Genomic DNA, 66,931 nt, shown 5'->3' with positions numbered 1-66,931 from the left:
CAATTAGCGCCCATTATGACGCACACAATCCCAGAGCCGCACACAGCTGACTGGTGTCGGCCGTGCAGTCTATTAAACATGGAGCCTGTTCTACTTTTATTCACAGATAACACTGATTTATATGTTTCTGATCAATTTACATGACAATGGATTTGGCACAAGTGGCGACCTGAAATCGTGACCCAAATAAAGACAAGGATGATCACACAGATAAATAAATAGAAACAATTTCACATCTAAAAAATGATGGAACACAATTTCACAACGATTTCATATTTATAAAAACATATAATCTGAGCAACATATGATATAATCTGGTGAGAAATCCAGTGTTCCTGAAAGAAACAGAGTCTGATCCATGCGTAAAATAGGATCTTTTACATTTTATTCCACAGCCAAATAATATCATGATGCTCCAGCTCTCCCCCACATCAGAAAGTCAATAAGTAAATATTCTCTTTTTCTTAACAACATAATCACACCTTCCACAGTGATAAGTGTGCGATAAGAGGAGGCCTGGGTCGCTCGTCCTGCAGGAGGACCCCGGAGCCCCCGAGTATCCATTTGGTTTTAATTAAGCACAAGCGACACTAGAGACGACATATGGATCCGGCAGACGCGCTTCATTAATCCTATCATCGCATTTTGAGGATGTAAAACAATAAAGAAAAAGAGGAAGACCCTCCATTCTGAGGACCGGCGCCTGGAGGCCCGGTGCTCGGTGATCCTCCTCCCCGAGCGGCGGCACTTCACCTCGCACAGGGATTTCCAGGTTGCCCCTCCGGTGGAGATAGAACCGAAAGACCAAGATATGTGTTAAGAGCACCAAGTCTCTCAATGATAATATAGTTTAATAATAATACAATAAACCAACCACATAAAGACCTCGGACATAATATCAGTGTCTGAACTCGAACGTCAAAAAGTCATTTAAACTCTGCAGGTCAAACAACAGCAATTCCATAATTTTTCCAATTACTGGTAGCCGGTAACGATTTTCTTTGCCCCTGGTCAATAGGCCAGTGAGCCTATCACTGTGTGTATTCAATACATATTACCAAGGTCACAGTTTTAGTTCAATCACTGTTATCAGCTTTATGTATTATATGTATAGATTATTGCTAATTATTAGATGATTAGAAAACTATTTTACTTTTTTTTCCTCTTCCTCACTTAATATCTATCTATCTATCTATCTATCTATCTATCTATCTATCTATCTATCTATCTATCTATCTATCTATCTATCTATCTATCTATCTATCTATCTATCGATCTATCTATCTATCTATCTATCTATCTATCTATCTATCTATCTATCTATCTATCTATCTATCTATCTATCTATCTATCTATCTATCTATCTATCTATCTATCTATCTATCTATCTATCTATCTATCTATCTATCTATCTATCTATCTATCTATCTATCTATCTATCTATCTATCTATCTATCTATCTATCTATCTATCTATCTATCTATCTATCTATCTATCTATCTATCTATCTATCTATCTATCTATCTATCTATCTATCTATCTATCTATCTATCTATCTATCTATCTATCTATCTATCTATCTAAGTTCATGAGACTCATTTGTGACAGTTGGATATTTTCCTTCTTTGCCCATATGTTATTTTATTTCATTGCAAATGTGGGATTTTTAAGATTTAAGGTCTTTACAATAAACTTATTGTAGTGTTTCTTAAACAAATTAAAATAGCGATTCAATAAAAGCATAAAATCATTTTAAAACCTGTTATATGCACCTGTATCGTCAAAAAAATGATGAACATCCTTTTTTATTTGAGTCAGACCAATTCAAAATGCCTAATGGGAACAGACCAATGTGTCAATCTATGTCTGGTAAGATGAAGAGCACGACAAAGACATCAACAGATGTCAACGATGAAGAATTCATAATTTAAACAGACAAAGCTATCATCAGCTTCATGTCACCAACAGACATATGGCTGCATCTTTAAAGAATAAAGAATGAGTGAAAGTACATGGAGATTTGAATAGAGTGTAACCGTCATTTGATAAAGTGGGATATGGACCTGATTCGTCTGCAGCAGCTGCATGAGCGATAATCACAAGATAAACCAGGGAGACTTTCTTTCATGAAGACGGGAACACTGGACATATTCGGCCAATTTGTCGCTGAGAATGCAACTGAAGACCATTGTTATGCATAAGCATGTGTCCTACATTCCCAGAGAGACCTCGTCTATCACATATCAACACAGCAACACATACATAATTCATCTGCAACAACAAGTCATGGAATCTCATTTAAAAGACTGAAACAATAGTGTTTCTGTGCTCCTGTCAGACTGGCGGTTGAGGGACGGCGTTTCACGACCCTCTCTGTCCGTGATGAGCCACGTAAGGTGGAGGGTGGATTTGATGAGATTAAACTCAATTCTGTCAGATGCACTAAGTGTTAGTATGTGTTGTTTCAATAAGACTTAAAATAAAACTTGATTCCTCTAAAACACTCATATAGTTTTGGTATACATTTTTACGGCTTCGAGAAAACTCATTCATCTCTTATGTAAAAAACTTTCAGAAATTGAGATTATTTCCTGAAGAAGTCCTGTGTCGACAAAGAGAAGCAGAGATCTGAGGAAAAGGGTTTTATAGCCGTTCATAAATGCTGCTGTTGTTTTACATGAAAACGCTACAACCCTTTATTTACAGAAGACCAGCATCTATAATTTTAAGCATAATCAACAAAAGAGTAAATGTTCCTCAGAGAACAACGGACCCCGACTGATATTTTTACCTGTATTACTATTTTATTAGAATAATGTATGGCCATCAATGCATAAACAGAAATTTAACGTCATAACTGTTTCACATGAAGCTATTAAACAGCCCTCATGATACATTCTGCTAAACACATTTGAAGGCTTTTGAAATAAATCTTTATTTTCTCGTGAAACGTTGGACTATTTCTACCATCTACAATAATTCAAGTAAAGAAGTAACTCATAGAAAGACCCCCCCCCCCTCATCGTCAGGGGTCTCATGCCAGAATAGGTTTTACATTTATTATGTAAGTGTTCAAATGTTCAAAAGGAAAATTTAGCATGTAAACGAGTAATGCAAATTAGTCACTGAATGCAATGGAATTAAAAGCAAAATATTTGCAAGTGATATAGAAACTTAAAATGGTATAAAATGGCAACAGGTCCAAAGTGTTTATTATTATATATTAGTGTATATAATAAATGTTTGTGTTTTCACCCCTGTTCATTTGTATGTTGCTTGATTTCTATGTTTGTATGTGAGCAGGATTACACAAAAACTACTGGACGGATTTCCACGAAACTTGGTGGAAAGAAGTGGAACTGGAACAATCCTCTGTCAAAATCATAGAAACATCTGATTTATATCATAATCTGTAAATTAATCTCACATCGTGATGAGGATTAACTGATTGTCATAACTTGAGCCTGTTACGAATGTAAGCAAACCTCTTACACCAGTCAAATATTTAACTAAATGGAATTTAAGTGGTTGTAGGGATTGAGTTGTGCCCCATCCATATGGCTGGAGGTTCAGATTGGAGCCAAAATATTAATAGAGATGCGATCTTGTAATTTCATGAAATACAGAGCGGTAAAAACACACATATGATGCACACTTAAGCAGAAAGCTGATTACAGATTTAAAGAAAATCCAGCATATGTAAAAACATGAATTGCCATTAGGGAATTAATGCTTTAGATAAAGTTAATGCCTAGTTAACATTTCTTTTATCTTTTCCACCCCCCAAAACATCAATTTAGCATCGTGACCTTACAACCCAGGATTAAGTCAACAGTGGACACTCAGCCAACAAAGCACTCCTGCCCTCATGAGAACAGACCATTAGCAGGAAAAAATATAAATCTCTTCATAAGAGGAAGATGTTGTAATAACAGATTACATGCATTTAATGGCCAAATTTATATCGATAAGCTGGAACTAAAAGCATTTGACGCAAACAGCTAATGGAGTGCAGCTTTGTTCAGGAAGCTCACATATGGAACACAGGAATGTCCGTGAGGAGGAAACTGTAAAATCATAATAAAATCTAAATCTCACCTGAACAGGGGAGCTTTGCTAGTTTAGTCAGAAAATATTGACCCGAAATGATGATCTGGTCTCAGACACAAGCACGACTTTTTCATGCCAAATCTTATCCTTGGCGACAGTACGACCGGAGTGTGTTGAAGAAATTACTTCAATCCCTTCAATAAAACCCACAAATGAGAACATGGAGCACTACAGATTGTATCTATTGCATATAATTACAAATTTACGAAACTGTCCTTTTTCTTTACAGAGCTCTAAATGCACAAACCTCTCATTGATCTCATTATTCTAATAGTCCCCTGCCTTGCTTTAAAAAAGGGGTCTGGACTTTTTCTTGCCCCTGTTTGTTGGTTTGCTTGTTTATTTGTTTGTCTGTTTACACAAAAACTACTTGATGGAATATCATGCAACTTATTGGTGGAAGGATGCAGTGTGGATTTAATGTTGGTTTGGATTTAGATTAAAGGGCAGATCCAGGAGTCATTTTAGAACATAGGACAAGATGGGAACATCTATGAAGACTCTTAGGCCTTTCAGGAGGAATGCCCTCTGCTGTGCCATTCTATTCTAAATACAGTTTAAAGCCGTAACATTTAATATTGCTTTTAATTTAGCCCGATTCTGTCTCATGATTCTGCAAATGTCTCTAATTATTTGATTTAATTCAAATCTAATCTTTTGTATTTTTTTCCCCCTGCATTGATTTTGTATCTCTCATTGCACTATGTTCTTTTTATACCCAAAATTGTACTTTCTTGATCGAAAAACACTTTAAATAAACCTGATTTGACTCATAACAGATGCAACAAAGCAAATGCGAGTCTGTCATCCGTCAAGACATGTTTATTACATATATGTGACATGTACACTGCACTTGCACCTTGTTCAGTTTCATTTACCATGTAAACAGCTGAACTTGCACAAACAGATTAAGTGAATTCATTAATTTTTTGACTAAATATCATCATATGGATCAATATTATAGAAATGCATTAAGCAGCATTATTTTCTGAGATGTTTATATGGATCTGTGGATATAAACACTGTCATAACACGTCAGCGTTGGAAACACAAACGCTGAATGAGAAGGATGTTCTCTATGAATGATGGAGGAGGATCAAGGAAAGTTTTTGACACTAGAATGATACAATATGTTGGATGAAAAGAAGCACAACTTTCACAGTCTTAATATATAACACATCATTTGAACCCCCCAAAAAATCAAATCAAACGGCAATTATAAAATTTTCTGATCAAATATACAAATTCACAGCAATTTTATAAAAAATCATGTTAAATATAATGTTTTTTCACACAAGTAATTATGAGAGTGCTTCTAAATAAGGTCAGCAGCTCACTAAGTGGACAACTTGTTAGACCTCAACTGCCAAACCTCTCCTGTACTGCTCTTACAATGTGGAGGTCAAAGGTCAAGGGGCCTCCCGCTGCTTGTCAGTCAACGGTACAGTGCAGGAAACCTCATGAAACCACACACAGGGCTGGTCTCCGGTACAATTAGCGAGAAGTGGGACACGAGCCGCAGACAGGGACATAATCGGTGGGTGTGAGGAGAGGCCTCGTGACACCGCCCTCCTGATTCCCACTGCTTTACTGACCTTCACTCTGTCGCTCGGGGCAGATGGAAAGGTAACGCAGGAGAGAAGGACGGATGCGGCGTGTGTTGACAGATGTCTCTCTCTCTCCCCGCCTCGGCCCACCTGTTAAGGGCAGCACTGAGCTCTCTGCTGGGGACGCACGCCGGGAGGTGGTGGCCAGGGAGGGGTGGACTGGCACGTGCGCCTCCTGCAGAGATCTACCTCCAGTGATTCATCTTGTACTAGGCCGCATGTGTACATGTGGGCCTAAGTGTGTGATTGAGGTGAAGGTGTGTGTGTTTGGGTGTGTGTGTGTGTGTGTGAGTGTGTGTGCATGTGTGCAACACATAGAGCGTGGAGTAAGCGTGGATGCGTTCACGGGTCCGTGGATCAATCATATATGTGATGCGAGTGAGCGTGTTTGGGGGAGCAGGAGGCGTGTGCCCTCGCTGCACCCCCACAGTCGCCACACGTCTGACCACCTGCTCTGGGATTAGAGAGCATGCGGATTACACGCGTCACAATGGAGATACACAAACACAAATATGCCCTTAGCCAACAAAGGACACACACAGACACACGACAGCCTCATCACTAATGGATTTTAACATGTTCAATATTTTCATAGTTTGGGAAATAATGGATTCAGACGCAGTGCGTGACACGACAGACGACGTTTTTATTAATGTGTGTTGGAGAAGTTGTAATAATGATGACTGTTTTATTAATCTTTATATGTTTATCGTAGAAGGCTTATCACACTGTGGTGTGTACTTGTTGTTGTAGAGGGTTTAATATATGTGTGTGTGTGTGTGTGTGTGAGCGGTTTTGCCACGCATGCTCCACTGTGACCCACAACAGATCTGCTGTCCTACTTTTCACCATAAAAACACAGTGACGTCAGCACGGAGGAACCAGAAGGTCCAATAACAGGAACAACTCAAAAGGCCTTTCTTGAGGCAGGAAACATACAACCTGAAAAACACTGCTTTAATACCTAGTGTGACAATAAAGGAATAAGAGACAGGAAATGTCATCTTATGTTGTATAATCACTTTTTCAATCTGTATCTTCTTGCAAGTTGGCCAACTTCATTTCCAAATGAATGAACGAACGAATGCAGTACCATTTTAAAAGTCTAGTCAAAAAATGACAAACGAAATAAACTGAGAACAATAAATACGATTTGTACAGAAGGAAAATCACGTATAGTTTGAGCACCGAAAATAGAGAACGAGGTTTTTTTTCACGAGAACGTTAATCAAAGTTGATTTGAAGGCACAAAATTGAAGCAGATACACTTTATCTATTACCTGTTGAATTTTCTTCAAGTAAACGTAGTTTTATGTATTTTTTTGGGGGGGGTTAGGGTTAGGGATTATTTATGTAATTACAGCTTTTTCAAATTCGGAATTGTTTTTGCATTAAAGAAGGATATATGATCAAAAAGTATCGCTAGTACTGACATTTCTATATATGAGAATCTATATGTCAATCCAATTTTATCTGTATTGCACATATTCACAATTTGCCTTATAGGGAAACATTTGGTGTGACATTCTCTGCAACAACCAAAATGAAAATAAAAAACATTCTAGCTCTCAGAGAGAGTCCCACCCTCTTGTATGCATCATGTAAATCATTGCATTCCTGCCATGTAAATATAAAACAGTAAGAATGCCAGGACCCTGATGTGAAAAGTTCTGAGTGTTCTGAGGGAGCATTTTACAAGTCAGCAGATGAAGGGATGAAGATCTGATGAAGAGTATGAGGAAGGCCCACAAAGTGCCCGTGGACGTGTCCCTGCGATGGTGAGATGTTACAGGAGATCTCTCTCGCCTCCTCTTGCCCCCACGGGGTCGGTGGGTTTGTTTTGCTAATGACCCCATCCCGTTATGACCTCATTCAGTTTGCGCTCAGTAATTGGTGGCACACAGACACACTGTGGTGTCGGGGGAGGGGCTCACACGCCAAGGGGGGGCCATCCCATTGTAAACATTGCTCCCTGACAAATAAGGTATTGTTATTGATGATTAACGGCAATGAGTGGTGCTGCATGCGTGTGTGTGTGTGTGTGTGTGTGCGTGTGTGTGCGTGTGTGTTTGTGTGTGTGTGTGTGTGTGTGTGTGTGTGTGTGTGTGTGTGTGTGTGTGTGTGTGTGTGTGTGTGTGTGTGTGTGTGTTTGGGCTGAGGAAAGAATCATGAGGATGATGTGGGTGAACGATTAAGCGGTTTCTCTGAAGATGACAAGAGGTGTAACTGCAGATTAACCTCAGCATCATTGAGGGAAGTGACAGAGATGAATCTGATAATGTTTGTTGTCACACTCCATCAGTGATGATGAGGAGGATGATGAAGATGATACTCTTCCCACCCTTCAGATGAAGAAATGCCATCGAGCAAGGCACTGCGTCCTGAGCATTTAGGTCTGGGGGTTTTCTTGGTGAACTACTTGTTTTTTCAGTGTGAGGATGTAACAAAGTATATTTACTAATTCCTTAGTATATTTTCGTGTACCTGTACTTAGATAGTAGATTTATATCCAGGTACTTTCGACTTATACTCCAGTACATATATCAATAAATATGTTTCTACTCCACTACAGGAGAGGGGAACTGGGCCACTGAAAGCAAATGGTTTTAGTCACATTATCTGCAGGTTCTTTATTGATATGACAGAGGTAAATATACAGTAGGTCTTGTAGTAGATCCTTGCATTAGAGAATAGGCTAAACTCTGTAAGTACTTTTACTGTTAATACTTTAAGACTTAAGTGTATTGCAAAACAAGGAGTTATTTACTTTTACTTGAGGAGAAAAGTTATTGTTGTTCTTTTACCTTTACTACATTTGCGTCTATTTATTTGTCCGGTTATTTCAGTAAATAATTTGAGCACTTCTTACACCAGTGGTTGTGATATTTTGATCTGTCTATATTTTGAATAAAAAGATAAACAGATCTGTACAAACACAAAGATAAAAAAATCGAATTATCAGGATTCATGTTTAAAAGAGCTGATGATGATTATTATTGTTAGTAACTCTTGAAGTGGTATTACAGAATACAATATTCTAACTTCATTGCCAGTCCACCTGAGGCGCTCCTGTTTGACGGTGGTGGGAGTAATAACCATGATTTTGCACAGTGGTTGCCATGTTTAGGGGTCGGGCAGGGGGATGATGGAACACTTGTGTCTTCCTCAGGTTCAGGGCCAGTCCAAGAAAACTGCTCGTGTGAGCAAATTCATCAAAGATACACCACAAATATTCTGAATGGGCATAGACAACATTATCATAAGCATTTGAAGATTCAAAACATATCTGGATGTAACAGACACTCTGACGCAAGGTGATTTTACGTAACATGGAGGTATTGCTGATTTATCTAAAGTAAAGGATCCACCATATCCTCCACCACAGCACAAAGGTTATGTCTATAATGTGGAGGATATAGTTATTATCTGTGACAGAAGGAAATAAGTTCCCGTCTCCTCCTCCACCTTCATCCAAAACTTTCATTTGACTCGCAAATGTAGGCTCCTCCTGCACGGATGGAAGGTGCACTACTCGACTCCTAATATGGCACAAAATTATACCCTCAAGGTGTGTGTGTGTGTGTGTGTTTTGTGTGTGTGTGTGTGTGTGTGTGTTTTCTTAAGCATTGAAAGTGGTTGCGTGTCTCCTGTGAAAAATGCCTTGGGTCATTTGCGGGTTTTTCTAATGTGTGTGTCTACATCCCATTATTCAAATGAATTGGGGAGGCAAAGGGGGGGCCATGGGCTATATCAATGCATTTGTGTGTGTGTGTACATGTGTGTGTGTGTGCGTGTGTGTCGATTATACTTCAAAAAAAGCACATGATAGCTCTCAGCGTTAATTATCTTTCATCATCATCTGTAATAATTACACACTTTACATCATTCCTATTAATTATAGAGCATTTATAAATGAATTAGCATGTTTCAAGTCTTCTTTGGTGTGTGAATGGATTTGTCAGGTTAGCAAACTGACTGGTGTTACAGTGTGTGTATAGGCAAGAGCATGCTGTGCAATGTGGGGCACACACACGCTCTACCCACATATGCATGCCTGTGTGTGTGTGTGTGTGCATGTGTGTGTATGTGTGTGTGTCTGTCGGTATGTGTGTGCGTGTGTGTGTGTGTATGTGTGTGTGTGTGTGTGTGTCATGCAGGTGAGACAATATTCCCCAAACAACCATAACACCATCAGTTACAAATATTATAATACACATCTACTGCTTAGAGCTGGTATCAAAAAACAAACACTAAATATGTCCACATACACTCATATCTAACCCCCCCCCCCTCCACACACACACATACGCACACACACATTCTCCTACTCTTTCTAGTTTTTCCGTGGGTGGCACCCCCTCCTCCTCCTCACCTCTCCTCATCCCACTATCACATCGGACAGGATCTACTTAGAGTACCACGCCAGAGAGGAGAGAATGGGGAGAGAAAGGGTATTATGACAGCGAGGAGAGGGGGGAAAAAAAAGGAAGAGAGAGAGGGAGCGAGAGAAAAGAAGGGCAGACAGGGTATTATGAGAGCGAGGGATGAGAGCAGTGAAGGCATTTGGAGTCTTTATTCGCCTTCCTAAGCCACGGGCCCTACTCCCAATCCGATTGGTCGATATGGCCAGCCATGTAAATGAAATGCAAAGCAGAGAGAGACCCTGATTTCCCTTTGCCAATTTGTGGGGCCCTTTTCTCTCCTCCTCTGCCGATGGCTTCGTTTCCTTTTATCAGTCTGTCTTCCTCGCAACGTGACGCCTTTCTTCCTCACTATCACAGTCTGCCGCCTTCCACCTCTGATTCTTCCCCTCTCTCTCTCCCTCTGGAAGATAATGATTTGCCCTTTTTTTTTCCTGTAAGAGCTGAACTCTGCACTTCTCTAATGTTCAGCTCGAAGGATTTAATCCACAGCAGCTTTTTTTTCATTTCCTGGGAAACTCCAGTGGTGATTAAGCATATGCTCTTTTGCATGTGTGCGACACAGTTTGTGTGAAAGTGTGTGTGTGTGTGTGTGTGGGTGTGGAGAGGCCTATATGTCCCCTCACGCAGGCCGAATAATGCAGGATTTGAGTCTATTAAAAGGTTGTTTTGCTCACTTGCAGGTCACATCCTTGATGAACTTCTGTACGCATTATTTCCAATCAAAATACTCTGGACCCCTCCCTGATAGAAAGTTCTATAGACAGTCATGCTAGTGATGGACACCCTCCTCCAACCCCTGCGGAAGGAGAGGGTCTGTTGACGCTAAACTCTTCCCAGGGGGTAGAGTACCATTAATGGGGGCTCAGGCTGCGCAAAGCCCTGGCTGTGAGATTTAGGTTGCCCGTTTATTTATTTTATTTATTTATTTTGAAAGGGTCTAATCAGCTCCAGCAGTGCTTCATGGGACGGGGACAGGGTGACAGGACGAGAGAAGGGGCAGGGCAGTCTGTCTCAGATTAAAGATGACCACCACAGCTGTAATCCACTGTAACACTGCCAAATTGGTATTTCCTCCCCTTCGCCTTAACTGAGCGAGAGGAGATTGGGGCAGAGAGAGGAAGAGCAGCCTGATGGAAAAAACACTGTTCATTCCCATAATTATAACTCGAAACTAAATCCAGGAAATAGCTCACAACAGAAAGATGTTCATGGGTTCAACACGACTCTTTCCGGGCAGAGTCATGCGAGGCTGAAAGCTAACGTTATAAATAAGTAATGACTGAATAGCAGAGGTTGAGCGAGGGGACAATATACAGTGGAGGGTCAGGCTGACGAGGAGGAGGAAGTCCAGGGAGGAGAAGGTGTCTGTGCTCTGACACTGTTCATTATGCAAACACTGCCACCTGCAGGTGGTTTGTAACACAGTCACATGCAATATAAATAAAGTAAATCATACCTTCAAACAGCCAAGCTGAGAAAAAGTGACACGTCAGATTGGAAAATTCTGCCAGTCAGGAAATCAGAGTTCACACTTTTATCCATAAGACACTTTTCTTCAAATATAAATCTATTATACTCTGTAGACGCTGATGGTGTAACAACAAAACTGTAAAAGAAGCAGATCAATTAGCGACCTTTCAATAAGGTAATACAAAATGTTGAGCATTGAACAGTTTTGCATGTATTGTGATAAGTTTTGAAATGGTTGAAAGTTTTGTGTTGACTGTCTCAATCAGAGGGGATTTTAATTTGTTTCTGAAAAACATTTGATCATATTTGTTGAAACCCTCTTAACATATTGAGAGACATCAATAAATAAAATCTTTTAAAAAAAAAAGAAAAAAGCGTGTCAGTGAGCAAATCATTCCTTACAGACTGAACGTGAGGGAGTGGGATGCACAGCTGCATTTGTTTGCAGCCTGCTCTTGTTGGCTTTTCCATGATTACCTACCCGAGCTTTAACATGTAGACATTGGACATATGTTTCAAAAACAAGTCAAATTAATCCACGGTAAAATACACAACTCTTGAGCCTCTTTCTCAATCAGTTAAACTAAAGCTGCACTGGCTTCCCACGCAAAAGCCTAGTTGCTACAGCTTTATCTAAACAGTGGTCAGTCACATGTACACACTTCAATGGCAGGTTTACTGAATCAGGTTTGTGTCTTCTTGTTTTTTGCAACATCTTTTTATTCCCATGACAGACGGAGTAAGCTGAGCTCCATTTACTGATGAAGGGAAAAAGCTCGGGACTGAACACTCAAGCTTTAGTTTGTCACATATGCATCTTGCACTTAAAAGGGTTTGATCAAACTAATGCCAGCCCCATTGTTTTACTTATAGAAAACTTTCTCCTGATGGAATGTTACTCTGCTGTGACGTTTACCTTATGTAACCTGGACACGTGTGTGTTTGTGCATGTGTGTGCAGGAATGATCATGCTGTGTGGGACACAACGCTCCAGCTTCTTCATAGGAGGGAGGAGGCCTACCAAAACTAACACTCGACACACACACACACACACACACACACATTCTTACACACACACCCTAATCATCATCCTCTCCTTCCTCTCGTCCTCCCATCAACCCTCTCTGCGTTGGCTCTCCCCTCCACAGTCCTGCCAAGCTGACAGCTCCAAGCTCCATGGAAAATGAGTCTCGCTTGCATTACAATCGCGCGGGACAGATTCCATTAGCACTATCTGAAATTGAGCGCGGGGAGCAGAGAGCGGGAGGCAGCAGCGCGTGGCCTTATCAGAGGGAGAGGGTGAGCTCCAGCACCGACGTCACTAATCCACTGGGTGGGATTGAGCAGACACACACACACGCACACACACACATTCTGAAACACAACTTGGGGAAGATGCACACAAGGCTTTTCACATACAGCAGACAACAGGCATAAACAACTATATATATATATATATATATATGCATACACACACACGCACACACCTGAAGATGAACAGGAAATGAAATAAACATGAGCAAAATTAATGCTCACGCCCACACACACACACACACCCACAAAGAGACACACACACACATGCAGTAACTAACACACACTTACACACATATGAAGATGGACAATAAAGGACATGAACGTAAGCCAAACAAACATTATACACAGACAAACATTAACACACACACACACACAAAGTCACACACACAGAAACATGAAGAAAAACAGAACATGAAATAACTATAAACATCATAAACATATGCACACACGCACACACACACACACACACACACACACACACACAAGTACATATACAGTCACCTACACACACTTACACACATATGAAGATGGACAAGAAATGACATGAACATTAGCCAAATAAACATCATACACAGACAAACATTAACACAAAAACACACACACACAAAAACTCACACATACAGAAACTTTAAGAAAAACAGGACATGAAATAACTATAAACAGCATAAACACAGGCACACACACACGCACACACACAAACACACTAGGCCTTGATACCACAACCTCAACTCTCTGTGTATTGAAAATGACCAAAAATGTGCCTTTAGCTAAAGGACATGATGAAACTGGCAGAAAATAGGCAACAGCTCAACTCTCACACAGACTCCCTGCCTCTCTCTCTCTCTCTCTCTCTCTCTCTCTCTCCCTTTGCATGCATGTATGTGTGTGTGTGTGTGTGTGTGTGTGAGTGAGAGTGTTTTCCTGACAAGAGCTGGCAGGTCTGTTCGGTGCTGCTGTTGGGATTTGTAACAAGTCAGTTTGTTGGTTTGAGATGAAACTGAGCCTCTCTCGCTGTGTGATCTCTACCTGCTCGTGTTGTCAGCCCCCTCCTCACTCTCTCTCTCTCTCACACACACACACACACACACACACACACACACACACACACACATTCCTGCATATCCAAGTGTAGTGGTCCTAGACCTTTGGACCCCACTGCACATGTACACACACGTCCATTTGCAGGAACACCCCCCTCCCCGGCCCAGTATCCTCATCCTTATTAAACCTTGACACACAAATTCAAGGGTATGTGGGTGTGTGATATTAGCTGTATGTGTTGGGGGGTGGGGGGTGGGGAGGGGGTTTAATCTTTATGTAGTGGGGATCTTTCACACAAGATCACTCAATTTAAACAGAGCGGGGAACACTTTGATGTTTCCAGTCGCTCGCTCTCCGTCTCCCATTAACCCCCCCCTCTCTAATTTGCTCCGTGTTGCCCCCCACCCCCCCCCCATCCCCCCCTGTGCCCCAGTGATAAGGTGTAATGAGAAATGTTTTCAAAACGGCTCTCACCTACCATGCAGTGATAATTGAGTGTGTGCTTGAAGCAGCCGTGAGAGGAGAGTGCTCATCCCTGACCGCTGAGGAGAAAGAAGAGGAGAGGAACGCTTCACTTCCTCAGAGAAGAGAAGAGAGTGAAATAGAATGTGTATCAAACAAGAGCCTTCTCACGGCCCCGACCCCTCCTGCAAGAAGCAAAGTAATGAGGGGAAATACCATCTTCATTAGTTGCCGTTTACAGGGAATTACGGCGATGCTTCCTCCGGGCTGTTATTGGTCACGCCGACTGTGAGCGGCGAGAGCAACGCCAGCGAGGGAAGAGAAGGAAATTTGGGTGGAAACAGAGCGAGTTGGCCTACATTCATTTAGCAGCAGGGGGACGACGCTGCAGGAGCATCAGCACCATCAATATGAGGAGCACGAAGAGACAAGTAAGATCAGTTTCCAGAGCAAAGTACAAACCAAACATGAGCCAGAGTGGAAAAAGAAATGACAACATAGAATCAAAGAAAGGTCACTTGAATCCAATGGGAGAAAAAGACGACCTTCATGAACTGGGACAAAAGAGGCCAAATGCCAAATAACCACATTTCTCAACTGTAACTGAAAAACAGCTACATGACTAAAGATGATTCCTGTAGGAAGACAAACCTTATAACCAATCACATCTCAGCAACATTGTGTAGTTCAACGCACAAGCCAGCACATTGAAGGTTGCCATTTACGCTACCACAGCAGAATGTGATCATTTAGGAAACAAAACAAGTAAAAGAGTTTGGAAGATATTTTAACATATTGCTTCTGTTAAGAGGTCAAAATAATAGTTTCATCAGTGGTTAGAGGAAACTAGAGGTTTCCTATACATAATCTGTTGTAGGCTATTAACTGGAGAATTCGTGACACAAGAAAATTTATCGTGCAAACTGTAAATGCATCTGGAAAAAAATGGTAATGTGTTATTTTTTGCAATTTGCCAAAATTGTAGAATTGTTAAGCTCTGTCTTATATAAACCCTCAAAGATTTTTTTAATATTAATGGTAATCTGCTCTCATAGCCGATCACAATATGTTCATTCTGATGAAAGATGCCTTAAAATCATATTCATATAAATAAGATTAAATCATTATTAAAGGATCCGCTTACGTAAATCACATAAAATATACATTTTCTCGTGTTTGCCTAGTCATATGTAGATTTGCAGATAAATTTATTCATCTTTTTTGTAAATTTTTTGGGGATTATTTTAAAGATTCATCTGTCAGATGATGATTATAATCTCACATAAAAAATGTCTCTAATTCCATTTTAATATTTAAAGGTTTCATTTCTAATAATTATAAGTTTTGTGTTTAGTGTATTTTTTATTCCTTTTATGTTTAGACTGCTATTGCCGCATAAAATAAATGAACGTTTGTTTATATGCTGCAAAGAAAAATAATGTTAATTGGTAACACAATTTATTTGAGTTTATTCAAATTATAATTCACAAGCTATATGAACACAATTGATCCATTTATTTTGAAAACAACATTTGTCGTTGCAGTGAAAGTTGGGGAAGTATTTTCTTTTTTCAAGGTATTAAACTCTTAAAATTTGTAAAATTTGAAATATCAAAGCCTAAAAACATTCCATTTGCAGTTATTTCAAAACTATGGGATGTAAAGTCAGGTCACGTCACTACAACCGAAGAATCAGCAGAAAAACTAGAGGATGTGACCTCAGTGTCACTCAGCATTATTACTGTTGTATGTGACATTCAGAGTAAATTGCTGAAATAATGTAGTGTCTATGGATTAGTGGTTTGATAGAAGACAGAGGGAATAAACTGAACCATCAGCAGGCTGCACATGACTTCCACAGTGCGGATGCTGCTCTCGTATATTCCTGCAGACCTGAAGGAGCTGTGTGTGGCAGGTGTTGAGACCCATTTCGTATTCTGACTCAGCCACATCCAGGTCGGGGCCCTCCCTTCACTAAACTGTGACATGTGACGACAGCAGAGCGGGAGAGGGTCCGGATTACACATCCCGCTGCCACAACATCACATCCCTAACAGGATAACACAGCATAATAAACTCCATAAAATAATCAAACTTATTACAACTCTTAACCCCCGTTTAATACTTTCTGCTCGGCTTACGTGCGCTGGCATCCACCGCTCGTCGGGCCACAAAAGAGAATAATGTTCTCAGACTGGAGAACACAGGACAGCAGCTTGTGGTGCCTTAATATTGGCTTTAATTGGATTTGTAAATTATGTGGCTAAATTAACACTTTCTATGGCTAGGCGACTTATAGCGGGAGTGTGTAAGGGAAGAGAAAAAAAGGAAGTGAAAGTCTTAAAGTTAATTAATCGTCTGTGGCCTCGGCTTAATTAAAGTTTCCCAGTGTTTGTAGTTAATGGGTGGATTGGTGGAACAATGGTGGGAATGCCCCCTGCTACCTTCAGAGGGAGTCCTCAGAGGGGACAGATTTCAGAGACACTGATTAACACACACACACACACACACACACACATGCACTCTAACACACACACACACATAGTTCAGATGCTTTCACATGGTCCACAAGTGCACAAATTTCTACGCACGAACACACACACTCTCACAGGAGAGCCATCTTCAAACTCCACAGTCACGTATCATAACTCCCATTGAGGGTTTCACATTAATTAGCTGGGATCAAAACCTACAAATCCCTCCAGAGAGAATTCAAATGTATTGCTTAAACCCTGCCTCCGGCATCTATGCTACCTCCCCTGACACACACTCACACACACACACACACACACACACACAGTGAGCATGGCCGTATAAACCTGCATGGGAGCCGCAGGGCGAGAGAGAGAACTGCTGGGGCCCTGTTCCTTTCCACACTGTGCAGAATGCTCTATATTTCCTAAAGGTGGTTTGTTGCACGGTCCTGAGTTCACACTGTGATAATCTGATTTGACACAAATCAATTTAGAAACACATCATTCCAACAAAGAATCACCTGAAATTACTATTATGGTCTTCAGAATGGATTCCGACACAAGACCCCTCCTCGAGACAAGTCCTGGATATTAAGAGATGAAGCAACCCAGCTGTCGGCTTTATCTTTAAATGTACCACCACACCAGGAAGTATCAGTGTCCTATTTCTCAGTCTTCACTCATATCAGTAACCAGACCTGGATTCTCCTGCCTGTATAACATGATGAGTGCTTGAAGTGTCAGTGGAAGTGCTACAGATGAAGTGCAGCTCTGAGATGTGGCCAAGTCTCCGTCATGTCAGGTGATCTAATGCTTTAGTCGAACAAAGTAACAACTCATGGTGCTACCGTAAACTACCTGATACAGTGAACCTGGGGCTTTTGGGACCAGGGCCGAGGTTTAATCCAGCACTGACATCAAGATTAAACAGTGTTTCTGGGTTCAACCATCCCGTCTCTCTGGCCTCTGTTACAATATCAAGAGTTTCTTCCTCATTACTACAATGCAGCGTAGTTTAGAGAACATACCTCTGCCAAGGCCCAACAGTCCCCTGCAATTCAATCAAGCTGCATCAAATATCACACATAACAGATATCAATTTCCAAAATATACCAGATTTATATCATATCCATGAATTATTACCTGAGAAATCCGCGAAAATGTTGAAAAACACGTCTTGAATTTCCTTGCATCCCTCCACCAGGTTCTGTTGTTTTTTGTTCTTTTTTTTATCTTGCTCTCAAAAAACACATACAAACCAACAAACAAACAGAAGGGGATGGAAACATAACCTCTTTGGCTATGACTACAAGAACATTTACTCATTATAAACTTCCAAACACATCAAACAGCAGCTGTCAAATCATCATTCATAGGCAGATCATCATAACCATGAGCCCTGGACCTAAACTTTACAGAGACCGCTACTCTCACATGCAAATATTACACGTGCACTGAGTGTGCCCAATGGAGAAACCCACAACCACACAGTATTTATCACATTGAAATAATATTATTTATTTTGACATGAAACATCAGATAGTATAATATGATCTATAATCTGCTAATTTAGAACATATTCAAGCAATTTTTTAATCATACAGCCTCATTTCCCCATATTTTTCAAAATGCTAATACTAATAATACATGTTAAGGGCATCCACTGGCACCAGAGCCCTGGGCATGTGCTTGCTTTGCATAGTCCTCAGTGGGAAACCATGTAAAATTTCAACATGCACTATAATTAACTTTGTTTTAAGTCTCTTCTACAGTTTCAGCATGCTTTTGGTTTTCTCCCACCTCCGCTTTAGAAAAGATTAAATGTAATCTGCAAGTGAGACACCCCTGAAATAAGCTTCATAATCGTTGAAAGAGTAAAAAAGCCTCTACTGCAGTGAAACAATTCCTGAACAGACTTGTGAGCAGCGTCGCTCTCAGCAGCTCTTTCATCCTGGATCCTTCGGCGAGGTGTCAAACTCAAGTTCTTTAAATTGCTCTGCGTTGGGTAATTCTACACGTCTCATCACATGTGCGACTGCCAAAACTGCTCATTACAACGCTTGATTATTGTAAAGAGGTGATGCAACTCAAGGCAACCTCATCATGGGCCTGCAGTCAGTCTCGGAGCTGGTAGAGAGCGCCCTCTGCTGGGATAGAAGTGCATTTTGCTTTTGGCTTCATTTAAACACAATTAAATGTATATTATTATGGCGACAAAACAGACAGAGCAGGTTCAACTTTTTAACAGGTTTATTGACATGTGTATAGCGATTGTCTGTGCACCGGACAATTACAGGAGAATATGATATAAAATAATAGAAAATAGCTGTACAAAACACAGATGTATTTAAAGGAATGCATTGTTAACTGTGAGGTTTTGCCCTGTAGAAGGAGTGTCGGCTACTCAGTTGAGGAGAATGAGGTTTAATCATGTGGCATGAAGGTCAATCGATAGATATAATAAAACAGAAAGTTAGGGACGAGCTAATGATGTTACTGGTGGTGTTAAACAACCTGATGCCACGCTAAAATACATTATGCGTCAGACTCTTTCACTAAATTCTAAAAACAAATTTTAAAAAAGGGAAATTGCATATGGACACCTGTAACCCACAGAGGGTTTGAATAAAAGAATAGAGCAAAGGAGAAGTGAAAGAAGAGTGAGCTAAACAAGAAGCCAATGAGGGTGCTGCAACGCTTCTCCCATCCACATGCCAATGTGTTACATTAACTGTCGATTACATCATCTTCAAAAGCAGGATTCACTGGATTTGGCCTGCGGAGTAAAGGGCAGCTGATCGAGATGTTTTCCTTGCCTTGTACTGCAGTAAGACCCGTATGGGACTGAACCTGGACATGTGGAGATCTTCTCTCTCTACCCTCGTCTCACATCGGTTCTGCTACACAGTATCAATCTCGCTGTTATTTAACATCTAGTCTCAAAGTGTCTTCTACCTTCGGGCGTGGCCCGCCGTGAATCTGAAATCACCAATCCTGAGCGACAGTAATTATCAACACTGCGTCAGTTGTCCACCGCATTCAGCCGAGCTTAAATCTTGTATTTAGACTTCATATGGAAAAATACAGGGTTCTGAGAACTCTTGGTAGCTTGAGTTGTTCCACTAGCGGCTAAAATCAGACTGAATATAAAGATGGATGACATGACAGCTCCTCAAAAGTGAAGCCAAGCACCGTGATCGTAGTATATGGGTCTGGTCACATATGAATGTGAAGCGAAAATAGGTAGCTACTGTTTTATTACAATTCTCACTCACACAGGTTGGAAGTGAACTGGATTCAAAAGTTCATCTCTGAAATATTCACTTGTGTGTGACCATACAGGTAACCTGACTCACGATTGGTCAAGTGCACAAATCAACCTCGACATCTTAAGTCCATCTCCCAATCGCTACGACTCAGACCCTGGCTACAAATGCAAAGAAAGCGGCGTTCATACACAAGGTATTTTGTCTCCGTCTGGAAATTGGAAGGATGTGGAGACCGGTCGTCCATCTTTATTTACAGTCTGGTCTAAATACAAAATGTAAACACGCGTTGACGTGGACATCCCTCTGCAGTGAATTGTTTTTGGTGGAAAACATTAGCATAGTAGTACAAAGTGGGATTTGATGGTTCTCATTCACAAATGTCACACATCTATCAAGTATGAGGTTTTTGTTCTCAGGCTCTCGGTCTTTGTTTCTTTTAAAGACGTCTTCCAAAAAAAAAGGAAATAAAAAAAATATAACCCCTTAACTAAAATGCTGCAGTTTTGACAGCAGAGTACGTGGAAGACATCTTGGTCTGCAACAAACCCTCTGAGCATGAATAACAGGTTGGCAATCCACCGTGCAAAGTTTTTTTGGAGTACGTGTCTGTGTAGTGTACATACTGTATGTGTACGTTCAGCACATGCAAGCGAGACACAAATTCCACGTGAGTGTGTGTGTGTGTGTTATCAATTATACGTCTTCCACACTTGAGGCTATTATTGAAATCATCAGACTCTTTTGAGCTAGTTCACCAGGCTACACCATAATATTCAGTTACAAAAATAGTATCACAATATAGACCATTCAATATGAGCACCAGGGAAGGCTTAACATAGCCTGAGTATTTGGCTACATTCATTGTCTGGGCAATGTTTTATGGTAGCAGTGTGTTAACGTGTGTTTGTTGGACACAGTGTTGGCAACGTTTTTTTTCTCACTCACAAGCTCTCCTACATCTACCACACGATAATATTCGGAAACATACAGAACTTTGCTTACACTGAGTAACAACGGTTAACTCAAACCAATTATCTGTTAGAAAAATAGTTTTTTTCTATCTTTTTTTCCATTTTAACACTGAACATCTAAAAGAATTCCCCCCCGCTTCCCCGGATAAATCCCCTCCCCATTTCCTAACAAAATAGTTTTCTTTGAAATAACCAAACAAAACAAACAAAACAAAAGTTTTTCTTTTGAGGTTATGCTAGGTCAAACCGCTCAGACGCTCCGTCACACTAACGCAGAGCCTGTTAATCAGAATGCAGTAACCAGAAGTGTGTTCAATTTCATTTAACAATCCTAAATGCTTATATGTGATGACATGATTTCTGTCGGCATGATGTGGCTGCTTCATGTATTTGAATTGATGGGGTTTGCCACAGTGGATCAACATCCACATGGGATTTGGCATGAGCTTTGTGTCGTTCCTGACACAACCTGGGTTCAGGGGAGCCGAGGATCAAACATACAGCCCTGCAGCCATCATGCTCCATCGCGAGATCCATGGCCCCCCCTACTGGATGCATTTAAAAATATATTTTCACTGATTCAGTTGCTCGTCTTTAAAATGTCAGCCTTTGGTTACATCACACTTACTAAGATACCTGGTTACCTGGTCTACGACCTCGTGTAGAAATCAAATGAATTGTGGTATTGAACACGCCTCTGGTTGAGCCCTTAACCTGGAAACCATTTCAGCCTCGTTATATGTGACCAGCGCTGACACAACACTTGGCTAAACATAGCACAACATTTAGCTTATCTATGAGAGTGCTTTTATTGCTTTAGGGGGTTATGAAGTGGCGTTTACCCAGTTTTAGTCCCAGCCCTTGTTTATCCTTTGTCTGCTCGATAATCTGGATAAGACTTGTCCTTACATAGCATGAAGTGCTCCCTCTGGTGCTTCAGTGCTAATCAAAGAGTCTGCAGGTTCTACCTCCAAGCTAATGGTAAACAGGGGGGGTCTCGTTCATCGTGGGCCTGTGCATAGGTGTCACACTAAATGGATATTTGAATACAAACAATGATTTTAAAAGTGGTTAATCATTTCCTCTTCACGGAACAACCTTTGATCCCTCGCTCATTTAACACAGGTACTTATCAGACAGCCTGTTGAGTGCAGCTATGAATATGAATCAGCTGGGCATTCAGGTTAGCGAGGAAGTCAGGATGCAAACGAAGGTGAAAGTGGTGGATATTAAATCTGAAAGTGGAGACTATGATGTCAAAATTCATGATTCACTGAGTGAGACACTTCACACGAAACCTAATGGTGGAGATCAGGCTCTTTTGGGTATTTTCAGAGAGGTTTCTGGGTAAATCGGCTTGTGAGACCAGCAGACTCTTGAAGAACAGAGAAGGGGACCTCAGGTATTTCAGAATAAATACTGTTCACATGGCAGTATGGATTATTCTGCCACTATCCTCATCATCCTATACCAATTAACAGCGACTGAAGGATAAACAAGACACAGGATTCTTCAGCATGGACCTGTGTTCACTGACAACGTTTGAATACTGACTGCAGAACACATATGCTTTAATAACGCGAAAAATGACGTTAAGCACTCCAACTTAATTAATTTTCCATACTGACCAATATTTGCGACATGAATGGTTGTTGTTATAGTGGTTGCAGTGGTGACTAGTCGATGGGACCCTGGAAGATGAGCCGAGTCCAGCCGGGGGTGTTGAGGGCACTGGAGCAGAAGGGGCAGACGGGTCTGAAGGCGTGGGTCCCGTGGGGCAGTGGGGTCTCTGCCCAGTACCTGACTGTCTTCTCTGAGCAGACGTGACCGCACGGAACAAAACCGTGAGTGGGAGAGCCGGCGTCAACATACACAGCCGGCTCACAGCCCAGCCACAGGGGCACGTAGGGACCCACACTCCTGCACAGGGGACATTCTCGGCGGGTAGTGGAGCCCTCGCCCTCCCCCGGGTGCTCCTCCCTCTCAGATCTCTGGCCCCAGTCGTGGCGTCCATGGACGTGGCCGCAAGTGAGGTAGACCCAGGGTTGACGTTCTTCAAGGCTACAGTAAAACATCAACGTTTCTTGTCAGTAGTAGTTGGTAATTTAGACATGACGGTAACACACAATCCATTGTATGAACAAGCACTAAAGACTGACCTGTGGCTGCGTGGCAGGCTGGGGAAGGCCAGTGTGCTGAGGCCGACAGGACACTGGGGGCGGGACGCATTGAGCTCCTGTCGAAGTGCTTCCAGGTGCCGCAGGGTGGGCGCACGCATGAGCCCCTCGCCCGTACGCCACAGCAGGGTGGCACCACACAGGTCAACCAGGGAGCCGTCTCGTAGTGCGCTGCTCTCTCCCTCTGCCTGGATACAGAGACGCACACAAACCAAAAATAAGCCTCACACCACCTTCATGGGGTCAAAAAGCGAAACGGACGTGGCAACCTAAACAGTGGTGACTCACCAGTTTGCCCCGGGTGGGACCGGAGCGCGTCTCCCTAAGGGCGTAGACATCACCGCAGACAGAGATCTCCCTCCACAGCCCCTGCTTCGGCTCCTCTGGAAACCCCTCTGGATGCATCACTAGAACCCCGTTGGTGGTCAAACCGTCCATGTGTCCATCAGGGTTTTTCCATTTGGTTGCTTTTTCCTGGGGTGGCACAGACGTGAGCACGTATAAATGATTCATGATATCATATAACGTTGGTTTTAGCTCAGATTTTCCTAACTGTTTTAGCCCCTGACCTCAGAGACTTAGGACCCCCATTATCCCAGAGGATATTGATTTGAGCTACTTTGCATAAAATTCTCCCCAGTGCACATGTTGCAATATATCTTATGGTCCAGTTAATTAACCTGCTGCAACTATCATGACTAATATGTTATAATCAGCTCAGTGGTCATGGGCACAGATAATATCACAAGTTTGATAAAATATTTTTATTTGCATGGTTTTCTCTTAGATTGGAATACTACTTTTAATCTTTTATAACAATTAAGGCTAGAATATTCTATTAAAAATGGTTTTAAATTGTAATTGATTTACAGAAATCATATCACAAGCCCAAAGCTGTCAAGAACCCTAAATTGAGAACCATCTATCGAAAACACACACCTTGAGTTTGTCAGTATTTCAAACAGCTACAATCCTTAGCTCTTATCAGACACCTCTATTGGCTGGAATATCAGAGTACTCACTCCTAGGAAGATATTTTTGGAGGAGTCGAAGCCTGCGGCGTAAATGCGTGCAGTGTAGGGTGGGCTGCGTTCGCACACGACTCTGCAGGCAAAACGTGAGATCGTGCTGGGAGCAATGGAGGGGTCCTCCCCCTCCTTCCCCCCTCCAGAGGTGTCTGTCACCACAAAGTCGATGGGACTTTCTGTGGAGCGTCCGATCTGTGGGGGCAGACACCGAGAAGCGTTTTGTGAAGAACATTTATCAAAACAAAGTGATATTCAGAATTAAAAGTGGTGTACTGTCTGTTAACATACTGTTGATGATGATTGTGGCTTTTAATGTGTGGGTAACTTGAATGAAAGATTCATTGTTTTCTGAAAACAAAATGAATCTGTGATACTATTATATGAGCAAAACCTGGTGTATAAAAATAGACTTTGATGGAGATTTTCCTCACGAGAATTTATTTTTACTTCTTAATGGATCTGAACCAAAATAATCTACTGACAAGAAAAAAACTGCTTTGTTGAGATTACATAACAGCTTTTTTTGGTAGAAAAACAGCTTGTGATCACAAATTTGAGCTAATTTGTGTAGTTACCGTATCGACCATTATTCCCGAAATTTTGTATAGAAACATTTGACCCTGTTTTGAGTTTCTCAATGTGTTACCTGGAACATGTCTGTGTTGTTGTCGTGGCAGTACTCCACCACCACGGTCTGGTTACGGGACAAGGTGAAAGAAATGCTGTGCTGCCCCCTGCTGTGTACGGCCTGCAACAACAACAACAGCAAGCAGGATGAGTGGATGAGCTCATCTTCTGGGACAGTCTTTTATCTCTTCAAAATCCACAAACGCCAAGAAAAACGAAACTGAAGAAAACATGGTCAATTCATAATTGTAAAAACAAAGTAATATTATGCTTAATGTGGTAGTAGCATGTCACAATGAGCGCATGATGGTAAAACCTGTCTTAACATTTTTTTCTTTAATTCATCGTTTCTCTGTCCCCATTTATGAATGCAGACATGCACGCATACGACAGAGAGTGACAGAGCACACACACCAGTCGTCATGCTGAGTCATCCATCCTCTGGCCCATTAAGGAAAGAGAAGGGAGTCACAGGAAGGAAAGGAATGCTCCACGCTGATAAAACACACAGCAAACACACATGTACCTTGCTGTCCTGTGGCGTGTTGAGGATGTGCACCGCACTGGGCTTGACGCCGTTGGCCTTGGCCCTTCGGTACAGAGCGAAGCGACTCTTTCTGCGCCCCCGGTCTCCGGTTGGAAGAGAACCATTGTACCTGCGGAAAGACAATGCACAGGACGGAAATAAGGACATCACACCCAAATGAACCAGATGAGACCAGAATACAACTCAGAGACAACACGTACACAAGTTCACACATTCATCCCATTCACATTGTTTCATGGAGAATGCCTCATGGTGGAAAAAACACAGTGATCTTGTTTGCATACTGAAAAAAGTGGAGCTAGCTTGTTGTTTAACTTCTATTTAAAGTGAAAAGTATTTTCAGCAAGCTTGAATAACTTTATAAACAGAATCACAGTTAACAGTTAAGCTGCAGTTCGCTTTGAGTGTGTGTTCTAGTTTGGACATAAAGAGCTTTAGGAGTGGTCAATAATGTTTTCTAGACAGAGCCTTTTAAAAACCAACATGAATATATTCTCAGTTTTCCTTTTTTTTTTATTGAAATTACTGTGTAATGATCATGTTAACTTCTCTCTAATGTCAGAACTAACTGAAATCTGGACATTGTCCTTTTTTTTTGAAGCCGTGTTAAAACCAGATTTTTAGTCTGGGCTGACACAGGAGGCAGTATTCTGGTTTTCAGCTTCTGACTAATCAGCAGGACATGGTCTTTATTAAAACTATTCAGCGGATACCCCGCAGGCAAGAAGACTTTAAGAGGGACAATAACTGGTTTTACTGGCCTTCAAACTGCATCAGATCAGAGGGCATCTGGTTTGGCTCTGTTCTGAGTCAGTCAGTCCTGCAGCAGCGTGGGCTGACGACGCCACAGCCTGCTCGGACTACGTTTGTACCATGTAGCTCTGAAACGGTTTGATTCATTAAACTGTCTTTAAAAATAAAATCATTCCCTGACAGTTTTTTTTATATTTGATTAATTTGTTCATTAAATGCCAATAATCTTATGGTCGAATGCCAAAAAAACACAGCAGCCTTTCTTCATTTGTTTCATCAAAAATCTGAGTTTTTTGCTGCTGGACAGTTTATATAATATTTGTTTTAAGACATGACTCTTGGCTCTGGTGAGCTGTTTAGACATAAATCGGATCATCCGACAACAGAATAAACTGACTAATTGGTCAAAAAAAATTCTTAGTTGAAACCCAAAACAAATTTGAATTATTCATCTGACCTTACGTTGAAATTATTAGTATATTATGTCATTTGTGGTTTATCGGATAAACACATTTTCTAGGCAAAGTATTAGATCCATCTCTTTAAAAGGTAAATATTTTGAGTTTTGTAAAAACTACTAAACCGATAAGGGTGGGGCATGGGTGAAGGAAAAATTCGATTAAGGGTGGGTACTCTCCGACCGCCTTTTTAGTATCGGGGATTGATATATAACTGTTTTTGATGAAAAAAATAAGGCTGATTAATTTGCAGTTAAAATAATTGTTTGCTGTATTTAGCCAAACTAAAGGTTTTGCCCATATCTTTTGTAAATTAACATGACACATTGTTTATTGACTTCAGTTTCACTAGTACATTTTGTTAGTAAAAGTCTGTTTGTCTGTCTAAGAGAAGTTTATTGGCATTATACGTTTTAATGAACTAAACCTCTATGGATCTCAGAGACAGAATTCATTGACATCAACCACACGGAGAGAGCAGGGCAGAGAGTCAGTGGGCTGATGGTGAGATGATCGGGCATTCCACGTGGAAAACCCTTCAAACAGGCTGCATGTACTTGACATTAACTGTGGAGTCCAACTAAGGAGGATGACTCAGTGCTGCCGGCTCCGTCCACTGCCCTGCCTGTTAATTCAAATGCCGTCTGACAAGAGGAGGACTGGGTCAGTAAAGACAGACATATGAGGACAGAGCTCTGAGGGTTCTGGTGCGAAGGTATGAGATATGAAATGGGACCGAGGATAAGAGGGCACAGGAGAGAAAATCAGCTTAGAGAGAGCGAAAAAGGTGGCAAACGCACTGATGCAGAAAGAGAAGCAGTCAGAATCTATCCTGAGTATTAAAGAGAGAAAACTTAAGCTAAATGAATGACATGAGAATAAGGGAAGGGAAAGGATATGGAGGCAGGGAGGCATAAGGGTCGGAGGAAAAGGACACGGTAAGAGCTATGTGAAGTGTGCTGGGCAGCCATGGCCTGCATCACGCATGTGTGCACATCATAAAGCACAATATGAAATATTCACTCCTTCTGCCCCTCGACACAGGGTTTATTTTTGTTGAGGGCAAGGCACCGAGGAGAGCTGCTCCTGTAAAAAGTCAGCACTCAGCAAAACCCAGAGAGGCTGGCGGAGAAAGGACTGGGTGTGAGGCGGAGGAATGCGACTGAGACTGTTAACAGGGGCTGTGGCTGAGATAAACAGGTGTGGGGGGAGATAGCCAGCAAAGACAAGAGGGTGTTTTTGCATGGCGACGGGAGCGGGTCACGGGGTAGAGGTGGATGGAGCGATGCCGGGGGGCTGCTGGGACAGGGGCCGTGCCGCCGTACACAGTGTCCAGGCTAACTAAGGTAATGAGCGATGGCAGGCAGCCACTGCAAAGATCACATGGTCGCACTGGAGCTGCAATCGACCACACGGCGCACGCGATCATTACGGCCGACAGATGCAAATTCAAACCACGCTTGCACAAAACAGGCCAGGAAAACATGACATGTGACAGGAAGCAGGCGAGAGAACAGCCTGTTCTGATGCTGGGAGTTACCTGCTGTATGTTTGAGCACATAGGGTGGTCAAGGGCCAGAGTCATAATAAATCAAATCAATATAGTTGATAACCTAAGTAATAATATGATATTCAAACCAACAGCCTGATATGATTGAGTTATTTTTAACATACTGCATGTAGCTTTTATAACACAATAATACCAGACAGTCTTTCAAATGTAGGCCCACAAGGAGGAGAACTATCAAACCTTCTCAATTTTAGTATCTGGGAGATGTTTTTGGACTTTGTTAAGAATGGTGACATTGAAGAGGCATTGGAAATGTGAAGTGACTAATCTGGTGTGAAGAATGTGTGCTGTGCTCTGTTTCTTGTTAGTGACTGTATTCTATTTTACATTTTTTTGTACTTGAATTTATGTTGTAATCAAATCTGAGCAATTTCTGTGACTTTTGTATTATTTATTTCCATTTATGCTGCCATATGTTCAGGTTGGGGAAGGGTCTTATATGTATGTAAATTGATGTAAATGTTTAAAACTATATAAGAACAATAAATATAGGTTTAAAAAAAATAAATAATATGATATTCAAACCAACAGCCTGATATGATTGAGTTATTTTTAACATACTGTATGTGGCTTTAATAACACAATAATACCAGACAGTCTTTCAAATGTAGGCCCACAAGGAGGAGAGCTATCATAACCCACAAGCCTTTGGCCATCACTCAAACCATACCTCAACCGTTACAGTTTAAAAGCGAGCCAACACAAAGTGCATTTCCTACAAATCGAAGAGGCACATTAAGCATCTCGCCACAAACCGCAGGGTGCGCTTGTGTGTATTTTGCATGGCTGGAAATCTACCATTTGCATCAAGCGATCATTTCCTCAGCCTCCTCAGAGGGTGTGAAGGCCGGCTCTGTTCACAGAGTCAAACGACGGGAAGGACGACTCATCAGTATTCTGATACAGGCGGCCTGCAGCCTCCTAACTCCACGTCCAGCCAGAGGGGAAGCAATAGGCCATTAGGTCAGTTATCTTTGGCATACACAGGAAGCGCTGCGTGACTCTGCGTGTAGGAGTGGGAGTGTGTGTGTGTGTGTGTGTGTGTGTGTGTGTGTGTGTGTGTGTGTGCTGTGACATTTCTGGTCCCTGCAGACCACCAAGCACAGCATGGAGGATGAAGGGGTGGGAAATTCAGTGGAAGCTGGTGGCTGTCATCAGCACATCCGGCCCCACTGTGTGGCTGGTGATGTAGGGAGGCTTTATTCCTCCTCCTCCTCCTCCTTCCTCCTCCTCCTCCTCCTCCTGCTTCTCCTTCCTCCTCGGCATGGATGGTCATCTGGATGCAGGCGCCGTCTTCCACAGCCACAGACTCCACAGGCTTTAAATCATACATGGCAACCTGCATGTTCCTCCACACGCGATGATATCACCCTCCTCTGCCTCACTATCGCAGATCCAGCATAGTATGACATCATTGGGATTTTCAGGGAGAGCAATCCAGCCCTCCCATCCCTCCCTCCCTCCCCTCCCTCCCTCCATCACCACCCCCGACACAACCATTGATGAAAAAGCGGCTACATCTGTGTGGCCTCATGCACCATGGCTACAACATGTATGTAGCTTCACACATACGAAGCATACTTGATGCTGGAAACCCCCACAGGGAAGAGAAGATGGCTTCCTGTGATAAAGTTAGTTTGTAACATTACTACACCTCCCTGGCGGTGGTGTGTAATAAACGAGCTGGTACTATAAAGGTTTCCAGCCCGAATAAAACACCCTAACAGCCATTTGTTTTAACAAGAACAACCATGAGCTCACACGTCATCTGTGGGTTTATTGTGCCGATGCTAATGCTACACACTCAAGGTTAATGGAGGGTTTCTCCATCCCACACGTTTCTTACTATAGCTCCAGGTTAAAGAAAAAAACAAAAAAGGCAGACTTACCCCAAAATGACCAGTTCGCCATATTTCACCGGGTCTTTAACGGGCACATCGTCGTCTCCGTCTTTTTTCGGTGAATTCATCAGACTGGACTTGCTCCAGAAGAAAAAATAATTAAAAAAAAGAATGTATATATAGATGTGTCTGTGTCCGCGTCCAATGGCAACAGTGGTGGTGAGATAAAACAATGCTAACACACTCCTCGCAAACTGTAGACAAGTGGTATGCGGGTTTGGAATCTCTCAAAGTTTGCCCGCAGTTCGGTAAAGTTTCCCGGGACTTCTGGCGGCGTGTTTTCTGGTTTTAGTCCCGTGAAGGAGCATCTTTTCCGGGGTTTTGTGCCAGTGGGGAGCGAGTTTGTAACACGGCGAATCTGTTCAGTAGCATCGGATACAACAACGGCTAACGGCAGGGAGTGGAGCGCACCACGTTTTCATGTAGGGGTGCTCGCTCGAAAACCTTCTTAAAATAGTAGATTCAATCACTTCTTCAAAGATCACTATTCAACTATAAGCTTTGTATCAAAGTCGAAACTATTTATTATTGGGCAGCAGCAAAGCACATATTATTAATTCAAGATGTATATACTCTGGTGCGTGTGAACACCCCTGTGGAAGCAGAACATGGACGTATCCTGGAGGAGACGCTGGCTCCCACAGATGGAGTAAAATGAGGGATTTCAAAAATCCAGAGGAAGTGCCCACGTCCGCCGGCACGTGAACACGTACCGGTGCCTTTAAAGTGACACGAGAATGCATTTCGGTTTTAATGAGTGGAAATCGTGTTGCTCTGATCTGGTGGGTGCTTATGCAGGCTGACGTAAAGAGATGCACGGAGGGGGTGTGGTGTAAGCCAGGATGTGGGTCACCATTGCGCCCCCCGACCAGACACCCACTCTTCCCCCTGTCTGCAGCTCGTGTGGGAGTTGGGACACGGATGTAGGCCGACTGGAGCCCACTGTCCATCTCTCATTCTCTCCCACCCTCACTAGCACACACACACACATGCACACACACACATGCACGTCTCTCTATAGTTGATGACTCATTGACATAACACATTCCCTAGTCTGCCCCTTACCCTATAACTAAATCCCTAACCCTAACCTAAACCTAATTCTTACCCCAAAACCAAGTTTTAACCATCAAATAGCCCTTTGAATTTGTGAGGACCAGCCAAAATGTCCTCACAATGATGGTTTTGAACCAAAACTGGCCCTCATAACAATAGATAGACATGCACACACACACAAAGGGGTAAGCTCAAACTGGTCTTCACAAATATATCAGTACAAGTACACACATACTAGGCCTATATACCTAAACCTCAGCTTTTAATATAATGGAAATTACTAATATTGGCCATATCATATCATAATATATATGTGATACTGTCCTATAGGTTACAAAAAGAGGTAAAAAAAACCATATACGTACACACAGACACACACACAGGCAGCCAACCCTATTGGGATTTTGCATTGACTTCCATTCATTGTTGAAAGCATAACCAAAACCTTATTCCGAACCTTAAACCTGACAAATTCACACCTAACCTGAACTTTAACCAAAACACAATTAAAACCAGGGCCATTTGGTCTCCCACACACTCACACACACAATGAGAGAGAGAGAGAGAGAGAGAGAGAGAGAGTGAGAGAGAGAGAGAGAGAGAGAGAGAGTGAGAGAGAGAGAGAGAGAGAGAGAGAGAGAGAGAGCCCTAGTGTGTATCAACTCATAGTGCTGTGCTAGCCACATGAGGGCAGTGTACTTCAGCTGCGAAGTATATTATCTTTCCAGTTTCAGGATAAAGTTAGTGGAATGGAGCTACTTACCCCAACATGGTGGATTGTTGTCTGCCCTTTAGTTCAGACACAGCGGTTGTGTTGTCACATTTTCCTTCCAACATCCCTGGCACTTGTTGCAGCTAATTGTTATTTGATGAGACAGAGAGCGAAGCCCTCCCTGCAGGCTTTTTTGGACAGAACCCAGATCAGTGGTGTCATTAACAGAATCTGCTCTGTCTCCCTGGTGGCATGGCCGCCCTCACCTGGAACAGTAGCCTACTTTTACAGTATGTCCTGGAGTGCTGGTGGAACGTGTAGTGGCTTGTGTGCAGAGTTAGACACGGAGGCGCTGTGCAATAATGTGCATGACCTTGCAGTGTGTGGCGATGGTGTTGGAACTGGCTTACAATTGTGTCAGTGTCACTTTAATAATAGCTTGTGCAAATTCACAGATATGATGTCAACTTCAAAATGGAAATGGCTGTGCCCTTGCTAACACGTTAACTAAAGTGCTGCAATCATGATTAATACGCTTATTCAAATGTAACCTTTCAAACAGTCAGTGCCTCACAAAGAGGAAGAATAAAAACGAGAATACAAAACGCCAAAGACAAGAGGCAAACTAATACAATGTGATTTAAAACAAAGACAGCAGATTCAATAAATACATAATTACAAAACGTGATGACCCTTACCCATGCCAATAAAAAATCAAAGATAAAAGAATAATCTCAAACACCATTTATAAGAAAAGAAAAAAAAACAGTTGATGAACCTAAAAGAGTCATGAGTCAAGAATGGGCTTCAGCAACCAAACAGCCACACCCTTGTTCCATGAATGACAGCCCACTGCAGTCACAGAGAAACTGATCAACCAGCCCCAGTGCTGACTCAGAGCGTATCACAAGTTTAACTGCCAGCACACATCACATTTCTCCTGCAATACTCAGTAGAAACTGGATGGACCAGATGTGCGTGCATGTGTCGTGCGTGAACGTTTCTTTCTTTCCCTCTGCAGGATTAAGGTCACACCCTCCTCACTTCTTTCTTTCTCTCTCCCTTCATCCCTCGCTTTTGCTCTCTGCCTCTTACTCTCTGCTTTTCTCTCTGTCTTTCCCGGTTCTTGTTTGGCTAGATGTCAGCACAAAACAAAATAAAAAAACGTTGCATAGAAAGAATCCGGACTGCGCCCCTTACTTTTATGCTCATCATAATCAATCAGCAGGGCAGGGATCAACTTCCATCTGGGATTATATCTTTGTGTAACTTTAGCAGGAATTTAAAGAATTCTCTGATCTCATGAATAGGAAAAAGAACACAAAAAACATAATCAATCCCCAATAGAGAACTCCTCATTTCACTGAGGTCATAGCACATGTCCAGTTGTAGAGCAGGAGGAGGTTTCCTCTTGTTTCAACTTGTTTAAGGATACTTAGCCGAGCAGATGCTTCTTTTCTCTTATAGAGCTGCAGCGAGTCTCCTCTGTTAATAAACCGTCTTCCTGCTCACATCACCCCACTGCCACCGATAGACAGGGAAGCTTTTAATATACACTGTCTTTCCATGGTGTCCTCTGATCTCATAGTTAAAGCTATGAACACAGAGTGATGTTGATTGATTAAAGGAAATTGGATATGACATTTCTGATTGAGTTTTGTTCTGTGACGGCCTCATCAGCCGGACAGATTCACATGAGTGAAGATCTCTGATGCTGTGGCGTTGCAAGTGGCTGCAGCCCAGTGACTGCTGTATTCACCGTTCATAAAATATATAATTATAAATTCTTTAATCGACTTGCATGAAAAGAGAGCACCTAGGCAGCCAATTGCGAAGGAAGTTGCACCCCGTTTGTCTGTACCACAGCGTGTAGTATAAAATGACCTTGCTGCATCACAGAAGTTGTCTAAAAACCATATTAGGTGAGACCGCGGCAGATCGGACCCTGGGCCTTAATTGTGCACATGCGGAATGCATTACCCCTGCTATCATTATGTAGCTTTTCTCAGGCTGTAGTTCAAGTCAAGCAAAACGCAGGAGAAGGGGTGATCGTTGATAATTTAGAGGTAGATGCTTGAATATGGACATTTCTTGGAGGAACCCTTCTCCTGCATGTTTGAAATATAAGAATATCTAATGATAGATCCTAATACAGCACACGTCTCAGTATATTCTTAAATGATAAATGTATGTATGCATGTAATAATAACATGGGGGAAAGTCAATGATGAGAACAAAAGAATATATCACATTATTTAATACAGAGAAGATGAATAGATTAGGAAAATTCTCCTTTTACACATGTATGTACACATATAATTGCATGATACTCTTAATGCATTGGTATTTTGGCTCAGGAGCCTGTTTCATTGATGTACACAATCGGACGCAGCTCATGATTAATGGGACTTCTGGATTTTTTCCCTACTGTTTATACGTAGATGCCTCTGGTCCCACCTCGGCGCTCTTGAATTCATCACCTGACGATTATTCAAAAGATGAAACCAGATATTTGTCGAAGAATGGTGTGTAAGGAGTGGCGATAGATCAATTTAGACCACTTAGACGTGCTACAGCCATCTGCTGCGGCGTCTTTGTAAGCGTTGCCATAGAGACAAGAGCAAACAAAGACAAGGTATTTCTGTCATTTAGCAGCCCTGTCTCCTCTGTGTGTAGTTACAGCTAAACTGCTGAGGCAAACCCTTTTTGAAGTCGTGCACACCAAGCAGGATAACAGCAGTTATTATTAAACCATATTGTCATGCATTGTTTTTCTCCTCTCGTGCACTGTGCACAGGCATCACTTTGTGCTTGTGTAAGAGCGTGTGGCCTTGGTTGTAACCTACCTGTCCTACCTGCGATGCATGAGTGCACACTTGCATGCTGGGTGTGTCTGTGTGTCTGTCTGTGTGTCTGTCTGTGTGTGTATTGGACAAACTCCCTGGACCTGAGGGGGCGGCTGTCTCCTGCATGGAGCAGACATGATGCTGCAGATGGCTCAGCATATTACACTCATCTGTGTGCACACAGACACAACAGGCTCCACCAGTGATTTTGTGGCGGCCTGCAGGGGCGACTAATTGTGTACACAAGCAGGTTTGTTGCAAAACACTAAAACGGCATCACAAACAGTTGCAGTTGCACTGTGCATAAGTGTGAGATCATGTGAGAGGCAGGAGATAAGGAAGTCATGTGACGGCCTCGTAGAAACAATGGAGCAAATAAAGTTGTTGCCCATGTGACTGACAACCTTTGTGGTCTGTTGGTAAGGAAATGCACTGCATGTATTCCAGTGTCTCGGTTTCAAAGAGGTTTTTCATCCTAGCCCTGGGAACTAAAAGACAGACAAACGCACCAGACAAGAACCACATTAGGGATTACCATGTAACTTAATGGAAGGATGCAGAGAATAATTCATGGATGGAGATGAAATATTAAGTAGACGGATATTTATCAGTATGTGCAATTAAGTGCAGATCCAAGTAAAAATCTGGATCTAGTGACTTTAAATGGTGGTTTCATAAGGGTTCTGTTGGGCCTTGGGGCAGTGGTTAGCACTATTGCCTCTTACTTATTGGAGTTTGCGTGTTCTCTGCGTGGGTTGTCTCTGGGTACTCTGGCCTCCACCCACAGTCTAAAGACATGCGGTGTGGGGATTAGGTTAATGAGAGACTGGGAGATGTGTGAATGAGTTTGTTTCTGTATCATAGCCCTGTAATATGCTGGCGGCCTGTCCAGGGTGGACCCCACCTCTCGCCCAATGTCAGCGGGGATTCGCTCCAGCTCCCCCTGCGATCCTCAGAGAGTAAGATAACTGACGGACAATCTATCACAAGGGCTGAATAGAACACAGAGGAACGTTTGAACACTGTAATACAGGGACAACAGGAAACCTTGTCCCAGTGCATGAGGCTGCCTTTATAGATCATAAGGCCTTTTAGTTGGATCACTTCAGCTCAGATTAAACAGTGACCAGTGAGCTGAGACAATTGCTTTTAGTCCCTTCACAAGTCACTGAGCTCTATGTAGCACCTGCCAGCAACCTGCCTTACATGTACATGACCACAGACGCCACACACACACACACACACACACACACACACACACACACACACACACACACACACACACACACACACACACACACACACACACACACACACACACACACACACACACACACACACACACACACACACACACACACACACACACACACACACACACACACACACACACACACACACACACAGCTGAGCTATGAGCACAAGAAAGCAGATGGCTCCTCAGACAGGTCATTAGTAAGAGCCGATGGGGGGAGGCTGTGTGTGGTGGGTTATTTTTGGATTAGGTGTTGTGCTTTATTTATGGATGAAAGTTGTGGTATCGATAACTATTTCTATGTTTTTGTAAGTGGCCGGTTGCCAACGGGAACCTGAGGGAGAGAGCGAGCGAGCGGCATTGAGAATAATTGGCTCCCTGTTCAGCCAGACAGAATTCCAGCAGTCCTATTAATAATTACACAATGTGTGAATTTCAACCTTTAACCTGGGTTCAACCAGGTTTATTACAACAGCTTTCTAAAGAGTGGCTGAGACACTTGTTGCATCTGTAATCACTGCTCAGAATGAGGAAATAATTTGAGATATACATGTTGTTGATTATTCTCTTGCTGTCCGGGCTTGCATTCAAAGCAGTCACACACTAGGATTCCTATTTCTCAGTTGCAATACAGAAAATCAGTCTGTAATTACAGAGCTGTTTAACACACATATAATTAGCATCCGAATAACAATACTTACACCCCCATCCTAACTGTTTTATTTTAGAACCAGGCGCTCGGGCTCTATTGGTCTTAAATCTACTACAGTACGCTGCATATCATTATTTTTTTTAATCTCATTTAGTCCATCTGTTGCTGTAGCGTGCCAAGTGTCACACAGGAAGGTTGCAGCATATGTCACTTCCTGTCACAAACGAAAGTGCTGCTCAGAATTTATTCATCAGTTTGGGTCTGTATCTCAGAGGAAAAGTATTTTTCTATATAAAAAAATATCAACAGGCCTGAACTCAACTGTTGATTGGGACAAAATCCAGAAATCCGGTGTATATAACACCTTGGAAGGTATATGAGAAATATTGCTGACCCGACACGTTATTTTCATAAGTTCTGTGAGTGTGCACCAGTGTTCGGATCCTGAAAGACTTTTCCTCCAACCTGTCCAGGCTGTTTAAAATCAAGCGGCCTGGCTCACCTTAAAACCTCAGAAGTAAAGTAACAACAAAAGATCATACAAACCATCTCAAAGAAGATTATGAAAATAAAAATAAAATGCGCTGCTTCAAAGTTGATCAAAAACACATTTAAACGATGAAAACATTTAATATCCCATAAAGAATAAAATGAATATCCGCCATGTTTTTTCACGAAGAGAGAGAAGCTCATAGGTCACGTGTCCCCAGCCTCCTGACTACGTGGAATTCAGATGAATTCTAGTGCATTACTTTTAGTTGCATTTCCTACAAAACTTTAATGAGACCAGCCTGCACCTGTAACACTCTTAATGACATATCAAATTTGGCCTTACTTTAGAAGCAAAACACAAGCAACAAGGAACTGGTCGCAAATCGTTGGAGGCCTCCTGACTCCCTGTCTCTTCATGCTTGGGTTCTGACGTACCTGGACGTTGTGTGCTTGGGCGTGTCGGCTGCTCGAGTCCATGGAGCCGGGGGGGGGGGGGGTCATCTGTGGAGGCTTGGTGTTCGCTTTTGGTGTGGTACCCCTTTTTACCCTCTCTGTTTATTTGTTTGGAAGCAAGATTATGCAAAAACTTCAGGACATATTACTACTGGATGTATTACCATGAAACATGACGGGTCAGGGAGGAACATGTTAAATCTGGAGCATATCCAGAGCAGCAGACAGACCCAGGTATTTCCCTTAACACTTAAGGTTTTGAACAATTCATGGATCTTGAAAAAGCGAACTGGCATAGAGAACTGATGAGTGTGTGAAATTTGGTTGAGCTAGATTGAAGTTAAAGGGACTGTTGGGCCTTGACGGGGGTATGAGCTCTGCACCTTATGATACGCCTCTTTACCTGCTCCTATTTGCATATTTCCCGTTTATATTCTGTTTAAACCATTTTTAAAGGATGTGAAAAAGCTGTACTTTCAATGTATAGCTTCCATTAATTACATCTCTGAGGCTGAATTATTTCAGCGGCGCACAACCCTCCCACTGCACTACTTCCCCGCCAAGCGCAAACACGGGCCTCGGGCTCCCCATAATTATTAGCACATTGTCCGAGGCGGGAGGGAGGGAAATACAATGTGCGACACATTCTGACGAGCTCACAACTGCCTGGAAGCTGAATGTCACGGTGCATGCTGCTTTTACAACACTGTTTAAACGGGCCCCATGACAACCAAGACTTTCTGAGCTAGCAGCTCCGGCCCCTCCACCCCGTGATGAAGACCCTTTGTGTGTCCCAGTAGTGGATGTTGCAAACAGGAAATGCCCATAGAGACGACTGTGAGTATTCACAAGACACAGTATTTTATTTTTTTATGAAACAAAGGAAAGACTGAATTAAATGTGAACCTTATAACGAATTGCTCAATCATTGCTTGTTCAAGATTAGGCAGAAAGGTGTGTTGGCTTATTTTTTGTCCTGTTGCCCATGGCAATTGTAGGATACAGTGTTATAAAGGGTGCATAGAGGAGGATCTTGACAGTAAATTTGAGTTTCCTTCCTCTGGGTGATGAAATAAATATGCACCGAAAATATCCAGCAAACTAGAAGGGCCCTTGAAGAGCACTTACCTCCACCAAGGCCAATGCCCTATGTCACCTTGAAAGTGAAAAAGAAATTCCTGTAACTGCCCCTGATCCAGATATGCACAGTACTTCACAAAAATTCACAAAAATGCCCTATCTTAGCTAAAGAAAGTGAAACAGATTCCTGGATCTGCACCAAAATGTAATGGGTTCTTCCCTGACCCATAACACATAATTCCTCCAAGTCTCATGGAAATCCATCCTGTAGTTTAAGCAGGATCTTGCTTACTATCAAACAAACCAACAATATGCAGACTGTCGATAAACACAACCTCTTAGGAACAGGTATTTGAATTGTTTAAGTACAGACGACTGTACTCATAAACAAACCTTTCAACATTTTTAGATCAGGTGTTTTTTTCCCCTTAATGTTATATGCAGATGTACTTCGATCCCTCACTTTATAGTTCAAGTACCACAGTGTAATCATACTCTATTAAATTGCATTCAATGAGTTGCATAAACATAAATAGATGCAGAAACCTAGAGGAACTGCCGGAGGTGTGAGAAGAGACGTGATCATGCTTTCTCACTACAGTACATGATTGTTACATGTGTCATAATTACAGTCTTTAACCTGCTTTTAACAAGACTTAAAGTGACATGACCCACAGCCGTCGTCTTTAAAAGCTGGTTTTCCTAGAGAGCACACGTATGTCAGAGGTTGTACTGTGATGGTTTATTAAAAATGAGCAGCAGACTCCCCTGTGTTTGTGTTCAATGGTTTCCTGGTTTTGACTCATGAAGAGCTGAAGTGAGATTAAAGTCAAAGAGGAACGCCCAGGGTAAACAGAGGAAAGAAGAACTGCCAATGAGCTCCATTTTAAAGTATTGTTTGAAATTTACCCCGTTCAAAAGGCCATACAATAGTCCAGTCCACCCCCCACCCGGACAGAATACAATGGCGACAACGCTCGGGGCTAAAACTGAACGGGAAAGAAAGCGAAGCAGTTTTGCTTGGGGGGGGGGGGGCTTTCATTCAAATCCAGCACTTTTACAGCAGCTTTCACTTGGCGAGCGGTCACAGGAAACACGAGTGAATCGCATCTGAAGGCCTGACGTGACTGCTGATGGTGACGATGACGATGATGCAAAGGAAGCAAAGGAAGAGAAGTTGCATCAGTGGGGGCGCAGGGTCATTGTGTAGGATTGGACAGTGACAGGAAGAGAATGAGTGTCTCTGCAGTTAATTACTCAGTAACACATGTACATGCACATGTTCCACAAGTGCCTGTCTGTCTGTCTGTGAAACACATCCATGTATCTCCCAAGCCGTTCATCTTATCGACTTCACACTCGGCACATGTATTCTTTGCGGTCCAGGTAGATACAGTGTCTAATATGGTGCGATTTGGAGACGCGATATGTTCAATATCAATCAACTATAAAATCTATAAAACTATAAAGTCTTCATTGCAGATAAACCAGGTAGGATGAAGGGAAACTTTTTAACATCACTCTGCACTATATACTATTTATAAAAAGCTCTTCAAACAACGTCCAAGACACAAAACACTAAGAAGTGACCGTATTGTAGAACTGTTTGAGAAGGACTCACGATTCTGATAATTCTGAGGTATCCCTGCAGCAAACGACACATGTATTATTAGCGGTCCAGGTAGATGCAGTGTCTAATATGGTGCGATTTGGAGATGCGATCTGTTCAATATCAATAAACTATTAAATCTATAAAACTATAAAGTCTTCATTGCAGATAAACCAGGTAGGATGAAGGAAAACTTTCTAACTTCACTCTGCACAATAGACCGTTTATAAAAAAGCTCTGCAAACAACGTCCAGGACACAAACCAATAAAAAGAGACAGTATTGTAGAACTGTTTGAGAAGGACTCTGGTAATTCTGAGGTATCCCCGGAGCAAACGGCCCATTCACAACAGGCAGGTTTTGAACAGGAGCTGCACTAGATCATGGCAACTTCAAACCTGCTCAAGAAAGATAAGACAAAGCAAACTGTTAAATCCTTTAAGTGAGGGCCACAGGTGAGCCTGGCAGCATTCGACACCAGCCAATGTGTGCAGTGCATCTGCTGCTGAGGGCAGTGACAGCTGGACAAGGGCCCCCCCCCCCCCCCCGTGACATGTGCGCTGTTTCCGACCCGACGTAACATCCGGAGCCGTTTCAAAGCGCTCTCCCTTTTTTACTCCTCCATTGCGCCCGAGAAATGAGAAAGCGCTTATAGTTTTCACGTTTCCACAACGGAAAATCAAAAGCAAACAAGATCACACTTGACACCACTGAGGCACTGCCCTCCGCTATTCACATAGAGTGCTCTCAGTACAATAGCACACTCTGAAAGTGCAGGAAATTCCCGTAACTGGTGCTGCCGATTCCAAAGAAATGACCTGAGAGGGAAAGTGCCGGGTTCAGGGGCAGATAATAGGGCTGTTGAGTCTGAGTCTGAGTTTATCTGCCTGGGCCGTGTCCTTCATGCCGGACGCAGCTTTCAGCACAGCAACAGGTCAAACTTCAAATCAACAGTCACTGAACAAACACGAATGAGCTAACACAGCAAATACAGAGATAGAGCATTCCTGCACAGTGACTGTCCTGAAAACTCAGCTAGAATAACACTATACAGGTCAATTTAATACTTTAGCTTTTCATGAAACTGGAGGGTGGTTATGACTGCTTAGTTAGCACATAAGAGTCAGCCAATGGAGTTAGGATTTCACCTGTGTGTGTTTATGTTTGAGACACAACCTGACATTTACTGTAACTCACTCTACCCACTCCTAAACCACCAACTTCCCATGGCAACTACTTTCGTCTTTCAAGCGTCTCCTGACGTCACACAGTTCACATCCACATCTTTCATCGAGTGACCACACACACACACACACACACACACACACACACACGTCTCCATGACTTCAGGGGACAGTACACTGACTTAAATTAATTTCATGACTTACTCTAAACTTTACCATAGTTACTACTTTCCTAAACCAAACCTAAACCTAACATTATACTAACATAAAAACCTAAACCTAGACTTAACCTTAAACCTAGACCTAACCTAAACCTAGTGATGATATAAACATTAAATTAAACCTAACATTAACCTAAACATTGCCTAAAAATGTACTGATTTGCCATATGGGGTCTTGATTGGTCCCCATATTGAGACTGTGTGAGCATGTTAGGTCCCAACAACACAAGTAAAACCTGGACCACACACACACACACAGATCTTGGGCCGGTCCTTATGGCTCAGAAACACATGAATCCCAGTGCTACAGTTAAACTGGCAGATTCAAAAAATGAATGAATGGCTGGATATGAAATGTTGGCGCGACCTCAGATCTGCGCCTCAGGGTGACTTGCATACCCAGGGCAGATTGCCAGGCTGTCACCATAACCTCCGTGGTTGCACAAGGGAAGTATAAGACACTCCCGTTGTCGCTTTCTCAGTAACACAAATTCATTCAGATTGTTACAACACACTCTAAACCCGATTGTACGATTTTGATCAAGTTAAATATGACAGTGGAAGTCTGCGTAGGTTAAATGTGTCATTTCCTGCTTACGGAACTGAACTGTTGCTACTTCACTTTTGACAGCACCCTTGTTTGAGCAGGAATGTGAAGTTAGCCATTAACAGGAGAGCACTGAGTGTCCTGTTCCTACCTGAAATGCAGAGATCAGAGTTTTTATCTTTCATGACACAAGAACTGGGCCGACTCCAGCAATGTATACTTTTTTTTTTTATTTGCCTCCTTTGTTTCCAAATGTCAAACGTTCTCTGCGGAATCAGCGCCCGGATGGATAAAAGTGATACTTTTAGAAAGCAAGGTTTACCTGACAATCACTACCCTGAAACCAGAGAAGTCATCATTTATTCAGAGCTAATGACACACACACACGAGCTCAGAGAGGAAACGGGCCGAGGATCACTTCACTTCACAGCTCGCTCTAGCTAACCCTTTTTTCAACTATCATAACACTCTGAGCTCTCACTTCCTCTTTCATCAGCTCAACTGGTTTCTTTCAAAAAAAGAAATATGACTTTACCGAATCGTGGCAGCTGCTCATTGAAAAGGCGTCACTTCTGTTCTGATCTGGATATATTTTTTTATTATTTCATTAGCAGAGAAAAAAGGAAGCGAACAAAATAAAAGAATAGAGCAGTATCTAGAAACAATCCACAGAAGGCTGGTGTTGGAGGACCTTGACCTCTACAGGCAGGTGATGATGGAATAAAAAGAAGAAGAAGAGGAGTAGGAGGAGCAGTCACTGAGGCACCTACACTGGAGTTGGCAGGGGGGGGGTTGGGAAATTCGTAAACACTCGCTGGGGCCCAAAAGTCAGTCACAGAAAATAAAAATGTGCACAGCCAGCTCGTCGGAACCCCCATCCGACACATTCACGCACCAACACACCCTCCCCAAAGTGCACACTCAGCGTTTTGAGAACACCTTCTGTCGTAGTAACTGTCTTGATTTTTTTATTTGATTTTTGGGGGGGAAAGGGGGGGGGGACATCTGTGACCCCCCCTCCTAAGGCAGCTGAAACTACAGAATACTCAAGAGGAAATGGAAGCTCTGAGAGGAAAAGAATATACAGGCAATAATAACAATAAAAATAAGACTGGTGGTAACGGGTCGACACCCCTGAAACAACAAAAATATATATCCATATCACAGTGTGTGTGTGTGTGAATATCCAGCGTCCACATAGTGTCTTTGAAAACAAACCGCCACAGCAGACATGATGGATGTAATCACTGCACAGGAAATAAGTACTAACACGTTTCCTCATTCATCCCAGTACAATCAGATATGAAAACAGTTAATTTTTTTGTCTTTTCTTCTTCTTCTTCTTCTTCGAGGTCCTAACATATCCACGGAACACATTCTTACACGATGCGGAGGCAGTTTGAGCCACGAAGGTGATATGCTGATGCTTTAGGCGATGGTTTCTGGACGTCCCCACCCCCACCCCCATCCTTTGGATATGTAGCTGGGTCGTGGGAATACTGAATGAGAGCCGAGGGGGGGGGGGGGGGGGGGGGGGGGGCGAAACGGTAAGTAATGTGTCCCAAAGTCCCCAAAACGATACCCAAAAAGGAGGAAACGAAAAGAAGGATTTGCAGTACGAGCTGGAAATGAAGCTTAATGTATATTTAGACAGTACTGATTATACAGAATGTGAACCAAAGCAAACTAAAAGAAAAGCCAGGCGTAAAAACAATTGTTTAAATGAAATCTGGGGTTATAGTGAAGTCATCATTATCAAAAAAAAAGAAAAGAAAAAGGAAAATAAAACAAATTATAATTGCTACTCTCTTCGACATATACTCAGAAGAGAGGTTGTGGTATTAATTGCTTCAGATTGCATTTTTTTTTTTTTTTTTTTGAAACTCATGTTTTCATTCTCAGCTACTATTTCTGTCTCCAAGTGTCCAGGCTGGTGAAGTGGGAGCAACATTAAGATTTGTAATTTGAGGTAAGCCAGGTGAGGCCTTCGCATAGTCCGTCCCCCGTGGTCGCACACGCGGGCTGAACGTACCAATTCCTATCACGGATCCGGGTCAGGCCCAGCTTCTCCTGGATCTCGTGGGGCTTCATGGCGTCGGGCAGGTCCTGCTTGTTGGCGAAGATCAGGATGATGGCGTCCCGCATCTCCCGGTCGTTGATGATGCGGTGGAGCTCCTGCCGGGCCTCGTCGATCCGGTCCCTGTCGGCACAGTCCACCACGAAAATGAGGCCCTGGGTGCCGGTGTAGTAATGTCTCCAGAGGGGCCGGATCTTGTCCTGCCCACCCACGTCCCAAACGTTGAACTTCACATTCTTGTAGGTGACGGTCTCCACGTTGAAGCCCACCGTGGGGATGGTGGTGACCGACTGTCCCAGCTTCAGCTTGTACAGGATGGTGGTCTTGCCGGCGGCGTCAAGTCCAAGCATCAATATTCTCATCTCCTTGTTGCCAAAGATCTTTGACAGCATTTTGCCCATCTTGCTGGCTGGGCATAAATACTTGGGTTAAAAATGAAAAAAAAAAAATCACTTCTCTAAATGAGACACAGTCCAAGGGTGAGAGGTCAGAGTGTCAGTGGGTGCTGGGAGCCTCTTCCACGTGAGGGCCGCGGTGGGCTCACACAAGTGTCTGTGTTCAAAAAAGTGCTGACTTTCAAGTTTGAGTTGTACAATTGTGTTGGACTGAGGTGATGTGACCTGAGGTGGTGACTCACTGGGAGCAGAGTGTGTGGAGCCCTGGTAGATTTGGGTGGGGATGTATTTTCATGATCCGCTGGAAGAGGTAAAAAAAAATAATTTGCATCCCTAGACGGCTTCAGAGCAGCTGAGGCCACATACCAGGACTTGTTTCCCCTTCAGGAACCAGGCGGATCTGCTGGAGATGTCCACAAGAAGCCTCCAGTAGGTGAATCAGGCCCAGTCCTGAGCCCGGGTTCCCACTTCCTCCTTCGGCAGCTCCACACTTGCCTTCACTCGAATCCGGTCGATGGATTTCACAGCCTTGGGTTTCTCCCCCCTTCTTCTCTCGACCACTCCGGTGCGTTTCTGCCGCGGGACCTCCAGAGGAAGACCTCGCCAAAAGGTCATTGATTCATCCGACTTTCTTCTCCTCGTCCCCCTGTGACACAAGAGCGGTCCGGAGAAGGGAGGGGTGTTAGTACACGGAGCAACTTTGGCTCCGACAAATTCACCCCTGCGCGGCCGGAAAAGCCGAGCCGAGGCGGGGAACACAGAGAAGCGGGTCGACTACCTGCGTTGGCGGCGATCTCCCCTCCGTCCCCGGGCCGTTTCTCCCCGCTCTTGCCGCTCTCTCCGTGGCTCTTCCTCCCTCTCTCTCTGCGGCCGATCAGTCGAGCTGTGGCGGGGCTGTGTTACCGGAAAAGGTGCGGACCCGGATCAGCCGCCACTTCCTCTACACACACTCCACCGGGGCGTTCAGGGACACTGTGTGAGCTCCGACATTTGAGAAAGATTTACTACTAAGGGGGGTTTTCAAAATGTATCTCTCCCACATACCTCTACATTATTTTACTTCATTTTATTTATTTTAAAAATAGTATGTAATAGTTAAAAGGTTACATAGAGTAAATAGTTTAAACTTTTTATTTATTTAAAAGGGGACAGTGCACATTAAGTAGGATGAGCACAATGTACCAGAGTTAGTCTCTGAGACTAATTCCATCTTCAGTCGCAAGCAGGTTGATGTTCAAAACTATTTAACCATTAATATTAATATTTATTTCTAAAAAATGTTTAACACTGTTTACACCTGGTTAGTTTCTGACTTTCTGCTATAACTCTATGTCACTCTATATATTGTATCACTGTGTTTATTTTACCTGTTGGATTATTTCTGATGGCTTTTTGGTGCTGATTAATAATGTTGGTGGATACGAAAAATATCCCTTTCTGAACTGCAATCAGTTCAGTTTTGACTGTATTATTTTTAAATAACAATATTTTCATTATCATATTATCATTTATATAGCACTTATACAACACATAGTTACAACGTGCATAAAGGGAAAAAACACAGAAGTGAAATTACATTAAAGAACATAAAACAAATAAAAACACAGACATTAAAGGGAAAAAATGTAATAACAAAAACCCTGAAAGTGTGACACAAATGTAAGTATGTCAATGATAAACACTAGAATGAGTTAATAACAGGGGAATGCGGTTAATTCATACTGTTAACTTTAAAATGTGTCATAATTAAATACTGCATAGATCGAAATGCCTCGACACAAAGCGGGCAGTTGCATGGGAATGAAGTCTTCAGAATTACGACGACACTTTAAAGCACCATACGCCATTTCGCATGCGCGCTGTAAACGCAGTGAGCTGCAGCGCGGCCCCATTAGCTGCTGCTGACGCCATTTGAGCTTTCAGAGTGAATCTAATCACCTCAGAAGCTACAGAATCACCCACACATCTGTACACATGAGGCAGAGGTGAGGGTTCAGCAGATCCTCTCAGCTCAGGAGGGTTTTACTCACGGGGTTTCCGACACGTTCGGCCATTCATTCAAAACGTCCCTGTATGATCAGGCTGTGACGTGGAGGTTGCGAGTGAGTGCGACTGAGGAACTACAGTGTTTCATTATGAACATGTGTAGAAGTTACCTACACGTAAAGGGAATTTCCCAAACCAAAATATAATATCAGGATCATCTGTACAGAAGTACATTTTAAGAGCATGATGTATAATAAAGATACAGTGTGACATTTTATGTTTATAAGTTCATTTCTCATTGAAGATATCAGCTTATATGCCTGTAATACAAAGTTAGCCTGCTTGTTATTGTGATATAAGCAACTGTAAAACAACAGGAACATTATGTTGTATTCTAAACATCAATGATCTAAAACATTTAGAAAAGATAACATTCAGTTTAGGAGTAAAAATACAAAAGACAATTATAATTTTTGTTATGGTTCAATGTAATTTCCTTGTAGTCAATATGAAATTATGCAATCCAGTGTTTGAGTAGCTCTGTATGTTCTGTATGTGGTAGATTTGAGTATATATATATATATAAATACTAATATATAATCATGTGCAGTTCTGTTGCACTGTTTATAATACAGTGCTAATAGCTTATGTACTTGGTTGTATGGAATAAGCCTAAGTATATATAAATATGATATATATAAGTGATTTATAATCAGACATGTGCAGTACTGTTACACTATTTATATATTGTTTACCTGGTACATATTTCAATTGTTAGTTCTTATTTGCTTGTGTTTGCATTTTAATAAAACATAAAATCTCACCATAACAGGCATAATAAAGGATTATTCTATCTAATCTTATCCTATGCTAAATTTATATTTATCTTATCGTATAAATATAATACAATACCAAATAAATATAATAAAATGATGAAAATATGTCTATATATAATTTACACACTTAAAGCTGTAGATTCTAAATATATCCCGACTATACACATCTATGTTTTGCAGGTTAAAATAACGGAACCCTCTTATTTTAATTCTTAATTTCCTCTTTTTGCTCGTGACCTTCGCGCTGAATTCAAAACTGATCAGAGAGTCGAACACGCGCGCGCGCACACGTACCCACAGGTTGGCGGGCGTCTGATCGCGCATGCGCACTCGTCACCTCAGCGCTTCCTCAACTTGATAAGAATGGTAGCCGGAGCACGCCTGCACGTCATAGGTTAGATAAAGTGACTTCGGGAGCCTCACGCAAGTTCTCACCGCCGGTCAGAATTTCATGGAAGATACTGGTAAGACCCACAAACCATTAATGCTTCGTGTGGTGGATGTAGGAAGACCAGAAACGTGATGATTCAACAGAGCTAACGCTAGCTACGCAGTGTTGCTAGTGACGTTGCCAGCGCTAGCCCGCTAGCTAACGTGGAGGAGCCGCGGGTGCCGTCTATCAACTGGACATGTAGGCAAACGCTTAGCACGCTGTAGTTGTGGATTTGTTTTTTACTTAACTCTGAGTCGACCAAGCTCTGATTATATTATAACGTGTCGCCGAGCTGAGTCGAAAACATTAGTTAACGCTATACAACGTCATTAGTTTAATACGTTTCCCCGATGCGTGACGTAGGCTGCTGTTAGGCTAACGCTAATCCCTGGTAACTAGTGTTGAGATGGGTGTCGGGGAAACAGGAGTTGAGGCCCAACTTCGGATTGCACTTTGATTATGCAAACAACCTCCCGGGTGAAAACACGGACTCGAGCTAAAGCTAACGCTAACATCAACCGATTCCAACCGAACCAGCACCGGGGCCTTTGCTGCGAACTTAAGCAGCTGCGCGTTCTGTTATTTAAGTAACCGAACACGTGGTTACATTATTTTTAGTAGCTTAATGGGGATTTACCCGTAAGCCGTCGTCTGTTTTTAATGTTAGAACAAGGAAGTATCCTGTTGCACCAGCAGCTGCTTCTGCCCGGGTCACCTCTTATGGTGTGAAATGAACTTATATTCGATGTTTGATTTTAATATGAGCTTCTACAAGTTAATATAATACACGTGTTATCATCAAATTATGAAATGTGATAGCATGAGTAAAACATGTTCCCACAAGTTTTTGAAACTTATGTACATTTTGTGCGTTTTGAGGTGCTGAATACCTAATGTCCCAAATGGTAAATTATTACAATGTGGTCCAATTTGGCTGTTCGGTGTGTGCTCATAAAACATAACATGACTAATCCAAACTGCTTTTCAACAGACCTGCACCTCTCAGACAACATCCGTAGTGGAATGCTGGACACTGAGTCCACTGCAATGGAGAGCAATGGGGATGCTTTTCTTCCTGAACTTCCTGTTTTAGGACAAACCGCCGAATGGTCCCTGGGCCAGGTTGCTCCAGAGCCACTCACAAGCATCTTGCCTGAGGACTCTGATGCGTCCCAGGATGGTGCTGGGGAACCACAGCAACCAGCTGAGGAGATGAATTCCACAGAGCTGGGATCTGTGGAGAAGGCCGTCGCGCAGTTTCAGCTCGCCAGTGCTCAGCTTCTCCAAGAGGAGCAGCCACCACAGCCCACAGAAGAACCAGAACAGCCACCACAGCAGCCACCAGAGCACAACGCAGAGTCTATGGACGCGGAGCAAGAAGGCCAAGAGATGAGTGTGGAGCCAAGTGCTGCTGTAGAAGATGGCAGTCAAGGTGATTTACATAGATTGATGGATAACTTTATTGATCGCTGGAGGTAAATAAATAGAATATTTGGCATTTAGTTATTATGAAGATTAACCATAACATGTGCAACAAAAGTGAGATTTAATGTTGATCATGATTAACTAGGGAGGAGGTCCTTTTCCAATAATACACTCAACTGAAGTGATTAAGCAGCTACTCTAAACAATGCTATTGGTCACATAACCAAACACATGAGGCACTGTTAATTTGTTTCTCAAACATCAGATTTTATTGCAATAAAGTTCAGTCTTAGTATGATTCTGTAGAAACGGCACCATAGGGTTATTGAAAAGTGTCAACATTTTTATATGGTTTTTGCACTTAGTGTTATTTATTGGTAAAAAATAGAGTATCACTATTGGTCACATAATAGTGAGTATAAGTGTAAAGTATTTTAACCTCCATTATTGCAACTAATTGATTTTCCCAATACCTTCTTCAGATGTGACTGAGGCACCACAGATTACAGAGGATGGCATGGAGCTGGAAGAACCATCCAAAGAGCCAACAGAAGAAACGCCTGTTGCCCCAGAGCCACCGCTGCCCAGTGAGTTTGAAAAACTCTTTAAAGGCTGCGAGGAGAACCCAGAAGACTTCAATGGTTGGGTCTACCTGCTGCAGTATGTGGAGCAAGAGGTACAAAAAAAATAGACAGATTAATAAAGTATGTTTATATTAAACATTACTAAAGTTGAACTTTTACATAACTTCATTCTGTGAATCTTTTTGGTTTCTCTCATTACAGAACGACCTTGAATCTGTGAGAAAGTCATTTGATTTATTCTTCCTACGCTATCCCTACTGCTATGGCTACTGGAAGAAGTATGCAGATATCGAGAAAAAGCACGACAATGTGCAGGTTGCAGAAGAGGTAAATATACATTTTATTAGGACATACACACATTTAGATACTAAGCTATAAGGGCAAATAGATATCTTTTAAGAATTGTAGCAAATGTTCCAGTCATTGACAGGCTTTTTGTTTCATCTCTGCCAAGGTATACAGAAGAGGCTTGCAGGCCATCCCTCTCAGTGTGGACCTGTGGCTGCACTACCTGGCTTACATCAAGGAGAACTCAGACCCTACTGTCCCAGAGACGGAGGGACACATTCGAGCGTAAGTAAAACACTTCATGTCCACAGAAACTAAATCTTAATGGCTCTATTTTTATGTGTAAGTAATTGAATTTAACCACTTTTTCATGGTTTTTGAACAGTATTTGGCCCTTTTGAAACATCAAATAGAATTTATAATATTTTCTTCATTTTCTGCCATCAGTACTTATGAACAGTCAGTGCTTGCAGCAGGCACAGACTTCCGCTCAGACCGTCTGTGGGAGTCCTTCATCAGCTGGGAGACGGAGCAAGAGAAGCTGGCAAATGTCACCGCTGTCTATGATCGCATCTTGGCCATCCCAACCCAGCTATATTCCCAGCACTTTCAGAGGTAAGGGGAAATAAGAGGAAGATGTTGGTTGCAGTCATGTTGTGTCTGATTTGTATCAGCTCCAGGCACCAGAGTTACAGGATCTTCTGAGATGAAAAAATATTTATTTTTATGAGTATGGCTTGCTCTTTGGGGCACTCGGCTCCATACAACAACAAATCTGATAACTTTTTCCTTTAAGCCATTTAGGTTAAAATACAATACTCTATAAACATGTTTACATAGTTTGGTTGAATCTTTATCGACACTTTGAATTGCCTTGTTGAAATGTGCGATACAACTAAACATGCCTTGCCTTTTCAAACTTTGCAGCTTCAAAGATCATGTGCAGAACAACAACCCTAAACACTTCCTGTCAGAGAAGGAGTTCATCGAGATGAGGCTTGAGCTCTCTAAATCCAGCCTTTCGTCGATGGTCGGCGGCGATGGAGAGACGCCTGCTGCTGAGGAGGAGCTACCACCTGGAACAGACGATCTTGCTGATCCTGCAAAGGTAGGAATCCAACATCTAATCCTGGAGGGGGGACGCATTTAGCAAAATTGTTGCAGGTAGGGTTAGTAGGAGCTTACCTTGATGAAATAGAAAGAAACATTTGTTCAGGTTTGAAGGGTGTTTTTATGTCAGCAGCCAAGCCAATGAATGCCAGTGGGGATTCAAGGTGGTTTCCAATCAGAGACTCGTCTTAAATCTAAAAGGATGACCTGAGGCCCATTGATCCCAGCACCTGCACCCAGAGGCTGATGTGCTGGGTGCATACATACTCTCCCCTCTGCAGGCTTCTTGTGTCTGGCAAGCTCATGGTGATGTAAATTCTTGGCTGCAGGTCTAGCAGTTTTTACATCAAGTGAAGAATCTGAAGTACACATGACAGTGTTGACCCTTTTTTTTGTGTGTTTTTATGTAGAGAGTGACAGAGATCGAGAATATGCGCCACAAAGTCATCGAGGTTCGGCAGGAAGTATTCAACCACAATGAACATGAAGTCAGCAAGCGCTGGGCCTTCGAGGAAGGGGTATGTTTCTTTTAGCCACCACAGTGTGATTGATGGTAAATGTTTTCTTTGTGTTTTTGCGTCTGTATAACAATAATTAATTTCTTTGTCTTTATAGATTAAGAGACCATACTTCCATGTCAAAGCCTTAGAGAAGACCCAGCTGAACAACTGGAAGGAGTACCTGGACTTTGAGATTGAAAATGGGGCTCCGGAGCGTGTGGTCGTTTTGTTTGAACGATGCCTCGTTGCCTGTGCTCTCTACGAAGAGTTTTGGACCAAGGTAAAGTCACCGCTAACCCCTCTCTCATTCCCGATTCTTCCCTGCACTTCCCCCTCATCAACGATGATAATCACATCGACAAAGTAAATCGTCCTGCACTCTCTTTGCGTGTAACGTTGATATGTGACTGTATCTGTTGTATTAGGGGATGGCCAGCTTGCCACACAAGATTTGACTGCAGCATTTGCCAACTACTACGTTGCATCTTCTTCGTCTCCCACTACCTTACAGAAACTTATCTAATTGGTTCCATGAAGGTGCTGATGGGTTTACACAGAAAATTTCTAAAAACGATCTTGTCAATGAAGAAATTCAGTGTTTCTGTCAACTGAAAATGTGGATTTAAAATGTGTTGTCTCTTTTGCCTCTCTTTCTCCTCTGTTCTTTTTTTCCTCTGTCCTCTCCTGCACTTTTTCCAACTCGCTTTCTCTTTCTCACTCTGAAGTATGCAAAATATGTAGAGAGCTACAGCACTGAGTGTGTGAGACATGTCTACAAGAAGGCGTGTAACATCCACCTGGCCAAGAAACCTGCCATCCACCTGCTGTGGGCGGCCTTTGAGGAGCAGCAGGGTGAGTGACGCTCATTCAAACTAACATGCATATTGAACTTAGCAGTCAAATTAACCCAGGAGACGATGAGGAATTTAACGTGTGTAAAGTGACATGTGGTCCAAAAACCTAAAATAACAGTAATTTGACTTGAGTTCATGTTTTATTTGCTCAGGCAACGTGGAGGAGGCTCGTGACATTCTGAAGTCCCTGGAGGTGGCAGTCCCAGGTATGGCCATGGTGCGCCTTCGGAGGGTCAGTCTGGAGCGTCGCCACGGTAATTTGGAGGACGCAGAGGTGCTGTTAAGGGAGGCCATGGATTCTGCGGAGGCCGTTTCCGAGACATCTTTCTATGCTGTGAAGCTGGCGAGGCAACTGATGAAGGTGCAGAAAAGTCTGAGCAAAGCCAGGAAGGTGCTGCTGGATGCTATCGAAAAAGACCAGGTTAGGAACTAGTTTGTCAACTCTACATACCTACATGGTGGATTTGGCTATAGGTTTAACAACTGAACAAATCTGCAGACTAACTGTAAGGGAAAGCCGATGAATAAGAGTCATGTTGTCATGATGGGGCTTGCACTGCTAGCTAATGGAATTTCATTTAAAATGTTACTTTGTTCGGAAGTCAACATGATTGCACTGCCTAAATCATTACAATTTAACAAGTGGATTTCCTTGCTGCTGCTTTCTGGCTTTACAGACGAGTCCAAAACTGTATCTAAACCTGCTTGAGCTGGAGTACAGTGGGGACGTGACGCAGAACCAGGCAGAGATCTTGGCTTGTTTCGACCGAGCCCTGAACAGTCAGCTGCCCCTGGAATCTCGCCTCCTCTTCTCCCAGCGCAAGGTTGAGTTCCTTGAGGACTTTGGCACTGACATCAATGTGTGAGTTTCTTTTGTTAAATTTAGAAGAGCGTGTGTTATAAATATACACTGGTATTCATTCTTCTCTCTTTTTTTAATCTCTCAGGCTGGTGGCTGCCTATGACGAACAGCAGAAACTACTGAAAGAAAGTGAACCCACAAAGCGGAAAGCGGAAAACGGATACGACAGGTGGATATGGGAACAGGGCTTGGGTCACATCACAATTTTCAAAATTCTTTTAAGTAACTTATCACTCCTGGGAAATATTTTTAGCAGATTGACCAGTTTCCTTGAGTAACAGGTTGGGTCACAGTAATGTAACAGGCGATATTTCATGGTGACCTTCTTTACAAGAGAACTTTGTAATTTAAACCTTTTCGTCCACAGCTCTCAGGAACCTGATTCCAAGAAACAACGCGTGGATGACAGTTCCGCAGCAGCGACTGCAGCGACAGACGCACAGGCAAACAACTCGGCTTATAACTACAACTGGTATCAGGTAGGTCTCGTACCCAAGTCCAAGGTTTCCTTACTTTCCGTTCTTGTCACACAGAACATATGGTCATTTACTTTATTTTAGGATTTTGTTTTTAGCAGTGGTGGCAGAAAATGAATGAATGTGGGTGGACTGCCCGTGTCTCAAACTCTGAAGCCGATCAACTGTATGTTCTCAACTCTTCTCTTTTTCTCTCCTTTTCATCAGCAATACGGCGGTTGGCCACAGAACACCTGGGGTCAGTACAACCAATACCCCCAGTATAACCAGTACTACCCCCCTCCTCCAACATGATGAACAAAATCCTGACATGAAGTCGGAGACTCAGAGGAAATCATCTTTTCTGACCTGCCTACATCACTGAACAGGGCTTCTTCACAGGGTGTCATGGATATTTCGACCCAACCACAGACTTGCCGCAGCCGATTTGTTCCTCCTTTCTGGTTTCGAGTGTGCTCAGTTAAATTACACTTTGTAGCTATTGGTTGGAGTAGAATAGACTTGGCCCTCCATGGCATTCATGTTTAATATAATATAACTTGCAACGATCATCATCTCCAACACTGGAGGTGCTTTATTTTGGGTGTTCTTAATGCATGTTATGTGTGAAGGCAGATTTATATTTTCCCTGTTACGAAGGCTTTTTAATTTTTTTAGATTGGATGACTTAGTTTGGTCTCTTTCTTTGTGTTTAAACTTGTAAAGGAGACCTTCATGTGTGTACCTCTGAGTCACGTTCCCCCTTCTCAAACTGAAAGATTTTTAATATTTCATGGATCTGGTTCCACAAAACATGAGTTACACTTTTTTTTTTTTTTTTTTTTTTATTATTTTGACTTGATTTCCTAATAAAGACAACAATATCCTTAACTGTCTTGTTGATTCAATCGTTCTTACTATTTGTGGGTTAAATAATTGCTGAAGATCTCATGAGCTCTAAAGAGAAATTACACAGACAATCCTATCAAGTATTTTTGGAATAAAAACGTACATATTTTTAATATGGTCCAATGTGCATATGAGCAAAAACAAGTTAGGGCCCGAGAACTGACAGGTGAGGCCCTATTGAAATTGTAAGGATTATTATTCAGGCAAATTAATTTGCCTTTTGAGGGCTTTAACAGGTTGAAATTCTCAATGGGCGTGGCAAAATGGCTCAACTGTGCCCCCGAGACCCCCGGAACATGTTCACATTGACCGATCTTCACAAAAATCGATACACATGTATCATGACCAGACAAACTAAAAAGTCGGGAGCTGCAATTGGAAAAAACGCAACAGGAAGCCTGCTATTTGCATTGAGTGGCCATTTTGGCCATATTCCACATTTTTACTTTGAGGTACTTGTACCAGGGCTTACGTCAAATAAACTTCAAATTGAGATGAGTGTCATCACAACAAGATGGAGATATAAACTACCTCGAATTTCGAGTTTTCATCACACGGTTTGATCGTGGCCTGGCGTAAAAGTTTGATTACACGCCATCAAAACACGATGTTCTGTATCTCAGAACTAACAGAAACTAGACATGTACACAGAAATTATGAATTAAAATCACAGCGCCCTCTGGTGGCAACATGACATGTCTTGTCTTTGGAACATCTTGCACTTGGAAGTATTCCTCATCATTGACTGCAACCATGTCAAACTGTGTCAGCTCCGGCACCTAGATTGGCCGACATGTACAAACATTAACAGGGACATTTGTCTTTCCATAACAAACAAATACGTCTGATGAACTTGTCCTTGGGCTTTCATTAGATCAACTTCAACTTCTGTGAATGTCATCTAAACAAGATGGAGATATAAACAGAGGTGTAAAAAGTACCCATCTAAAAATCTACTCAAGTAAAAGTAAAAAGTAGTTAATTTAAAATGTACTTTAACTAGCTCAAATGAGCTGTATATATAAAATAACACTTCAAAGGATTCATTAAGCAAATATTATTTGTCAGTTTGCTTTACTGTCACAGTGTCAGCGATGTTAGAGTCCTTTGATGTCTTTGATGCATGATGAAATATTTATACGATCTGCAGAGAGAAAAGAGTGTTTTTGACCTGAACAGACATCACCTACTGCCAAAAGGAGGTAAGCCTCGTTTTAAACCTAAATTCGATTTAGATAAAGTTTTCACTAGGGGTCTCACTTGATAGGGTGGACCGAAATGCGTGATAAGTGAGCGTGGTCCAGCGGTGCATGACAGAGGCAGGAAGTGAAGCGTTTATCCTTGCCACGGGCTTTCATTAGATCAACTTCAACTTCTGTGAATGTCATCTCAACAAGATGGAAATATAAACTACCTCGGTATATATGATTTCATGACACGGTGTGACCATGGCGTGGCGTGACATTTTGATGATTCGCCAAAGAAGAGGGATTTATAATAACTCCTCTGTGCATTGTTCTGTTAGCCTCAAATCTCATTCACACATTCACAGGCCCGACTTGATCAGATCCAAATGATGTTTTTTTTTTCTTCTGAGTCACGTAAAGGAATTGATCCATGGTTTATAAATATGAAAAGTCTATTTAAACCTCAAACATGTGACCCTAAAGCAGCTATATAGTCTCCTACCCTCCGTTTAGCTTCGGATTGTATTACCTGCTTGTGTGGTAACGTTAAATCACCAGAATAATACGTAGTATTGAATTACTCCCGATTTTTTAAACGCAAACAAAACGCATCACCCTTCAACTTGTGATGGGCGTGGTTACATAGGCGGAAGTGCGTCATTACTGCACATGCGCGGTTTAGTCCCTCCAGCAGCCCTTTTTATGCCTAGCGTTGAGCGACTAGCATCAAGCGAGGTAAGGCCTGTGCGTTTTCAGAGAAAAACCCTAAATTCGACAAAGCACGACAGGTTTAAGTCGATAAATATAACACGTATGTCACCGCGCATCACGTTGCCTCTTATTTTGAGCAGTTACGGTTTATATTACGTGTGTTTACGCGACTTTATGAAACGTGTGCTCCATGTGGCTAACCCCGCTAGCATAGCATTAGCACGATACCCGTAGAGTCCAGTGTGTTCCCGGCACGTTGCTCTGCTTCTCTTCCGCCTTCAAGTGAAAAGCGTTTATGCACATTCGTGTATGTTTGTCGATGTAATTCTATTCTGATGTGACTTATTTTCAGACAGGCTAAATACATTGCGGTTCGCTGTCATATATAAACCCAAAGCCACGAGCTCATATTTGCGTCTATTACATGTTCAGATGAAAGTCAATGTTTAATCTTTGGGCCTTGTGTTTTCTTCCAGCATCAAGATGCAGCTGTTTTTGCGTGCACAGAACACACACACCCTTGAGGTGACCGGACAGGAAACTGTTGGACAGATCAAGGTAAAATCTCAACAAGTTGTGCAGTTGACTTTTAAGATTTCCTGGTCATTTTTTGATAGCTTACTATTAACACCCAAGCTGAATTGTTATGTGGAAACGTGTATGAGAATACCTGTATCTCTGGTTTCTCTCTCAGGCTCATGTCCAGGATCTAGAGGGTCTGCTGGTGGAGGATCAGGTGCTGCTGCTTGCAGGCTGCCCACTGGAGGATGATTCCTCCCTGGCATCCTGTGGAGTCCTGGAGCACTGCACCCTGGAGGTAGCTGGCAGGCTGCTGGGAGGTGAGTTCACGGACTCGACCATTAATTGCTTGTTAGTCCATCAAAGACAAACATGCACATCCATTTTAAATACATGTGGCATCACATGGTGTTTAAACTTTAGAGCGTGTCCTCACTATGATTTCCTTTTCTCCCCTACAACAGGTAAGGTCCACGGATCTCTGGCCCGTGCTGGAAAAGTGAGGGGACAGACACCCAAGGTACGGAGACATTCGTTTTCTGTCCTGATCCAGTATAATTAAAAAACATGTCTTGCATTTGGGATTGTCTCATAAATGTGACTAATAAGAATTTCTCTTTGCTGTCTCCAGGTTGAAAAGCAGGAGAAGAAGAAGAAGAAGACTGGCCGTGCCAAGCGTCGCATCCAGTACAACCGGCGCTTTGTGAACGTTGTGCCCACCTTCGGAAAGAAGAAGGGACCCAACGCCAACTCCTAAATGCTTCAATGCCCCAAAGGAGAAGCATAATCACCACCTGTCAGTTTTTATCAAGTTAAATGTTATCCTGTACAGAATAAAATTTGGCTTGGACAGAACTGAATGTTGTGTGACGTGTCAAGATGTGTGCAATGGAGGTCTTATTTACAAACAAGTAGCTCAAGCAGTTTAATTAAAACTAGAATGGCAACAAGTAGAGTACATAGCCCTGCCAAGGCCAAATAGTGTCCTCAAGCGACCATGTTAAGATGCAAAACTCCTGCATCTGTCCCCTGATCTACACTAAGTTTAAAAGGTTCTTCCCTGACTCGTACTGACTTTCCTTCCAGGTTTCATGGTAATTGTACAACAGTTCTCAATCTGAACATTGGCAGAGGTAAAAATTACAATTTGTGGTATATGTAAGCAAGGCAAAGTGCTCCATTTATCCAGTTCACCCCTTTTAATTTGTTTTCTCAAATAAATAACTTAATAAATTGGTTAAATCTGCCAAAAGCAAGCGGTGTATAATCCTGCATTAAATGATAAACACATTGGTTCATATACTTGCAGTCAGTGGTTAATAAAGACGACCAGAAAGCTATTTTCTTTAAGTATGAACTAGGTCCACAAAACAAGTTTATTTATCAATTACATTTAACATGTAAACAGAAACAAAAATATTTCAGGAGGATTATATGTACATTATTAACAAGCCATTCCATTTGGCCAAAAACATTTGTAAGTGGTCGTTTTTTATTGATGCAGCCTGTTGTAAATAATGTAATGTGAGATAAGGTGTAGAGGAAGTAGTCACATCACAGTCGAGATCGTGTTGTCCATCTGTAAGTGCGATGCATGCTGGCAAACGTGAAGTCAGTTAATCCACTGACACAAGCTCCACTTCAAAGATCAGCTTGGCGTTGGGTGGTACTCTGGTAGAGATTGAGTTAAGGAGAAGATGGCTGAAAATGAATTTAGCATCAGATCAAATTACAAAAGGATCAAATGACCCCCAGTGTGGGCCGGACAGCATTTCACTGCAACTATACAAGACACACAGACAGTGGGAAACAATCAGCCACAGAAAAGGATACTTGTTGTCAGGGAGACCCTTCTTTCCATAGGCCCACTCTGGTTCGATCTCCACTCGGGCTGTTTCACCCTTGCTCATTGTTAGAACGGCCTCATCCCACTGTGAAAGTAACAGATTAAATATGATGAGGGGGTGAAAGGGAAGAGTCACACTGTGGAACTGAAGATGCTCTCAGACGTGCACTGGAATCCCCCGACATTCTCCAGAGGGGACTGTATGTACGAGTGGGAGGCTCCTGACTTTCTGTAGAGCTTCTCTGACCAGAGTACCAACTCAGCAGCCTTCACGAGAACACAGCAGCAGATCCTCCGCAGGATTTACCAAGAACAAGAGTTTGTGTTGATTTGGTTTCTAACACACAACGGATGAAAAAACTAAAAATACAATTATCTCAGGAAGGAACAAGCAGAGCCAGACACGTAAAAGATGTCTAGAGAGCTTTTTGTGATAATAGCCGACGCCAGTGATGATGATGTTCCTTAAACAAAAACAAGTTATCTGCAGAGTTATAATAACACAATATGTTCTGCCTCTGCAATGCTGCCCCCACCTGAGCGTTACGGATATTTCTGTGTTGTTGTCTGAGCAGAGAGAATCTCCTGCTGCATTGTTCATACTCTAAAGCCAAAAACTCTGGAGAAAGTCAGACATTCTCTGGGGTACATATCTGAGAACAGCATTATTATTAGCTTAATGTCTTACTCCTCTGATGACTCTCCCCAAGCCAACCTTGAAGCACAGTGGTTTGGTCTGTCTCTTCTTTCTGGCGACTGTAGAAACACAAGCGAAGTGATGGTTTAAACCTGATGGGGGTATTACCCGATGGTAAAAAAGGACAATATTTAAAAGGTGCATGCTGGTCCAACCTGCGGGAATATTGGTGTCAAACACAGTTCCATCCTCCAGGGAGCCAGTGTACCAGCAGCCCACAGTGTCGCCCTTCTTTGGGAAGTTGGTCTTGTCGCCCTTCTTCAGTACCGACTTGAAGTACTTCTTCGGCCCCTGAGAAAAGCAACGCAGGTTCATAATCGTTTTTTTTGTGTGCATGTAAATCAACCATTAAAAACGTGTCTGTCTTCACCATCCTGCACCATTACCTCATCCACCACCTCTACTTTAATGTCTTTGGGCTTGTCTTCAATTGTCACCTCTCTGACATGCTCGGTCACTTCTTTTATTGGATCTGTGCCTTTAAATTTCTGCAACACACACACAGAAGGCACAACACAAACACACACATTGTTTACATGAGGCTGTCAACCCTCTCAGTGCACATCCTCCCCAGTGATGCGGTGGATACTCACTTTAGTTTCGAACAGCTGGTTGTAAGCGATGATCAGTTGCTCTTTCTTGGCAGTTTTGGTGACATTTTTGATGTTGCCCAGCAGCTTGTGCTCATTAAGGAACTGAAACAGAAAAACGTCACGAACGTTAGTGACGTAGGCTGAATTTAACGGTGCCGTTTTTTTTTTTTATAAGAAAAACGTTATTTAATAAGAAAAACGTCATCGTCAAATAATAAGTGAATGCAGCTGTCTCTACTAGTGGGCAGATTAAATACTGTTTACAAAAACACCGGTATAACTATTGAGTATAACATGTGTTGTCGTGTTTTTAGCTTTGCAGGAAGCTAAACCACTGCAGCTTTCCTGATGTGGCTCTGCTGCAGCTAACCACGCTGCTTGCTGCACTTCTCTCTGAGGTTTAAAACTTAAACCCGGACATTTTAAGACCGAAATCACGCACGGGAAAGAGCGGCGAACATACCGAGTGTGCTGCATTGTCCTGGATGAATTTGATTATGTCCTTTTTGGGCAAATCGTCATTTTTGAGCTGCTCATCGTTCCACTCTCGTTCTGGTTCGGCCGCCATCTTGAAAGGCGAACTGTTCAACTTTGACCCCCAGTGGCGCATTTGAGGCACTGCAACACTTCCGCATTCTATTTTCAGCGTACGCATGTTTTATTATTTTTACAATTTTTATTATATTATTTACTGCCACAGTTTAGCTCATGAAATGGAAGGTGATATTATTTAGGACTTGACAAGAGAAATAAAATAAATAAACAAATAGATAAATATAAAAAAATAAAAAATATATAACACCCTCCCATTATTCAACATTACTCAATTGATAGGTAGAAAAACTCTTCGAAGTATGTCCTGCAAACATGTGCCTGAATTTAGAATCGCAAAAGTAAACTTATTAAGAGAACGAGAAATTCTTTAAAACATTACAACTAACATTCATTCTTTCAGTCATTCAGTCCTCAGTGTCTCATCTTCAGCTTCTCTTTTAGAGAAAAACTTGTCTCTCTTTTTCTTTTCTTTTGATGACTGATTTGAACTGGTTTTAACCGATGCTGTTTCTTTTCAATATTTTTACTTTTACGTTATATTTCATTTTTGGGCTTTACTGGTGTTGTTTCATCCCATATATTTTGTAAAGTACTTTGTAACCTTTTTATATATAAGGGGTATGGCAATAAAGTTGTATAATTATATAGTTTTATAAGTCATTTTCTCACCTGCATTCATTGCTATTTAAATCGTGTTATATAAATTGTCAGGTATTTTCTAACTTGAGACAGTCTAGATTCTTGAGGAAATAACAACAATCTTGTGATTTAGTACTATTCAAACATAACTGAATTACACCTGATGAGTGTAGCTTTGTTCTACCTTTATTACTGAGTGTTGTATCACTTTTCAGCCTCTCGTTTCCTTTATCAAATGACATGTCAGTCTAATGTCATTGTTGCATCGCTTGGCCTTCCCTTAGGCGAGCTTGCTTCTTTGCAAATAGAAATCTGACATTCATGCTCCAACAAAAAGACCTGCATAAATAACCTTGCTCACCTCCATTCAACACTAACCTAGAAAGACAGTCACCCGATGATGATGATGGTAGTGATGATGATTTGCTACCACTACAAGAAGGGGTTTACCCTGGTTTGTTACTAGGCAACAACAGTGACACTGGGTGAGAAGCTCATGAGGTAGAGTGGACTAACTAACTATCTCTTTAGACAACATCTCCCAGGTCCCATTTCATCTCCTTTACTTTTCCTGTGAAGGAAATATTGTCACAACTGCACAAAGAGTGGAAGTGAATAAGCTTCAGGAGAAATGAAAGAAATGTACTAACTCTCTTATAAAAGCAAGAAAGAAGAAATAAAAAAGACGAAACAAACGGGCCCACACTTTGGCATTGACGATCTGATGTTGTCTTTACGGTGACATACATAAACCTGACATTTGACTGTGTATAGTACAAGTTGCATTTAGTTAACACTTGGCCTGAGGGCTTACTTAAAATCTCATTGTCTCTTTCCTTCATTCTTATGCTGCCAGCGTAATGTTGGCTTTTGCATTTCGGGGTGATAAGTCTCTCTCTCTCTCTCTCTCTCTCTCTCTCTCTCTCTCTCTCTCTCTCTCTCTCTCTCTCTCTCTCTCTCTCTCTCTCTCTCTCTCTCTCTCTCTCTCTCTCTCTCTCTCTCTCTCTCTCTCTCTCTCTCTCTCTCTCTCTCTCTCTCTCTCTCTCTCTCTCTCTCTCTCTCTCTCATGAGTGTGAATGAAACCCGCATCACAGAAAGTTCCAGAAGAAAAGGCGTTTGAGGATCACACGCCTGGTGCATCATGTTGTGATGAAGTGTTTCTTAGGAATGCAAAGCCGAGCAGCCTAGATGAGCTCTCTCATCAAGTGAGGAAAGAATCCAAATTGATGCGGCTCCTGAGAGCTCTGCACAACCGCAGGTTACACAAACAAGTCATACACAGTCTGACATGTGCCTCTGCGCACAGAGATCGCACACAATATGACTCTCAAGTGGTGTTACCAGAACTGTGGCCTTAAATCAAATTAAAAACATGTCAGTCCAACTGTTTGGAAAAGGCCTTGTTTTAAAGTTTATGCTCAATGCTCAGACAATGTATTAGATGCATTGTATATGCTGTATGAAAGAATGTACAACTACGATGCTTTTCTAAAGTCCACACTATGAGAAAACATGTGAAATTAAAATTAAAGATGTATTAGTAATCAGGCAATCAATCAATGAATCTATCAATCAATCATTAATCTATCAATCTATCAATCTATTCAATCAAGGCTAAACATAAACTTTATGGTGCAACCACTTTCTAGCATTCGAGCCAAGTCTATTTATGTCTTGCAGAAGTTGATCCTGATGTCACCTTATCATGTGACCTTCTGCTCTACTCTGGTTTAACTGTGTTTGTCCAGACCTCCTTAACCTTTAACATACATGAAACTACTTCCTCTCCAACACATTTAGGATGCAGCCTATCAGTCAAACCTTTACAGGCGATAAGTTCCAGACACAGAACAATACACACAATACTGTCTGTTTTGGGGTCAGGAGGTAATCCACACAGAGACACTTAAATATGAGCACGGACACTTCACATTTCATCACACTTGCACCTTGCCTGTGTGATCCTTACTGGAGAAAGCTTTTTACAAATTCATTTACAAAGAGAATCTATCTATCTCTCCATAGTCACTTCAGTCCAGTCTGCTTGCGGTTACCGTCTCTAACCTCAGGGGGGCAGTATGTACATACTGTTTAGCTTTATAAAACTTACAATCTTCAGTAAGTTGCACACTTACTGAAGATTGATCTTTTCAATATATGAGGTTTACAATGAGGCCTGACAGGATTGGAAATGGCCGAGATTCATCCTGGTGAAGAGCACAACAATAATACATACCATAAACAGTGTGGATGAATAATAAGTGCGGTGGGGAATAGGTTTGCAAAGCTGCTACACAACAGAGTCTGTCTGGGTGGATGGTGTTGATTTAGTGTTTATGCAAAAAATGTTTAATCTCAATCTCTTATCATCTGTATGTACAGGAAGAAAAAAGAGCACAAGTCAGTCTGTGTGTGTGGAACCACTAATTTGCTGAAACCTCGTGACTGCAGCAGTGTGAAGCAACTCGCTAGAACTCGATCTAAAGCTTGAATTAAATATTATTATAAAATAATGTTTACAGTTGGAATCAATGCACAGGAGAAAATATTGAATCAATGTGGCCATCATGCTATTCTCCTTCTTTTGTTTTTAAACATTGCTTTTCATTCATTTGCAGGCCTTGGAATTCCTTGACTACCGTCTCTTTTATCGATTTGCAACAAACACCCTGAGGGTACATCTGATGAATTTTTACAAGTTGAGATAAAATTGAGCAACAGGGAGAGAAGGACAGAAGTGTGCGGGGTCAGTGGTTTGTGTTGGTAATAATTTTGTATTTAAAATACTCAAAATATTTTCTCTACGAATCAAAATACAGTTCACGAGTTCACCTGTTCTTCAAAATGCACTGGCTACCACCATGATTGTCAGGAGAAAGAAGACAAATCCACCAGCTTATGCCTCAGTCAGCTGAAGATCTTGGCCTGGTGGCAGAGAGTGAATCGGCTTCCTCCAACCTCCAAGATGATGAGGAAGAAGACTTCTTTGCTTTCTCAGCTGAAGAAACTTAAGTCCAGGAAAGATACGAGATCACACGCCACAGCAAAGCAAAGTTCAATCCCCAGTCTGACCCATCTGCATGCCGAATGATCAGATGCTGAACCCCAAATGGCCCCCCATAGAATAACTAAGTGCTGTGAATAGATGCACTGTATGAATGTGTGTGTGAATGGGTGAAGTTAGAACTGTACTGTAAAGCGCTTTGAGTGGTCATCAAGACTAGAAAAGCGCTATATAAATACAAAGACATTTACCATTTAATATAGAACTATGTGACCTGCCATGCCACTGGCCAATGTAAGAAAGAAATAAGTAGGCTACCATGCCACTGGCCAAGGTTCAGTAAAAGAGAAGTAAGTAGGCTACTGACTTGTTAAGTGACCTGTTCACTTTTGATTTGATTTACTATTTACCTTTTATTATTATTTATTTTTCAGTGGATCTTGATGTACAGTAATTTATTTAAGCTCTTTACCTGTGTACAACTGGTTTTAATTCTTTATTTTGCTTTTATAGTATACATAGGCCTAGTGTGTGATGCTATTCATGTGTGATGAATATTTTCTTGTTGATACAAAGCCAAAGTTTATGGGCTGTTAAAAGGGACATATTATGAAAATTCCACTTTTGTAGTGCTTCTACACGTTAATTTGGGTATCTGGCATGTCTACCGTACCAAAAACTCTGGAAAAAACAACTCCTGCGATTTGTTGTGGTTCCTCTATGTCAGAAACGATACGCTAGAGGGCGTCCAATGGGATTACGACCAGAATACTAGTCAAAGTCACACCATATCCATGTAGGGAGTCTCGCTACATGGCCTTGGACCATCATCGCCATCATCACCACCGGAGCTAGCGTTAGCTCCGGCGTTAGCTCATACATAATCAATCAAGTCGTTGTCTTTGAATAGCTTTGCATAGTTACACTGACATTCTGTGACTGTTCTTCCTTTTTGTGGGGTTCACCAGAATGTACTTTGTGTACATTATATAGCCCAAACCTGAATACTCTGCTATACCAAATTGTGAGAAAGCGGAAAATCCAGAAAAAGTATTTCCTATATTTTAAAATACAAAATACATGTATTGTATTTTGTTACATTTTCTGGCACCAGTATTTTGTATTTTATTTTAATACATTTACTTGAGGGGTTATTTGTATTTTGTATCAAAATACATTTTGATGTACTCTTGCCCATCTCTGCTCTTACTCAATACTAGTGGAATTAAAGTCTTTCATAATGGAAACCATCCCTTGCGGCCTTGGTCCACTGTGGATAATGTGTTTTCTGCTCAGAGCCCTAATAAGCTTCCTCTAAGCCATACGGAAAGCTGGGTTCACCTGCCGGTGCCCGGGGCTGTGACAACACATCTTTAGCTTCATGTGGGATTCACGTTCCACCGCAGCTGAAACCAACAGCTTACACCTTAAATAATGTAGCGTCTATATAATGCAGTCAGCAGAAGGGGGAATAGGTGACCATCCACTGTACCTGTCTGGCTGTATGTGAAACGCGTATCTCCTGAACCGTTAATCGAATCGGCTTCACGTGTGTTTGCATGGGCATTTTAAATTGCCTGAGCAAGTGCATTGTTGATTTTTCTGCGATTGGGCCATGTGATATATTCAATATTAATTGAATAATATGAATACACAGGCGAGCAATGCTCTGTAGCAGTCAGTAGAGGTGGGTCAGTCTGCCCTCAGTCTGTGGCTGGAGTTGAACGTGTCTTTCTTCTATGTACTCGGATAAACTACAGCAGAGGTTCAGCAACTGGGTCAAACCACTGGTCAAATTCACCAGATCATTTGGATAATCTGATTATTTTTATTTCACTGAACTGGACTAGGCCATTTACTGCATTGCTGATCTCCGTCATGGCAACAAAATACATGAAATCACTTACTCATCAGCAATTTGAGTGAAAGTAAAACATTCAATTTGTTTCTGCCAGGCAACATATATCAGGCTGATTACAGAGCTTTTATTTTGAAAAGTTATGACCTTGGATCTGAGGATGCTGTCGATTTCTTAACAGACCTCTGAAATAGCCAACTAAATCATTCAAGCTTATATATAAACCCCACACTTGAGCAGAAATGACGCAAAGTCAGTTTAATTTTATGAAAAACCAGGTAGCATGAACACAAAGTTTT

The 66,931-nt window shown here is 42.0% G+C and overlaps 5 protein-coding genes across 5 annotated transcripts; 2 read left to right on the top strand and 3 right to left on the bottom strand.

The window, feature by feature from the left end:
- Window positions 1-21,304: 21,304 nt before the first annotated feature.
- On the bottom strand, window positions 21,305-30,421 carry LOC133024691 (E3 ubiquitin-protein ligase pellino homolog 2). Its single transcript, XM_061091858.1, has 7 exons — window positions 30,192-30,421; window positions 25,501-25,630; window positions 24,994-25,095; window positions 24,342-24,539; window positions 23,608-23,793; window positions 23,302-23,507; window positions 21,305-23,203 (listed from the first exon to the last, which is right to left on the bottom strand). Exons 1-7 carry the CDS (start codon window positions 30,269-30,271, stop codon window positions 22,819-22,821), a joined length of 1,287 nt encoding a protein of 428 aa, XP_060947841.1. The 5' UTR covers window positions 30,272-30,421; the 3' UTR covers window positions 21,305-22,818.
- A 12,469-nt stretch (window positions 30,422-42,890) lies between these two features.
- On the bottom strand, window positions 42,891-45,713 carry arf6a (ADP-ribosylation factor 6a). The gene is made up of 2 exons (XM_061091073.1): window positions 45,560-45,713; window positions 42,891-45,427 (listed from the first exon to the last, which is right to left on the bottom strand). The coding sequence occupies exon 2, from the start codon at window positions 44,785-44,787 to the stop codon at window positions 44,260-44,262; it is 528 nt and encodes a 175-aa protein (XP_060947056.1). The 5' UTR covers window positions 44,788-45,427; window positions 45,560-45,713; the 3' UTR covers window positions 42,891-44,259.
- A 2,235-nt stretch (window positions 45,714-47,948) lies between these two features.
- prpf39 (PRP39 pre-mRNA processing factor 39 homolog (yeast)) lies at window positions 47,949-55,005 on the top strand. The gene is made up of 15 exons (XM_061091061.1): window positions 47,949-48,067; window positions 49,028-49,468; window positions 49,944-50,137; window positions 50,247-50,372; window positions 50,500-50,618; window positions 50,781-50,948; window positions 51,261-51,441; window positions 51,854-51,961; window positions 52,059-52,223; window positions 52,669-52,795; window positions 52,950-53,218; window positions 53,475-53,659; window positions 53,745-53,828; window positions 54,027-54,138; window positions 54,343-55,005. The coding sequence occupies exons 1-15, from the start codon at window positions 48,055-48,057 to the stop codon at window positions 54,427-54,429; spliced, it is 2,379 nt and encodes a 792-aa protein (XP_060947044.1). The 5' UTR covers window positions 47,949-48,054; the 3' UTR covers window positions 54,430-55,005.
- A 1,863-nt stretch (window positions 55,006-56,868) lies between these two features.
- On the top strand, window positions 56,869-58,295 carry faua (FAU ubiquitin like and ribosomal protein S30 fusion a). Its single transcript, XM_061091260.1, has 5 exons — window positions 56,869-56,945; window positions 57,398-57,479; window positions 57,616-57,760; window positions 57,905-57,960; window positions 58,072-58,295. Exons 2-5 carry the CDS (start codon window positions 57,405-57,407, stop codon window positions 58,195-58,197), a joined length of 402 nt encoding a protein of 133 aa, XP_060947243.1. The 5' UTR covers window positions 56,869-56,945; window positions 57,398-57,404; the 3' UTR covers window positions 58,198-58,295.
- A 485-nt stretch (window positions 58,296-58,780) lies between these two features.
- Window positions 58,781-61,154, bottom strand: fkbp3 (FKBP prolyl isomerase 3). The gene is made up of 7 exons (XM_061091335.1): window positions 61,040-61,154; window positions 60,577-60,678; window positions 60,370-60,471; window positions 60,139-60,274; window positions 59,975-60,042; window positions 59,274-59,371; window positions 58,781-59,111 (listed from the first exon to the last, which is right to left on the bottom strand). The coding sequence occupies exons 1-7, from the start codon at window positions 61,142-61,144 to the stop codon at window positions 59,057-59,059; spliced, it is 666 nt and encodes a 221-aa protein (XP_060947318.1). The 5' UTR covers window positions 61,145-61,154; the 3' UTR covers window positions 58,781-59,056.
- Window positions 61,155-66,931: the final 5,777 nt, after the last annotated feature.

Source organism: Limanda limanda, chromosome 18 (genome assembly GCF_963576545.1).
Source record: "Limanda limanda chromosome 18, fLimLim1.1, whole genome shotgun sequence".
Classification (NCBI taxonomy): Eukaryota; Metazoa; Chordata; class Actinopteri; order Pleuronectiformes; family Pleuronectidae; genus Limanda; species Limanda limanda.
This window is presented reverse-complemented; position numbering and strand designations above follow the sequence as displayed.

Bases quoted from the DNA above. Each gene is read 5' to 3' on its own strand.
- prpf39 (XM_061091061.1), top strand. The intron at 53,219-53,474 runs GTTAGGAACTAG...CTGGCTTTACAG, and splicing joins ATGCTATCGAAAAAGACCAG to ACGAGTCCAAAACTGTATCT. The intron at 54,139-54,342 runs GTAGGTCTCGTA...CCTTTTCATCAG, and splicing joins ATAACTACAACTGGTATCAG to CAATACGGCGGTTGGCCACA.
- LOC133024691 (XM_061091858.1), bottom strand. From the start codon at position 30,271: ATGAATTCACCGAAAAAAGACGGAGACGACGATGTGCCCGTTAAAGAC. The intron at 25,631-30,191 runs GTAAGTCTGCCT...GTCTTTCCGCAG, and splicing joins GGCGAACTGGTCATTTTGGG to GTACAATGGTTCTCTTCCAA. The intron at 23,204-23,301 runs GTCAGTCTTTAG...GTTTTACTGTAG, and splicing joins AGCCTGCCACGCAGCCACAG to CCTTGAAGAACGTCAACCCT.
- faua (XM_061091260.1), top strand. From the start codon at position 57,405: ATGCAGCTGTTTTTGCGTGCACAGAACACACACACCCTTGAGGTGACC. The intron at 57,761-57,904 runs GTGAGTTCACGG...CCCCTACAACAG, and splicing joins AGCTGGCAGGCTGCTGGGAG to GTAAGGTCCACGGATCTCTG. The intron at 57,961-58,071 runs GTACGGAGACAT...TGCTGTCTCCAG, and splicing joins TGAGGGGACAGACACCCAAG to GTTGAAAAGCAGGAGAAGAA.
- arf6a (XM_061091073.1), bottom strand. From the start codon at position 44,787: ATGGGCAAAATGCTGTCAAAGATCTTTGGCAACAAGGAGATGAGAATA.
- fkbp3 (XM_061091335.1), bottom strand. From the start codon at position 61,144: ATGGCGGCCGAACCAGAACGAGAGTGGAACGATGAGCAGCTCAAAAAT. The intron at 59,372-59,974 runs GTAAGACATTAA...TTACTTTCACAG, and splicing joins TGGGGAGAGTCATCAGAGGA to TGGGATGAGGCCGTTCTAAC. The intron at 59,112-59,273 runs GTATCCTTTTCT...AATCTCTACCAG, and splicing joins AAGGGTCTCCCTGACAACAA to AGTACCACCCAACGCCAAGC.